The 72,089-nt window shown below is 46.6% G+C and overlaps 1 protein-coding gene across 1 annotated transcript; it reads left to right on the forward strand.

Annotated features, from left to right (window-relative positions):
* The first annotated feature begins 6,662 nt into the window (after nt 1-6,662).
* Nucleotides 6,663-39,123, forward strand: LOC116986582 (SLAM family member 5-like). The gene is made up of 4 exons (XM_033042180.1): nt 6,663-6,720; nt 22,819-23,139; nt 35,103-35,420; nt 38,813-39,123. The coding sequence occupies exons 1-4, from the start codon at nt 6,663-6,665 to the stop codon at nt 39,121-39,123; spliced, it is 1,008 nt and encodes a 335-aa protein (XP_032898071.1).
* The last annotated feature ends 32,966 nt before the right edge of the window (nt 39,124-72,089 follow it).

Raw genomic sequence — 72,089 nt, forward strand, 5'->3', positions numbered from 1 at the left:
TTGTACTTTTCATTGTTTATGGGCACTTTGGCCCTGGCTATCTTCAGCCAAATAATCTAAAAAGCTTTGAAAGTCGGCGCGTCATATACCTGTGTCACCGGGCATCACCCGTAGGACAGCGTACGTCAGCGTGTGACAGGGCGCACGACATGACAAGACACCCAGATGTTGCCTGAAGATTTTGAACATTCCAAAATCCAGGTGCGGCAGGGAGACACCGCGCGTCACCACATGCGCCACCCAGCGACAACCTCTTTTCAGGCTGTCGCCGAAAATGTCGCCCAAGTGGGACAGGCCCTTAAATGTGAATATATCTGAAGCAAACTATGAAAGCATAGAGAGTGAGATGACTCTGGTTGACTGAGAAACTACTTTCAAACACACGGTGGGAGCCAGTTACAGTACCCTTTAACTAGACTGAGCCAGTAGTTCAAAAGATTTCCACACCAGAACACAAACAACAAAGTACTACAGCTGTGGTTAATAATGGAATAGAATAGAATGCCTTTTATTGTCATTCAAACAACTTGGTTTGGACAAAATTGCATTTTCTACAGTTTTTACATTACAAAAAAACCCAAGACCCACACTTAACACAGTTTACATAAACATCCATCACAGAGAGTCTCCAACACCTCCTCACTGTAATGGAAGGCAAAGTCTTATTTCTTCCCTTTGTTCTTCACCCGCGGTCCAGCAGTCCAACTGCAGCGTCGAGGCAAACTGTGGCTCCGATGTTAAAGGACGATGGTACGTGGCGGACAATGGTAAGTCCTGTGGCCATTAAGCCGCGCCGGGCGATGTTAGGCCCCGGCTCCTTGTCCTTTAAACCCCGCGATTCCAGCGGTAGAAGTTGCCGTTGCGGGAGCTCCGAAAAGCTGTCTCCCACCAGGGACCTGGAGCTCCCGATGTTCCTGTCCACCGGGCCTTAGGCCGGAGCCTCCGAAGCTCCGAAGTCGGGCCACAGCCGCACGCCACCACAGCACCTCCCGTTCCGAAGTAGGCCAGCTCCGCGATGTCAGGTCCACAGGCTCCGCGACTGGAGCCCTCAGGCTGGTCCCGGCCGGAGGTCGCCGCCGGCTCCACGATGTTAGGCTCAACGACACCGGAGACCTGACAGGGAAAAAGTTGGGTCCCCGTACAGGGAAGAGATTAATGGTTTCCCCCACCCCCCCCCCCCCCCCCCCCCCTCCACCCCCCACATATACACAGCTAAAAAAATAATAAAAACTAGGATCAAGACATACATTTAACAAGACAAAAATTAAAAAAACACAGACGACTGTAGTCGAGCCGCTGCAGTTAGGCGCCGCCACTCCCACCTAAGATTAAAGAGATTTTATAAAATGGACGAAAACTGATGAGCTGCACTGCTGGGAACTATATTCTGCTCGCTATATATTCACCTTTGCTCTATCTACTGTACTTTAGTTTGAAGTTATTGTCTGTGTATGGACTATCTAATCTGTTTGAGTAGCATGCAAAATAAAACTTTCCACTGTACCTCAGCACATGTGACAATAATAAACACAAACTTAAAATGTTACCAAAGTTTGTAGCATTTGTACCCACGGTTTGTAAAATGTTTCACAGTTGAGAAAAGACTCAAGTCATTGGCAAAGAAAGGGGAAGCAGAATAAAAGAGCAAGAAAAACAACTATCTGTGGATCTGTAGAGTGGCAATGATTGACTAATGTTGATTATGGAACCATCACGACTGAGACAGGAGAAACTATATTTTAATTTAGGTAGGAAATGCAGAGTGGAACAGGCCCTTCAGCCCACCCAGTCCATGCCGACCTTCGATTACCTATTCACACTATAGGGTATTTGTTACAGTACATGTAAATACCGAGGGAGGGGATGGAAACTGTGTGAAGGGATGAATGAAACATGGAGGTGGAGTGTCTGCGAGTAGAGCAGGTGAGACCGGGAGAGAGATATCACCATGGGCACAGGATCAGAACAGAGCCTGTGCCTGATCAATGACCCCGAGAAACAATGGACTCTTCCTGGAACCAACGGCAGTTGCAAAGGTTTCCAATTGTGTTTGTTCAGTGATGAAATTGCCAGTTTGTCTGTAACGACGGACATCCCCCCCCCCCCCCCCCCCCCCGACTACAGTGTGAATATATCTGAATAAAGCAAACTGAGAGCACAGACACTGCCATGACTGTTTGATTGAGTTTCTACCTTCAAAAACATGGTAGGATCCAGTAATGGCACCCTTTAACTAGACCAAGCCAGTAGTTAGAAAGATTTCCACACCGGAACACAAACATAAGTACGACATCTGTGGTTAATAAGATTAAAGAGATTAGATCAAAGGAAATGTTGAGAACTGGTGCCACAATGATGGGAACTATATTCAACACTCTATCTTTATCTTTGTCTTTGCTCCATCTACTGTACTCAGTTTGAAATGATTGTGTCTGTGCATGGACTATCTGATCTGTTTGGGTGGCATGCAAAATAAAGATTTACACTGTACCTCACACACATGACAATAATAAACTCAAACTTAAAATGTTACCAATGAATGTTGGACCCAAGGACTGCAAAACATTTCACAGTTGAGCAAAGGATCAAGACGTTGACAAAGAAAGGGGAAGCAGAATATTAGAGGAAGAAAAACAGCAAATGGTTACAATATTTTAATATATTTTACTATATTTTAGTTTAGGTAGGAGATACAGATTGGAACAGGCCCTTTGGCCCACCTAATTCTTGCCGACCATTCACATTATAGGGCAGGTGTCACATGTAAGTAACGAGGGACGGTGTGGAAAATGTGGGAAGGGATGAATGAAACCAGGTTGTGAAGGGAGTTGTCTCTGCAGAAGGTGGAAAGGGGTGGGGATGGGAAGATGAGACTGGTGGTGGGATCACATTGAAGATGGCAGAAATGTTGGAGAATTATGCAACTGCCAATCAAATCCCACCTCACCTGCACCAACCTATCACTTCCCAAAGTTTGTCCTGCCCTCACCTCTCTTCCAGCTAACTACATCTCCACCCAACCGCCTAACCCCCACCCCAATTCACTATTACAATCAATCTGAAGGAAGGTGTTAACCTGAAATATCACCTGTCCAGACATTCATCCTGGCCCTTTGCCACTTTGCACTGTACGTCTTTATAATAAACCAGATTCAGCAGTTCCTTGGGTCTCCAAGAAGAGAGGCTCTTCGGCCCCACTCATCCTTCCTAACTTAGCTGTTACCATTTGCCAAAATTTGACATCCCTCTAAACCATTCCACGTATCTGTCCAAAAGTCTAAATGTTACGAAGTACCTACCCCTGGCAGCATTCCATATACAGTATTATATATATAACCATATAACAATTACAGCACGGAAACAGGCCATCTCGACCCTTCTAGTCCGTGCCGAACACGTATTCTCCCCTAGTCCCATATACATGTGCTCCATTCCTTTCCCGTCCATATAACTATCCAATTTATTTTTAAATGATAAAAACGAACCTGCCTCCACCACCTTCACTGGAAGCTCATTCCACACAGCCACCACTCTCTGAGTAAAGAAGTTCCCCCTCATGTTACCCCTAAACTTCTGTCCCTTTATTCTCAAGTCATGTCCCCTTGTTTGAATCTTCCCTACTCCCAGTGGGAAAAGCTTATCCACGTCAACTCTGTCTATCCCTCTCGTCATTTTAAAGACCTCTATTAAGTCCCCCCTTAACCTTCTGCGCTCCAAAGAATAAAGCCCTAACTTGTTCAACCTTTCTCTGTAACTTAGTTGCTGAAACCCAGGCAACATTTTAGTAAATCTCCTCTGTACTCTCTCTATTTTGTTGACATCCTTCCTATAATCAGGCGACCAAAATTGTACACCATACTCCAGAATTGGAGTATATATATATATATTCCACCCCCTTCTTCTATGTGAAAAATATGCCCCCCAGGTTCCTGTTCAATCTTTCCCCTCTCATCTTAGATCTATGCCCTCAAGTTCTTAATTCCCCAACACCAGGAAAAAGACTATGTGCAATCATCCTATCTATGTTATTCATGATTTTAGATACCTCGATAAGATTAGTCTTGTCTGTTCAATGAATAAAGTCCTAGCCTGGCCAACCTTTCCCTGTAACTCAGTCCCTATTATCTTGGCAACATCCTAGTAAATCTTTTCTGGTCCACAGGATCTCAGCGTTTTTCTTCCTGTCAACAACTTCAGGCCACTCACCACCGACCCCCACCCCACCCCTCACCTTGCGAATGTTCTGTTGCATTCAGACACATCCCCAACTCTGGCACCAGGGGGGCACACCATCATGTGTGTGGGTTCATCAGCTGGGACATTTAATACAGAACATAGAGGTTATGGTACAACTTTGTAACACATTGATTAGAATTCAGTGAGCGTATTATATACAGTTCGGGTCACCGCACTAAAGGAGGGATTTCATTGCACTGGTGAGAGTGCAGAGGAGATTCATCAGTATGTTCCCTAACCCCACAATAGATGTGTTCACAGTAAGGGGGCATAAGGTTAGGGTGAGGAATAAGAGCGATCTGAGGAAAAGATTGTTTCACCCAAAGGGTGGTTGGAGACTGGACCACACTGCATGAGAGGGTGGTGGACAAAGATACCAGAGAAAAGCCGTAGTAGCGGATGGGTAAACTTCAGTGCCATTTCCGTAACCGGCTTCTGTCATCTACAAGCGCAGCGTACTGCTCGAATCGCCATGGTATGCGACCCGACCAATCTTTCTTCAGGTTACTTTCTGTCGTGTAGTGACAATATTATTTAGCCTGCCCGTTCTCTCCCTACAGCTCAGATAGTCGAGTCGTTGCCATGACTCGTCTATCTGAGCAATCAAGTGGGAGAGATCGGGCAGGCTAAATAATGTAATTTCTTTCTGCCTCTCGTACAAATTCAACTGAACATCTTGACCAAAGATCGTAGAAGGGACTATGATCTAGACTCTGTTGCACTTGTGCAGCTCCCATACCAAGGGAACAACTACATGCCACGAGGAGCACACATTAAAGCCTTAATTTCCTTCCTAATGTATGATGACTGTAACCATATACATGTAACCTACAACCATATACAATTCTATTCTTATGATCCCAACAATGTATTATATTATATGGCAACATTTTTATATTAATGTCTGTTATTGTCCAGCATCCTATTTACTTTATTAATTGCTCTGTCAACCTGCCCCACCTGGTGGCCGATTACGGAAAAGGGAGATGCAACGAGACCTGGGTGTCGTGGTACACCAGTCATTGAAAGTAGGCATGCAGGTGAAGCAGGCAGTGAAGAAAACGAATGGTATGTCAGGCCCGTACGAAGCTTTTCAAAAAGGGGGGTGGCATGACAGGATTCCAAAAATGTTATGTGAAATAATGTGCACGCAGCGCACATCACAAGCGGGAAGCCCCTCATGTCCGGGTTCCAGGGGCCCTGAAAGCTTTGGGGTTTTAGATGCTCTCTGGTGCATTCTGAGCCTTATTTTGGAGCTTTTTGCACCAAATTTAAAGAAAACCTTTTTTTAGAAAATGTTTTGTGTGATGATTTGATTGCCTGTTACTGTTACTGTGTTAGTGTGTGCAGTGCACCTTTAATGATCCTCCTGACCTAACAACTTCACATCACATCAACTTCAACATGAAATAGTTCAGTTTTCCGAGAATGTAACTGTGCAAACCTACTCACCACTTTATCCAAGTCATGGGCAAAGTCATAGTGAATGTGCATTAAGGCGAGTGCAGACAGCTTGTCATTGCTCATGGAAGTCCTGGCGTAGTGATGCAGGCGATGGACACTCGTGGCACGCCTGCATATATTGCCATTTAGCCATAAATCGTGTTTTCCAGTCTATTTTCCAGGAATGTAACTGCGCAAACCTAGTCACGACTGTCTCCAAGTTATGGGCAAAGTCATAGTGAATGTTGATTAATGCAAATACAGACAGCCTGTCATTGCTCATGGAAGTCCTGGTCTTTCCTTCTTTGCGGATGTGAAAACGTGTTTGTCCTCTTTGGCTGAATCAAAGCAAGATGCTGAGCGAGATCGCGCCCACTGCAAGCATGTCGCCCGAGGCGAGCATCTCTCTGGCACTCAGGCTCATGTCCAAGGGTCCCGGCTACCCCCGTAGACAAATGGAGGGGGACAGGCGGGGTCGGCAGAGCACTGTGGAGAGACTGGCTGCCAACAAGGCCAAGCACTTGAGGAGCCAGACGGCGATGTGGTGCAAAGTGGAGCCCAATGGTTTGGAGCAGCTCTGCCTCCGAGGAAGGCAGCGGCAGCGGGGTCAGCAGCAGCATGAAGACTTACCTGGCCTCCGGCAGCCCCCAGCACAGCGGGCAGCTGGGGCTCCCGCCTGACATTGTGCGTCACTCCAGCTCCAAGAGGCAGCTCAGGCCTGACTCGCTGGTCATGTACCGGCAGAAGTGCGAGTTTATGCGAGGAGCGGCGGCCACCAGCAGCGCCCGCAGTTTCAAGGGCACTGGCAGCCTGGTCCGTTGGCTGCGGCCCGGCTCTAGCGGCCGGGGCGACAAGCAGCAGGGGCTGGCAACGGGAGCAGCAACGTTGGAAGGGGGAGAATTAGCAGAAGGGACGGAGGCTGCAGCACCCCACGGTGCACAAGTAACCACACCAGCAGCACTCCAGAGTTCACAAGTAACCACATGAGCAGCACTCCAGGGAGAAACAGCAGCCTCGCCAGCAACACCCCAGGATGCACAAGTAACTACACCAGCAGCACCCAAGGGTGCACAAGTACACCAGCAGCACCCAAGGGTGCACAAGTAACCACTCCAGCAGCGCCCCAGGAAGCAGCATCAGGTCGCCCCAAGGAGCCGCTCAAGGGGCAGGTTGGTGAAGGCGGATTATGGCGCTCGCACTCCGACCTCAGCTGCCGTTTCTCCCGAGCCTGCTCGGGCTTGCACCCTTCTCCACTCCCCAGGGCCCTCACTTAACTTTTTTCCCGTTGCCAATTCGCCAATCAAGACATGATATATACCACAATGACATACAGCAAAATTATAATACAGCATCTCAACTCTTTCTCAAATCTCAATTTCTATTATTTCTTTCCACTTCCAAACAAAAATGTGGATGGATTATTCAGTGTATGATTAACGTGTCAATAAATGCTGGACCATGGTAACATATATGCTTAACCATGCACACTACAGATTGATGCAAGCATGTTTTCTGTGAAGGCCCAAAAATTATCATGACATGGCCATAGCATGGGTCGTTATTGCTATTGGTACATAAACACTCTCGCTTCCCACATAATTTATACACAACAAAATATACAGGTTGCAAGGACATTTTTATGATAATAGCTGTTAAAAGCAACTATACCCACCTGACAGGTTAAACATTACACTAACTGACAAGAGATGGCCAAAGGACATCAAATGCAGCAAATGTTCTTTTGGCAATATGTTTAAAGGTGTCAAAACGCCACATTACCGGACATTCAGATTAGATGAATGTGTTGTGAATGGCAATGAAGAAACTCAGTTTGTACGCTCCAGATTTAAAAAAATATATTGATAAATGCTGTTTCCACCATTCCCACTTCAGAATTAACGGTAAAATTACAACTGAAATATCTCCGGACCAAATTCGTGATGTATATGACCAACTGTAGAAGTAAAACTTGGATAAATCCAAAATACAGCTGTGAATGTTGCTCAATAAATAACTACAGTACTGATACTCCATATTAAGAGCATTGATTTGCCGTTAAAATGATTTCTGTAATAACGTGTAAACGGTAGCAGTGACAATTGTACATTGCGGTTTTAATGTTTCACTTGTTCACAATTTAATTAATCCATCATTATAGATTAAAACAAATAATAACATTGAGAATTAAAACACATTTGACTGCATTCCATTATCAAACATTGTCAATGTTCGCTCTGAAGACATTTCCAACGCAGTAGGGTCAGGGGGGGGGGGGTGGGTGAATCAGTACGGGATGGATAGATGGGGGGGTTGAAGGCAATCGTTGCAGAATGGATGGATTGAGGCAGGAGAATAGGGAGGTTTCACAGCAGTCGGGTTACGACCCATGACCCGTACTGTTGCTACACTACTCCAAATGGAGTACAGGCGATGAACTGCAGGTAAGCACTTACCATTGTTTCCAGCGTCGTGGGCTCGTTAAAACCCGCTGAAATTGTCAATTTTTGCGCTGTAAATAATTATGGAAATCGGGATAAGCGTGTGAGACATTTAGCCTACTTCAGAATTCCAAAAGTGAGGAGAAATTACGGTAGATAGAAGCGAGATCTGTAGGGACAACAGCCAAAGTGCTTAGCGAACATTGGCCGTTTGCTCACTGCATTTCATCAACTAAGGCATTATTTGTGTTTTTTGTTGATCCCTTTGGCATCTAAAAAGTTTCAGAAGTGATAAATCTGGCTGTAAATTTTTTAAATCGCCCATGCTTCACAAGTGGGTTTTTACATACAAAATGAAAATGCCTCTGAAGCAAGATTTAGCCAGATTTATCACTTCTGAGACTTTTTAGATACCAAAGGATTCAAGACAAAACACAAATAATGCCTTACTGTTGATGAATTAAACCTTATTGTTTGTTTTGTTTTTGATTTTGTCTTTTGTTTTTTTACCTTGTTTGGGATGTGTTTATTTTTGTGTGGGACTAAAGATGGAAATTAGCCACTGGCTACAATCTTGCATATTACATGAAAATGTTTTATTAATATGCACTGTCCCTAATAAAATCAAAATCAATAAAATCAAAATCAAATCAAGCAAACGCGATAATTCCCAATATTTTCCATTCCGATATCTGCACAGCCAATGTTTACCAAGCACTTTAGCTGCTGTTGTCCCTTCAGCTCTCGCTTCTCTTTACCTTCATTTCGTTTCACTTTTGGAATTCTGAGGTTGGGTACATATCTCTCACACTTACCCCGACTTCCACAATTTTTTTCAGCGCAAAGATTCAACATTTTGGCGGTTTTTAACAGGTAGGAAAGTACGCGTTTCTAGCATTAATAACATATACCAGAAGTTACGGATGTCCTCCAGGTGGATTGAGTTGCTCCGTGCGTCAAGCCCTATGACCCAGTGACCTTACGTGCAACCCCCCTATTAGTGTGTGTTGGTTGAGTAGGTAAAAATGTGAGGGGAGAGTGCGGGGGATGTCAGTGGGGGACTACGGGATAGATGGGGGTAATCAGTACAGGATGGATGGGGGGGGGGGGGGTGGGTCCGTGCAGGATGAATGGGGGGCTTAGTACAGGATGAATGGGGGTGGGTCAGTACAGTGTGGATCGGGGGGTCTGTGCAGGATGAATGGCGAAGACAGTGCAGGATGGATGGGAAGGGGGTCAATACAGGATGAATTGGGGGACCAGTGTAGGATGGATGGGGGGGGGGGGGGGGGAGCAGGAGAATCAATGCGAGGTGGATAGGGAGATCAGTCCAGGATGAATAGATGGGGGGGGGGTGGTGGTAGATGGGGAGGAAAGCACAGGGGGTGGCAGTGAGGACTGAATAGATGGGTAATTGGGATCAGTGTGGGGTGGATAGGATGGGTCCCAGTGTGAGGGATAAGATGATTAAACCACCATCATTGTGAGGGGCCGACTGATTGGAGTCACCGACCTTGTGATGGGCCGAGAAGTTGGAATCACCAACCTTGTGATTCGAACAAACAGTCAGACCTTCAGAGCTGTTGATAACACGTTTGGGAGAATATGGAAAGAAAGGGGGATGATTACAGCAAGAGGAAAGGAGTTGGCACATGAGCAATTAATTGAGAAGGCGCTGGAAGCATTACATTTGCCAGAAAGGATAGCGGTGGTCCATGTGGCGGGACACCAAAAGGGGAACTCATTAGAAGCAAGGGGAAATGAAGCGGCAGACGGAGCCGCCAAAAAGGCAGCGACAGAAGGAACAGTGAGGATGTTGTCTTTAATACCATTAAGGAATCTCACAGGAGGAGGAGGATAAAATGAATGAGTTAGGGGCTCGGCGTTCCACTGACGGGAGGTGGTGGACGCCGGATGGGAAACAAATGTTAACCAAAGGATTACCTCGGGATTTGATGACACAACTGCACTCCCAGTCACATTGGGGAGCGCAGGCCCTGTGTGACACACTACTACGGACCTACGCTTGCCGAGGTATCTATACTTTGGCTAAGCAGACAGTCTCCGGTTGTGTGTTATGTCAGAGGGTTAACAAGAAGGTAATGAGAGCTGTCCCTGGTGGAGGACAACAATTGGCTATAAGACCCTTCCAGAGAATACAGGTAGATTTTACAGAACTTCCAAGAATACAAAGGTGGAAGTACCTCCTAGTAGTTGTAGACCATTTCACCAGGTGGGTGGAAGCATTTCCCATGATAAATGCCACCGCTCAGGCAGTAACCCGGTTATTATTAGAACAAATCATTCCCCGATATGGGGTCATCTAATCCATAGATTCCGACCGAGGAACACATTTTGCCTATAAGGTTCACCTGTTGGTTTGCAGTACCGTGGGAATAAATTGGAAATTGCATACACCCTGGCACCCCCAGAGTTCTGGGCGAGTGGAAAGGATGAATGCAACCCTTAAAACACAGATAACTAAGTTAATGGAGGAAACCAGACTACCCTGGACTAAGTGTTTACCAATTGCATTATTAAGAATACGAACGGCACCCCGTAAAGATATTGCGGTGTCTCCCTACGAAATGTTGTTTGGGTTGCCCTATCTTGGAAAGGTAGAGGGCACGCCGACCTTCGAAGGCAGCGATGTGTTCCTGAGGAACTATTTACTGGCAGTGTCTCGTTCCCTTGCAGAATTAAAAATAAAAGGACTGTTGGCACAAAGTCCACCACTCGACTTTCCAATACACGCTATAAAGGCCGGTGACCGGGTACTGATTAAAAGTTGGAAGGAGGAGAAACTGCAGCCCCGGTGGACTGGCCCATACCTGGCATTGCTGACAACGGAGACAGCAGTACGAACAAAAGAAAAAGGGTGGACACATGCGACCCGGGTTAAAGGACCCGTTGACCCGCCATCAGTTCCTGAGAAAGACGATCAGTGGACGGTAAAACCAGGGAATAAGCCCCTGGCATTAACTTTCAGTAAGAAATAAGTGTATGAAACTAACAGCATGAAAGGAGCAGTTGTAGTATTACTAACTATGTATGTAACCATTATAAGAAGTGTTAATAACTGTGATAATTGCTACCATCCTATCAGATATGGAGGGCGAACAACCAGATAATTTACCTATCATTCCCATGTAAGTGATGATTGCTACGACTTAAGGACTAGAGCTGTTTGTCAGGACGGGGGGCGGGGGTATTATGTAGTAGAAAATAAGGGACATGTAGGAAGTTTTGGGCACATTACTTGCCCAAAAGGGGAGAAATGGGTCTGCATGACCAAGAGAGGACAGTTAGGCATCCCTTCCTGAGCCAGGGAGGAAACATTAGACAAAATTAAGGAGGTAGTGATAGGGAAGTTAGCAGAAGCAGTAGTCAACAAACCTCCCCCACCTTCCCAGCCTCAACTGCACCAGACTATGTATGATGAAATAAAGCAGCAGATTGAGATCCCGGAAGTGGGGAGAAACCTGTTTGTGGACTTGGCCCTCCGGATAGCCAGAACCCTGAATGTGACTAACTGTTGGGTTTGTGGAGGACCGCTGATGAGCTCACGCTGGCCATTGAGAGGATCTATCATTGAGGTATGGGACCTGATAAAGTGGAATTTGACGGTGGGAAGAGATCGAAGTCCCCAGGAATGGGTCCTGACACGCACCCCGGTTGGAACTGAGTGTATCGCCAGGCCCTGGGCAAAGGATGCCATCCTAGTAGGCAGCAGCCCCTGCCAGCGCATCATCACCCAGTGGCCAAATCAATCCCGAGTGTGGTGGCCAGAGGAACCTCAATGGTATCCCACTGTAAAGGATGAAAGAAACTGTACTATCTGGATGAAGACTGATGGAAGCGAATCGACTGGATTATGGAATTGCACCGGAAACAACCCTTACCAGGGAATCCCAGTGTTGCAGGACATATGGGACAATGTTACCTCTAGTGGACCGGCCCCTGAAGGACTGCTATGGATATGCGGCCACAAGGCATACTCGGTATTGCCAGAAAAATGGAGTGGGACTTGTTTAATTGGACTGGTACAACCAGGGTTTTTTTTGTTGACCACTGAGGAGGGGCGGTCGCTAGGAACACCCATCTTTGACGATCTACACCGAACGAAGAGAAGAATGGACATCGGAAAATGGGAAAATGATGAGTGGCCACCTGCAAGAATCATCTCATATTATGGACCAGCCACTTGGGCACAGGACGGATCCTGGGGCTACTGGACCCCAGTGTATATGTTAAATCGGATCATAAGACTACAGGCAGTGCTGGAAGTAATTACTAACCAGACTGCATCTGCACTAGAGATGTTGGCGAAGCAGCAGACACAGATGAGAACAGCGATATACCAAAACCGTTTGGCCTTAGACTACTTACTATCCGAAGAGGGAGGAGTATGCGGAAAATTCAACCTCTCTAATTGCTGCCTAAACATAGATGACAACGGGCAAGCAGTAATGGATATATCAGAAGGAATCAGAAAAATAGCACATGTCCCGGTACAGAGATGGAACACAATCATGGGAGCAGGATGGTGGGATTACATCTTAGGAGGAGCCTGGTGGAAAGCGGTGGGACTGGTGATTTTATGGGCATTAGCTGCATTAATCATTATCCCCTGTTGTATACCATGTCTCAGGGTTCTTATAACTAGAAGTATAAGCCAAATGCAGGCAGTTGTAGTCCCCATGGGGGAGAAAGGGGGCGTCCAGAAGATAATGATAATGAGGCCGAGAGAGGACCCAGAGGAAAGAGAGATAAAAATAATGTTATTAGCTTTGGAACAGCAGGAAGTCTAGGAATGGGGTTTAATACTGGATGCGTAGCAAAAGAAAAAGGGAGGATTGTGAGGGATAAGATGATTAAACCACCATCATTGTGAGGGGCTGAATGATTGAAGTCACCGACCTTGTGATGGACCGAGGAATTGGAATCACCAACCTTGTGATTCGAACAAACAGTCAGACCTTCAGAGCTGTTGATAACATTGTAGAATAACAAGATGAGGTAAGGAATGTAGCTGACAACGCAGAAGCTATTCTTTAGGTCAAAGGCAATTAAGTAGGTTAGGGCAATAGCTACTGAGCATGCTTAATAAAATAAATGAATATTAACTTTACGCCCCTCATGACAAAGAACCTAATTTAAATGTACATGCGATGTATGATGTGGGAGGAGAGGGAATGATTGATGACGCACGGAGGGGAGGGTTGGAAGATTGTGAACCTCGGTACCCTGATTGGAAAGGGTCAGAAGGGGAGGCGTCCGATCAATAAAGACTGTATACTGAATTGTATAAAAATAGACGTTTTTCCTTTGCTCGGGGTGTCTCAACTTGGAGAGGCACCCGATTCTGCAGACTCGCAAATAAAGCATTTCTTGTTTCCACGATTTAGTCTCTGAGTAGTGATTGTGAGCACAAACCATATATCTCACAGTATGATCAACCTGTGTCAATAAATGCTGGACCATGGTAACATATATGCTTAACCATGCACACTACAGATTGATGCAAGCATGTTTTCTGTGAAGGCCCAAAAATTATCATGACATGGCCATAGCATGGGTCGTTATTGCTATTGGTACATAAACACTCTCGCTTCCCACATAATTTATACACAACAAAATATACAGGTTGCAAGGACATTTTTATGATAATAGCTGTTAAAAGCAACTATACCCACCTGACAGGTTAAACATTACACTAACTGACAAGAGATGGCCAAAGGACATCAAATGCAGCAAATGTTCTTTTGGCAATATGTTTAAAGGTGTCAAAACGCCACATTACCGGACATTCAGATTAGATGAATGTGTTGTGAATAGCAATGAAGATACTCAGTCTGTACGCTCCAGATTAAAAAAAATATATTGATAAACGCTGTTTCCATCATTCCCACTTCAGAATTAACGGTAAAATTACAACTGAAATATCTCCGGACCAAATTCGTGATGTATATGACCAACTGTAGAAGTAAAACTTGGATAAATCCAAAATACAGCTGTGAATGTTGCTCAATAAATAACTACAGTACTGATACTCCATTTTAAGAGCATTGATTTGCCGTTAAAATGATTTCTGTAATAACGTGTAAACGGTAGCAGTGACAATTGAACACTGCGGTTTTAATGTTTCACTTGTTCACAATTTAATTAATCCATCATTATAGATTAAAACAAATAATAACATTGAGAATTAAAACACATTTGACTGCATTCCATTATCAAACATTGTCAATGTTCGCTCTGAAGACATTTCCAACGCAGTAGGGTCAGGGGGGGGTGGGTGAATCAGTGCGGGATGGATAGATGGGGGGGGGGGGGGGGGGTTGAGAAGGCAATCGTTGCAGAATGGATGGATTGAGGCAGGAGAATAGGGAAGTTTCACGGCAGTCGAGCCACGACCCATACTGTTGCTACACTACTCCAAATGGAGTACAAGCGATGAACTGCAGGTAAGCACTTACCATTGTTTCCAGCGTCGTGGGCTCGTTAAAACCCGCTGAAATTGTCAATTTTTGCGCTGTAAATAATTATGGAAATCGGGATAAGCGTGTGAGACATTTAGCCTACTTCAGAATTCCAAAAGTGAGGAGAAATTACGGTAGATAGAAGCGAGATCTGTAGGGACAACAGCTAACGTGCTTAGCGAACATTGGCCGTTTGCTCACTGCATTTCATCAACTAAGGCATTATTTGTGTTTTTTGTTGATCCCTTTGGCATCTAAAAAGTTTCAGAAGTGATAAATCTGGCTGTAAATTTTTTAAATCGCCCATGCTTCACAAGTGGGTTTTTACATACAAAATGAAAATGCCTCTGAAGCAAGATTTAGCCAGATTTATCACTTCTGAGACTTTTTAGATACCAAAGGATTCAAGAAAAAACACAAATAATGCCTTACTGTTGATGAAATGCAGTGAGCAAACGCGATAATTCCCAATATTTTCAATTCCGATATCTGCACAGCCAATGTTTACCAGGCACTTTAGCTGCTGTTGTCCCTTCAGCTCTCGCTTCTCTTTACCTTCATTTCGTTTCACTTTTGGAATTCTGAGGTTGGGTACATGTCTCTCACACTTACCCCGACTTCCACAAATTTTTTCAGCGCAAAGATTCAACATTTTGGCGGTTTTTAAGGTAGGAAAGTACGCGTTTCTAGCATTAATAACCTATACCGGAAGTTACGGATGTCCTCCAGGTGGATTGAGTGGCTCCGTGCGTCAAGCCCTATGACCCAGTGACCTTACGTGCAACCCCCCTATTAGTGTGTGTTGGTTGAGTAGGTAAAATGTGAGGGGAGAGTGCGGGGGATGTCAACGGGGGAGTACGGGATAGATGGGGGTAATCAGTACAGGATGGATGGGGGGGGGGGGGGGGGGTCCGTGCAGGATGAATGGAGGTGGGCCAGTACAGGATGAATGGGGGTGGGTCAGTACCAAAGATCATAGAGGAGCTATGATCTTTGGTCAGTACAGTGTGGATCGGGGGGTCTGTGCAGGATGAATGGAGAAGACAGTGCAGGATGGATGGGAAGGGGGGCAATACAGGATGAATTGGGGGACCAGTGTAGGATGGATGGGGGGGGGGGGGGAGCAGGAGAATCAATGCGAGGTGGATAGGGAGATCAGTGCAGGGTGAATAGATGGGGGGGGGGGGGATAGATGGGGAGGGAAGCACAGGGGGTGGCAGTGAGGACTGAATAGATGGGGAATTGGGATCAGTGTGGGGTGGATAGGATGGGTCCCAGGATAAAGGGGGAGGGGGGGGGACGTACAAGAGAGAGAAGATGCATAGGAGGTGGCGAGGAGGAAGGAAGGTCAGCGCTCCTCGGGCAACACCGGCATCATCGCGCCGCAGCCCGTCCCTGCCCACCGCCAAAAGGGGAGGCAGTTGGGACTTCTTTTTTTTAACTCTGGAAAAAAAGGGGGGTGCGGCCGCTCTCCTTTTCGCACCCCCGCTCCCCGTCACTCTCAGCACCGACCAATTCAAATGCGCCCAGGCCAGGATGCGTGCGAACTCGTTGAATGATGCCGTGGGTCACTAGTCGGGCGGGTGCGAGAAGAGACGTGGAGGAAGGAACTGTAGATTTACTGGTTTATACCGAAGATAAAATCAAAATGCTGGAGTAATTCAGCGGGACAGGTAGCGTCTCTGGATAGAAGGAATGGGTGACGTTTCAGAAGGGTCTCCACTCGAAACGTCACCCATTCCTTCTATCCCGCTGAGTTACTCCAGCATTTTATGTCCATCTGCGGGGAAAATACATTTGGTAACTGACCCTTGACGCTAACGCGAGGCATGGAGCAAATATTCTGAAGCATCTCCTTCTGCAGATGCTGCTCCACCCGCTGTTTTCCAGCAGGTTGTTCTTTGCATGACATCGTCAATGTTCTCTCTTGTCTCTGTGTAGACGAATCCCCCATCTAATTCCCACCCCACAGCAGAATATTAGAGACCATGCGCCCATGGCCATGGCCCAAACAAAAAGCTTAGGACAGAGTATGATGGGGGGGAGGGGATGCTTGATGTGAAGGAGATGGCGTGAGGCTGGCAGGAGTAGAGAACTCTGGATAACAAGAGATATACACACAAAATTTTGGAGTAGGGCCTGACCCACTGAGTTACTCCAGTGTTTTGGTATAAACCAGCATCTGCAGTTCCTTTTTATTACAAAGATCGAGAAACTGGTCCAAATGTGCACTGTGAAAAAGAGGAACAAATGAGAGAATACCGAAGACCAAACTGGACATTTAAGTTTGGAGGAAGAAGAGATGGATGAGGTCCTCAATTATTATTTATCCTCTCGTTCTTACAAATAGAGAAAGACATGAAGCCGAATTAATTCTGAAAATGGTAATTACAGAAGGTGCTGACATGTTAAAATGTATTTTTTAAATCTTATTATTTATTTATTTATTTTTGTTAGAAGTAAGTACAATACTGTGGTACCTCAGTACCTAATACTTGTTGACATATTACATTTCATATACATGTTCACATGTTAAAATGTATGATGGTAAATAAATCTTCAGGGCCTGATCAGATAGATCCAAGAACTAGTAAGCTAGAGAAGAAATTGCAGGAGCCCTGGATGAGATGTATGCATCATTGTTAGGCACGGGTGAGGTGCCGGAAAACTGGAGGGTTCTCTGTAATTTCTTGGCATCTTGGATGAAGATGTTTCCAAACCGTGCTGTGATGCCTCCTGATAAAATGCTCCCTACGGCGCATCAGTGGAGGTTGGTGAGTTTTGTTGGGAACATGCCGAATTTCCGAAGCCTTCAAAGGAAGTAGAGGTGTTGGTGTGTTTTCTTGGCCATTGTTTTGATATCGCTAGTTTAGGATAAGTTGCTGGTGATATTTATTCCAAGGGACTTGAAACTTTCAACCATCTCTACTTCAGCACAATCAATTTATACCTGGGTGTGTGTACCGCTTCACTCCCTGAACTCAATCACTATCTCCTTTGCCGTACTAACATTGGGAGAAAGGTTGTTGTCTTGTCAACAGGTCATGAGATTCTCAATTTCCTTCCTGTACCCCGTCACATCATTATTTGATATAAGGCCCACTACGGTGGTGTCGTCTTCTAATTTGTAAATTGAATTGAATTTATACTTTGTTGCACAGTCATGGATACATAAGGATTAAAGAAGGGGTCTAATAATGCAGGATGGTCATAGAGGATGATTTGTCCCATATCCTCACTGATTGGGGTCTGTTGATCAGGAATTCCAGGATTCATTTGCAGTGATGAGTGTTGACTTCAAGTTCCGCAAGTTTGGTGTTGAGCTTGGATGGTATAATGATATTAAAAGCAGAGCTATAGTATCTGAATAGAAGTCTGATGGGGGTGTCTATCTTATCCAGTTGTTCCTGGAATTAGTGTAGGGCCAGAGAGATTGCATCAGCCGTAGACCTATTGTGGCAATGGGCGAACTGCAGTGAGTCAAGGCTGCTTGGCAGACTGGATTTAATGTGTTCCATAACCAACCTGTCAAAGCACATTATCATGGTGGATGTCAAGGCTGAAGGGGGGCTTGAGATAAACCAGTCTTGGTTTTCTTGGTCTTGCTGGGATATGGATCAGCATTTGGTGACGAGGAGAGCCAACAGAACAAGAAAAAACAGTGCTCTTGTATTGAGAGACTCTGCCCATCCTTGAACTGTGTTGTGTCTGCCACCCCTTTGTGGCTTCTATTGTGAACTCGCCTCCTCCCACACTGACTTCCTGTCCATCTCTCTCGATTGTTTCAGTTGCACAGAAGCAGCGGGATAGGAAGGGCGCTGAGACTGAGGGAAGTCGCCCTCTGTCCTCTCTCACATTGCTCCACTGCACCAATCCCATCCTTGAGTGAGTCCAGGAGTTTGACATCTTTCCTGAAGAGAAAAGGTGTCCATCGGGACAGATCAGGTGTCCACTTCACACTGGTTGCTGAGAAAAAGATGGATGTTTGGTGCCTGCTCATCTGCTTCTGGCTGTCTCTCCCCAGCTCAATCTGTGAGTTTCATTCTGAGCGAGTCGTTTTATTTCATTTCCCCCTCTCTGAGCGGATTTCTTTCTTTTTTCCAGAACAGGAACTAAACTCTTCAAGCGTGATGGGGAAGGAGGACTTAAAAGAGGAGCAGATATTGCAATATTAGTTCAGGGGTCCACATACCATAGAATGCTCTTTGAATGAATCCAAGTGGGCTTTTCTTCTTAGTAGACCTTTCGGGGATCTTCTACATAGATTTAAAATTGGCATCCCTATAGTCAGCAGGAGATAGAGAAGCACGGTTGCAGACAAATTATAGAATTATGTTGGAGTAACTAAGCGGGCGAGGCAGCATCTCTGGGGAGAAGGAATGGGCGATGTTTTGGGTTGAGACCCTTTTTCTTCTGAAACCTGAGGCCCAGTCGCCCATTCCTTCTCTCCAGAGATGCTGCCTCACCCACTGAGTTACTCCAGCATTTTGTGTCCCCCTTCATTTTAAACCAGCATCTGCAGTTCTTTCTTACACAGAATGGACCCTTTGGCCCAACTTGTCCATGCTGGTCATGTTTTAGTTCATTAAAACTGATCTAGTCCCATTTGGCTGGATTGGCCCATGTCCCTGTAAACCGTTCCTATCCATGTACTTGTCTAAATGTTTTTTTTAATAGTCTCCATTGTACCTTCCTCTGCAGCTTCTTCTGGCCGCTTGTACCACACATACACCACTCTCTACAAGAAGAAATTGCTCGACAGGTGTCCTAAATCTTTCTCTTCTCATCTTAAACCCATGCCTCCTGTTCTCGACTCCTCTATCCTCTAAGGAAAAAACTGTGACCATTCACCTAATTTATGCCTCTAATGATTTTGTATACTTCTGTAAGGCCATCCTGCAAATCTCTTACATTCCAGGGTAAAAAGTCCCAGCTCACCAGCCTCTCATAACTCAAACCATCACGTCCTGATAACATTCTAATTAATCTTTTTTTCACCTTAGATTAAAGGGGAGGCCATTTAAGACTGAGGTGAGAAAAAAACGTTTTCACCCAGAGAGTTGTGAATGTGTGGAATTCCCTGCCACAGAGGGCAGTGGAGGCCAAATCACTGGATGGTTTTAAGAGAGAGTTAGATAGAGCTCTAGGGGCTGGTGGAATCAAGGGATATGGGGAGAAGGCAGGCACGGGTTATTGATTGGGGACGATCAGCCATGATCACAATGAATGGCGGTGCTGTCTTGAAGGGCCGAATGGCCTCCTCCTGCACCTATTTTCTATGTTTCTATGTTTCACCCTTCACAGCTCAATGGCATCCTTCCTACCACAGGGCAACCAGAACTGAACATAGTACTCCAAATGTTGTATTGACAGCTGTAATATGATGTCCCTACACCTGTACTCAGAAGGCAATCTGTCTACCTGTGTTGTCATTTTCAAGGGAACTGCGAACATGTATTCCAAGTTCTGTCTGCTCTTCAACAAACTCCAGGGCTCCACACTTCCTGTGTAATTCCTGCCACGTTGGACTTAATAAAACGCATCACCTACAATTGTCCAAGTTAAATTCCATCTGCCATTCCCTGGTGCAATTCCATAGTTAATCAAGATCCTTTTGTAAATTTAGATATCATTTCTCATAGCCAGTATACATTCAATTTTGCTATTATTTGCAAATTTATAAACCACATTAACTACATCCAATTCACTAATATGAAGCTACAGAAAATAGTGATGTTGCAGGTAGATAGACTGGTAAAGAATGCTTCTGGTACACTGGCCTTCACGTGTACCGAGATGCAGTAAAAAGCTTTTGTTTGCATGCTATCCAGTTAAATTAGATAATACTGTACTTGTATATAATCAAACAATACCCAAGGACAGCAAAGAGAAAAATGTTAGTGGGCTGAATATAGTTTTTAGCTTTATAGCATTACAGTTTCAGAGAAAATGTCCAATGTCCACAATAAGATAAACTGGAGGCATGGGACTACACCCTAGTTTATGAGAGAATTATTCCAATGTTGGATCACAGAGGGGAAGAAGCTGTTCCTGAGTCCGGTAGTACCCTGTACATGCTTTCAACCTTTTTTAATCAACTGCCAGATGGAAGTGGGGAGAAGAGGTATTCACAGGGAATTACACATAAACGTTGGGGGTTATGTTACAGCTGTACACAATCTTTGTGAGGCTCCACTTGGAATATTGTGTTCAGATTTGGTCACCCTGCTATAGCAAAGATGTAGGGTGTAGGTTTAACGTGATAGAGGAAAGATTTAATAGGAACCTGAGGGGCAATTATTTTCACACAAGGTGGTGGATAAATAAAACGAGCTGCCCGATGAAGTAGTTGAGGGAAGTACAATAACAATATTGAAAATACATTTGGATATGGATGTGGATAGGAAATGTTTAGTGAGGTAATGGCAAGTCACGGGCAAATGGGACTAGATTGGATGACACATCATGGTCAGCATTGACGAGTTTGACCGAAAGGGCCTGTTTTCATGCTGTATGATTATGACATGAGTGGACCCAGCCTTAATTCCTGTGTGTGCACAGCTGGTCACAAACCTCCAATCTGAAAAACAGCTCTTTGCTACCACCAGCTCAATCCTTTTTGCATAACAACTAGAAATTCATTTGGTTAGCTGACCTTGGCTTCCATGTGATCTAAACCTCCGGACTTACCTACTATACAAGGCCATGTGAAAGGCCTTGTTAAAGTCCATTCAGACAACGGCCACTGCCCTGTCCTCATTTTGGTGACCTCTTAAAAAAATATTTGAGAGATGTGATTTCCCCCACACACAGCCAGGGTGACCCTCTTCAATCCTTCTCCATTCAAATGCAAGTAGATCACTTGGAATCCTCTCTAATAACTTACCCACCACTGATGTCAGGCTCACTGGCCTGTAGTTCCCTGTCCTTGCAGCCTTTCTACAACATTAGCCACCCTCCAGTCTTCTGGTAACTGGCTGAACAGGATCAGGGGTCTTGCAATTTCTACCCCAACTTCTTACAATGTCAAAGAATACACTTAGTCAGGCCATGGGGACTTATCTAACTTAATACCTTTAAGAAGCTAGCACCTCCTCTTTTGTAATTTAGATGTTGTCCAACATATCACGACTCACTTCCCTTAAGTCCATTGCATCCGTCCTTCTCCATAGAAACAAAACTGAGAAGTATTCATTAGTGACTCGACACATAGACGACTATGTTGATCTCTATGGAGGTATATTCTCTCACTTGTTGCCTTTGTACTCTTAATATAGCTCCAGAATCTCTTAGCAATTTCCATTATTCTCTGCCAGAGCTTCCTCATGTCCTCTTTTTGCCCCCTGATTTCCCGCTTCAGTGTACTCTAATACATCTCAGGGATTTGCTTGATCCCAGTTGCCATAGGCCTCCTTGTCAGATGGGATTTCATCTTCTCCAGCATTGTTGGGATCTTATTGGTGTGAAAGGCAAAGAGGTTGGTAGCTTTTAAAGTGAGCCCAGGGGAGCTTTAACAGTCACCAAAAGTCCGTAAGTTTTTTTGATGGTTATGGTAAGGAATACAGATTGGGGGAAGTGATTTCAATATCATGAGATTGGATCTGGCAAAACTACACTGGGAGCAACTTGTGTAGTGTCACAAGTGGGAATCATTCAAAAGTGAAATAATGAGAGTTCAGGTCTAACTTGTTCCCATTGGGTGAAAGGCAATGAACTCTGGATGTCAAAAAATATCAAAGGCTGGATAAAGAAAGTCAAGTGACAGCTACAGATAATTGAAAGCAGGTGAGGGCTTCAGAGGTATAGCAAATATAGAGGATATTTAAAATAGAAATCAGTGAAGTGGCGGAGTGGTGAGTAAAGAAAGGTCATGAGATATTATTAGTGGACAAGCTTCATACCACCCATCTCTTTCCATTTACCACATTTTCTCGTAATGTTCAACTCCCCCAATGCAACGACTATTTTCCGAACTGAGTCCCATCAATGGGTATCTGGCTGTAGGCTGTAACTTCCTTCCTCAGGCCAGAGTGGAAAGAGTCTTCACTCTGTTCCTCCCTTTGGCTCACTGTGTGACATAAGAACTGTGGGCCGGTCTCTCACAGAGCCGGGAGCCAGGCGCCGGGCCGCATGGCCTGCTCTTGTGCTCATTGACTCTCCTAGCTCCTCCTCCTCTAGTCATAGAGCTCTTCTGCTGACTGCCTCTCTTGTTTCCTTAGCTGGGCCTGAGGCTCTCCCTCCCACTGTGAACGGAGCACTGGGGCACTCGATCTCCTTATCTCCTGAGATTGCAGGTGGACTGGACATTGGCAAGATTGAATGGAGGAAAACATCTCTCAGAAGCAAAATAATAAAATTCTCAAAAGGGAATATTACATACTTCGGAACTGAGGAGTACGGGCGACGGATCACTTTTCATCCCAAGAGTTTAAGTCTGGAAATCCGTGATCTACGGAGAGAGGATGCTGGTGATTATGAGGTGACAGTTATTACACGTTCAGGAACTGAAATTCTGTCAAGAATCCGACTGGAGGTGTACGGTGAGTGAGACTGTTGTGGAGGGGTCCGAGTTTCACTGGCTCCTGAAACAGCGTTAATTAATGGGTGGGGCAGATCCCGTACCTTCCCGTGGTAGAGTGTTGGAGTAACTCAGCAGGTCAGGCAGCATCTCTGGAGAAAAAAGGTTGAGTAACATTTCGATCCCAGTGGAGTTGAGTAAGGTTGAGTAACAACTGTAGATCCCAGTGGTGAGCAGCAGCCAAGTCACTCTGTGGACTTGCTTGGTTCTTCTTATTAAGAGTTTGGAAAATTGTTGCCTTCAGCCAAAGCATTCTTGCACCAGCAGGAGAAGGCACTTCAGCTGTGAGAGTGGCCAGATGAAGAGACAGACAGGACAGTGGCAGAGTAAGCACTTGGAACTCTTAGCTGAAGTCTCTAGACATTCTGTCACAAAGAACATCCAGGGACCTAACAGGTGTGGAGCAATGCTGACTGCGCTGATCCCTGCTTGGCCAGATTAGTCTGTGGAATTCTCTGTATCTGGTGGTGGAGGCAGGTTCTCTGGATGCTTTCAAGAGAGAGCTAGATAGGGCTCTTAAAAATAGCGAAGTCAGGGGATATGGGGAGAAGGCAGGAACGGGGTACTGATTGGGGATGATCAGCCATGATCACATTGAATGGCGGTGCTGGCTCAAAGGGCTGAATGGCCTATTCCTGCACCTATTGTCTATTGTCTATCGTCTAATGTCTATTAGCACATTGTATCCAACTCCTGGATCCTTTCTCAGGAGTCAGACCCACACAATATGAATTGTTTCTCAGAAGTACTGTTCCCTGTACAGGTTGCTCCTGCATGCTCTATTTCCTTGCCCTCATCTGCCATTTGGATATGCTATGGTGGTCTGTTCTGCCATCCAATAGAGAGAATGGGTTCCCAAGTGGAGGATTGGCGACATGAGCTGGAGAATTGCACAGAGCTTTGCCATGTAACAGACTTTTAAGCCAGTTCGTGGATTCACCAGCCTCCCCCCACTCTCAAAGTCTAGAGAAGATAGTGTTCATGAGGCATGAGAAACTATGTCAGGGAATAAGGAAATAGCAGGGAAAGAAAATAAATATTTTGTGATGTCTTTAGCCACAGAAAAGCCTCCAGAAATGGTGCAGAATCACAGGTCTGGCGCATACGAGGAGCTGAAAGAAATGAACGTGAATAGAAACTTGTTATCGGAGAATCTAATAGGACAGAAAAAATATAAAACTCCAGGACCCGACGACCTGCACCTCAAAAGTTTGCAGAAGGTGGGCATGGAAAGAGTGGGTTTTACCTTCCCCACTTCTGTAGAATCCAGAATGATTACCACTGATTGGAAGGTAGCAAACATGTCCTTGTTATTTAAAGAGAGCGACAGTTAACCTTTCATCAGTAATGTGAAATATGCAAGAATGTATTCTTAAATAAATGTAATAAGGCAATTGGAGATCATTAATGAGAGGCAGAATCGAGGGATGTTTGAAATGGTCAAGGAGTAATTTGGTTCAGAAACGGGCTCTTCAGATCATCATGTCGGAATCTGTCATCAAGAACCTGACTATGAGTCCTATTTTCCAGCAGTTCACTCTTTGCCGGCCATACTTGGTGATTCGAGTGTTCATGTAAATAATTGTTGTGAAAGTCTCTGCCTCCTCACCCCCTCAGGCAGTGCATCGCAGATTTCAATTGCCTTCGGGTGAAATATCGGGGGGGATAGGGGGAAGCTTTTTTTCGGGTTCTTATCTTCCCGGAGATGTGATCATTTTTCGGATCACATTCTCCGGGCTCTGCGGCCTAACATCGCTGGAGCTGGAAGCCGCCTCGGACTGTCGTGAGCTCCACTGCGGGGCACGGACTTAACATCGGAGTGGATCCCTTGCCTGGGATCGCTCCCACCGTGGCCTGCGGACTTACCATCAAGGGTTCGCTGTCTCGGGAGACGCAAGTCGGGAGCTCCAACGCCGCAGAAGGTTCGACCAGCCCCGACGCGAGGTTTGATCGCCCAGCGCAGGGAGCTGACAACCCCCCGATGCGGTAGCTGAACGCCTCGATACGGAGGGCCCCGGTGTCAAGATCATCCGGTCAATGGAGGGCTCGAGGCCCATGACTGAGGAAGAACAAAAGGGAGGGACTTGAACTTTATTTTGACTTCCATCACAGTGAGGAATGTGTAGGAGTCACTGTGGTGGATGTTCATGTTAAAATGTGTTCTTGAGTCTGTTGCTTTTAATTGTATGACTGAACTGGCCAGTGAAATTCCTCATATGTTTCAAAACATACTTGGCGAATAAAATCTGATTCTGATTCTGATATGGATTTCCTCTTGTGGTTCTGGTTTATCCTAACATCCCAAAGATGTGCTGGTTGGTAGATTAGTTTGTCACTGTAAATTGTCCCTGGTATATGGGTGGCTGGGACTGGATAGCACGCAACAAAAAGCTTTTCACTGTACCTCAGCACACATGAGAATAATAAACTAAACTAAACTAATGGCTACTAACATTTAAAAGACATTGGAACAGGTGCATGGATAGGAACAATTTAGAGGGATTGGGCCAAATGGGACTGGTTTAGATTGGGCATCTTGGATGAATGCTATAACTTTGATCCCACCCGTAACCCACTAGTCAGCACCTGTCTCCTGGTCAAAGACTATTCATTCCAACTGTTTTCCGCCTATTGTGCAGTTTTTAACCTATGCCAGTATATTACCCAATCCATGGATTTGAATTTTACATACTAACATTTTTATGGGTCTCAAGATCTAAACACACCACATTTAATGGTTCTCTCTTACCTATTTGACCCGCAAAACTCCAGTAGATTTCTTACAAATTATTTCCTTTGCTTAAACATGTGATGAGTTGTCCAATCCCATTGATGATTTCCAAGTGTCCAGTCATTGCACCTTTTATCATCGATTTTAGCATTTGCCCCACTATAGTTGTAAGTCTCACTGGTCTGCAATCCCATAATAACTTCCCAGCACTATTTCTCTGCTCATACTGATTTCACTAAGTTCTCATTCGCCACTTGGTTTCTTCAGTGGGAGTACGTGCAAGGCGCCGCCCAGAACAATTGGATGGTCTCAAGATGCTTGCCCCCCCCCCCAAATGGACAGGCTGATGATAGTTCCTCAGGGGTTTCAGGACACCTGGAGATGCAAGCCTGATGAAAAGTCACACGGAAAACTATTTCTCTCACCACAGATGCTGCCCTATCTGCTGAGTTGCATTTTCTGTTTTATTTCATCCATCTGGGAATCAACCTGAACCACAGACTGGCTGGAGCTGGAGGTGGAAATTACCAACATCGGTCAAGTGACCGGGTTCCTGGCCTCACACCTGTACGCAATGTCCCCGACCTCTGCTGTGTGATGACCCTCTGCCATCACTCCATGTCCACGGGGGTGATGGGTGCTGTCAGTTCCCAGAGCTTCTCCTCTCCTCCACCACCTGAAGCTGGTGGGGTCGCCGGAGGTCATGGAGCAGGTCAGGGTGAAGTTGCAAATCTCGGCGATGTTCTGAGGCCGATGGTCTGTGTTCCTGCCATGTCTCTGAGGTTGGGGCAGAGAGAAGAAAGATGAGTAAAGGAGATCTTTGTGGACCCCTTGATACCCAACAACCCGTCTCCAACAGCGATGAGTGAATGTTAGGCTGATCCCAGCTCATTTCCACCCACTAGTTTAACTCATCCATCCACCTTCAGTTCAGCCAGTTGAAAGAAGTCCACACGTGTGCTGCGCCCCCTTCCTGACCACTGCCCCCCCTCATCCAAAAGCTCTCCACCATGTCCTGCTTGTGGACCTGTACCCTGGGAATTCTCTCCAGTTCCATGTCTTTTATCATCCTATCATTGGCCCCGGTGTCCCTTATACACCTGAGCATGACCCAGCCCACAACTGCCTTGAACCTGCCAACAGCAGCAGCCCTAGGACTGTGATGGGCACAGACCCAGACTGGGATAGTGTTCATGAGTTCATAGTTCTTTAGTGATAGGAACCGAATTAGGCCCTTAGGCCCAACGTCTACTCTGCCATTCAATCATGACTGATATAACCATTGTCCTGCATTCTCCCCTTACATGACACCCGTACTAATCAATAATCTATAAATCTGTGCCTTAAATATCTCAATTGACAGCCTCCTCAGCCTTCTGGGGAATGAATTCCACAGATTCACCACCCTCTGACTAAAGAAATTCCTCCTCATCTCCTTCCTAAAGGTATGTCCTATTATGAGGCAATGGCCTCTGGTCCTAGATTCATCCACGAGTGGATATATCATCTCTCCACATTCTCTCTATCCGGGGCTATCACGAGTCGGTAAGTTTCAATGAGGTTCCCCCTCACCCTTATAATCTCCAGCAAGTACAGGCCCAATTCCATCAAACGCTCATCATATGCTAATCCAATCATTCCTGGGATCATTCTCATAAACCTCCTCTGGACCCTCTCCAATGCTAACGCATGCTTCCTCAGATTTGGGGCCCAAAACTGCTCACAATACTCCAAATGCGGTCTGGTGTTCCAGTGAATTTGGGCATCATGCAGATCCAGGTTCATACAACCTCTCCCCCACAGAGATTTAATTAGCTCACAAATCAGGGGTGTATTCAAGAAGTTCAGTCCAGTCTGGTGTGAGGTTATATGCAGTTCCTGATATTGACAGCAAGAGCATAGTCCCCTTGTTTTTATATTATTTTCCTCATCTGATAAGGAATATCCATTGTGCCTATTTAATCCCCTAATGACCTGGCCTAGACTTGGCAGATCCTCACCCCTGCTCTCCGAGTGAAGATGTTGATACTGCACCGTCATGAGCATTTTTCTTTGCCCCAAGTGATTTACTCTACGCTTATTGGTTCACTTTTGCTGACTTATTTTGGATTAGTAAAATTGTCTTGACTCCATTTTAGAATCTTTGATTTTAGTTTTGTTCTTTTCTGTCACAAAATCAAATTGAATTTTTTTGCATCAATATATTTTTAACTGAATGTATCCCAGTTAATAATAAGATAATAATAAATACTCGCTTTTACAGACCTCTTTATAACAGATTTCAGTTATAGCTTTCTGTCCTGTAGACCACTACCAGGCTGGGCTGCTGATGCCTGTGTCCCCACTCCAGTCGCTCCTCCCACTGCACCCACTCCTAGGCCATGCCTGCCGCTGCAGTGGGCATGACTGACTCCGCTGCCACTAACCATCACCGTCACCTCAACCACCGCCAACATCATCACCGTCGCAACCACCGACGCCACTGTCTCTGTCACCATCACCACTCCGGCCAGACCCAGAGAAGGACTGAGAGACAAGTCAGTGTACAGATATCTCCCCCGACAGAGGACTGTGATACACTAGTCAGTGTACAGATATCCCTCTGAGCAAGAGGGACTGCGATACTCCAGTCAGTACAGTTATCTCCCCTGAGAGAGAGGGACAGAGATATATCATAGTGTCATCAGGTCATAGACACGTGCAGCAGAGGAACAGGCCTTCTTAATGCTGACGTGCCTCAGAATGATGAAGACCCGCATGCCAAAAGCCCTCTCACCACCCTGCAAACAGTGGTGCTACTTTGTACCCCTATGTTCCTCATTTTAGTGACTCCTAGGGCCCTCCTTTTTACTGTGAATGTCCTACAGAGCTTGATGTCACAAATGCAAAACCTTCCACTTAACTGAATTAAATTCCATTTGCCATTTTCAGCCCACCTACCCAGCTGTGCAGGATCAAATGTTGTTGATAACTTCTTCAATGTCCATGATGCCACTATTTTAGTATCATCTGCAAACTTACTATCTGTGCCTTGACCATTCTCATCCAAATCCTTGATATAGATGATAGACACCAATGGACCCAGCATCGACCCTTAAGGCACACCACTAGTCACGGGCCTCCAGTCTGAAAACAAACTTCCACCATCGTTGTTTCCTACCGTAAAGCCAATTAGTTATCCAAATAGCTCCCTGGATTCCATGAGATTTAACCTTCCTGAGATGTGGAACCAGATCAAAGCCTTGCTGAAATCTATAAAAACCACATCTACCATCCTGCCCTCATTTACCGTTATGTCCTCCAAAATCAATTAAATTCACGAGACACACGATCTCCCATTCAAATAGACATGCTGACAATCACTAATCAACCCATCTTTCCAAATAAATATATGTCTTATTCCTCTGAATCCTCTCCAGTAACTAGATGTAAGGCTTACTATATACGTCCCAGCATTTTCTTAAAAAAAGGCACAACATCAACCACTGTTCAATCTTCTGGTACCTCACCCATGTATCTCAGCCGGGGATCCCATAAATTCTTCTCTCAATTCCTGTAGTTTTCTTGGGTAAACCTGATCAGACCATGGAACTTTATCTACCTTCATATGATATAGCATGTTCAGCACCTCCTCTACTGTAAGCGGACTATCACCAAGATATCTCCATTAACCTTTACAAATAACCTAGTCTTTATGTCTTGTAAAAAAATAGGAGAAATATTCATGGAGGACCTTTCTCATCTCCTGTGGCTCCAGAGACAGACATGAGGCAGTGTACAGATATAGGTGCTAGCCCTCCTTGCGTTTCAAATGCCCGACATAGACAGCCCATTAATGAGACCGCCGGGGTAGATGAGGATGGATTTGCCAGCTACTGCAGGCATCGTCTGCCGGGTGGGCATAGGACATCCCCACATTGCCTCTGAAGGTAACTAGTGGCCATTCATCCCATGCCTTCTAGCTCTCCAGTCACAGCTGTTTCTCTTCCACACACCATTGATGATAATTTCCAACCTACAGAGTTCTGAGGAACGGAATCTGTGGTAACCTGGGGACTCATGTAGATGCTCCTGGAGAGAGGGATTGAGGGACACCCATCAGTGTACATATATCACCTTGAGAGAGAGGGACTGAGACACACCAGTCAGTGTACAGATATTCCCTGAGTGAAAGAGACTAAGAGACAGTGTGCACAAATATCATCCAAAGAGAGAGAGGGACAATAGTCTTACTCCTTTTAAGGTGGTTGTGATAATGAGCAGCAATTGGGCTGTGTTCGAAGTGGGAAGAGAGATGATGAGAGCAATTAGACCAAAGAGAAGCTCATTGGTGCCCCTGAAATGGGAGCCTCAGGACTGTTCTCTTGCTGCCTGTCCTTCCTCCAGCTATTCTGCTGCACTCTGCTTTTCTTTGTGGCTTCTCATATGAACCTGCCTCCTCCCACAGTGGCTTCCTGTCCATCTCTCGATTGTCTACTTACTTACACGGAACAACCAGAGTAGGAAGGGCATTGACTCTGAAGGAAGTCTCCCTCTGTCCTCTCTCCCAATGCTCTACTGAACCCCATCCCTTCCTCATTGTGTCTGTCGTGACAGGTCAGGTGTGCCCTCACACTGGTTCCTGGATACTGATGGATATCAGGTGCCTGCTCAGCTGCTTCTGGCTGTCTCTCCCCGTCTCAATCCGTGAGTTTATTCTGAATTACTTATTGTGTTTCACTTCCCCCTCTGGGGACTGCTTTGCTTTTGCAGACTGGAAACTCGAAACTTCTCGGCAAGTCAAGCCGGGTTTATTGTCATAGGTATGGGCAGGTATGGTACGTGGTGGGAAAGATTGGGGTGGGAGAATTGGGTTTCACTTCGTGAGACACTGGCATCAGTATTGGGGAAGGAGGGAGCTGTTCCCATGGGACGGAATCCGCGTGAACTATGATGAGACCAGGATCCTGTGGAACTACTTAAACAGGGCTGTAGATAGGGCTTTAAATTAAACCATGGGGGAGTGGGCTCAACAAATTTGAAATGTATAAATGAAGTTGCCCAGGAGGGCCCAAGAGAGGCTACTCAGAGGATGTCCAGAAGAAGTAACAGGACAGAAAGTTTATAAAGGGATAAGAGTCCATGTTCAGGCAAAATGGGGACCAATGTGAGAATAGGGGTGGTGACCACAGAACCAAAGGTCTTAAATTTGAATGCAGGCAGTATATATAAGATCGATGAGCAGGTAGCATAATTAGAAATTGGTATTTATGACATTGTGGGCATCACAGAGATGTGGTTGAAAGAGGGTCAGAGCTGGGAGCTAAACATCCAAGGATACGCACCCTATTGAAAAGACAGGCAGGTGGGCAGAACTGGTAACTCACTATGTTGTCTCCGAAAGCTGGCATCAGTCTCATTAAGACCTGGAGCGGGGCCGTACATCGCCCGGCGTGACCTTAAATGGCCGTGGGACTTACCGTCGCCCGCCTGGGGCTTCAACATCGGTAGAGAAATGGTGCACAGGGGAGAGAAAAGACCTTGCCTTCCATCACAGTGAGGAGGAGATTCACCTTGATGGATGTTTGTGTGAATTGAATTGTTTGTGTGTCTTGTAGGAATTGTTTTGTTGGTATGGCTGTAGAAACGGAGTTTCGTTTGAGCCTCACTGAGCCTCCTTTCACCTCTACCCCATGGCCGTGATTGGACTTTGTATATGGAACTGGTGTGCTACAATGCTGAGAAATATATTCTGCACTTTATTTCTGTCGCTTTGTTCGACCTATTGTACTTGTGTTTGGCTTTGTTGTATTTCTGTATGGTTTGTATATCAAACAAAGCTTTTCATTGTACTAGGTACACGTGACAATAATAAACCTAAACCTAAACCAAAAGTCTGCCCATTGCCTTTCCATCCCTCTACTTGGAGAAGGTGTTTGACAGAATAGATCACAGCTAACTTCTTGGAATCCTGCACGCCATTGGGCTTAGGCGACATTTTGTGTCCAGACTCCTCGGTCTTTAGTACATAGCCACAGGGTGCCTGGTGAAGGTATACATATTTGTCCTTGACGGTGTACCTTCACTTTAGGAGTGAAGTACATTGAGGATGCTCCAGTAATTACAGTAATTACAACCCTAACATCAGAGGTAGGGGAGTTATTGGAAGAAAATAAGACATGATTAATCACTTTGAAAGGCCAGGATTAGCCAAAGATTGTCAGCTTGGTTTTATTCCACTGTGACCTATTAGGAAGTGGTGACAATATGTATTAATTAGGGCATATAATCCACCTCCATACCTATAAGATCTTTGACATTGGAGACTAGACAAAAGGTAAAGGTCCACAGGACCCAGAGCAAGTTGACAATATTGGCTCGATAATAGGAAGCAGAATGATGGTGGAAGGTTGCTCCAGTGATCGACAGATTACAACCAACGATGTCCCATAGAGATCTGTGCCGTGACCCATATTGACACAGATAACACAAACATTGGCTATTTTGTTGACATAAAGGACAACAGTTGTAGACTACAGGATGATGTTGATGAGCTGTTAAAATGGACGGAACAATGACAGATGGAATGTATTACGGATAAAGATGACCCGAAACATCATCCATTCCTTCTAACCAGAGATGCTGCCTGTCCCGTTGTTACTCCAGCATTTTGTGTCTATCTTGTAGGGAAACACAACTCTGGGTTCACACCTTCCCTCCTCACCCCTCTAAACCTTCCCAGTGCCAGTAAATGTCTGGCCTTGTTCTCCGCTTCTGTTATGCGAAATGCACCATCCCATTTACTCTGTTCAGGTCCTTCATCACTTCATACCCCCTCTATCGTCCCCCTCAGCAACCTCTGTTCCACGGCAAACAACCTCAGCCTCTATGGTTTTTCCTCACAGCGACAGTTCCAGTCCCGGCAACGTCCTGGTAAATTTCCCTGCACTTTCTCCAGTGTGACCCGTCTCTCCTGGGTGGTGGTGCCCAGAACTGTCTGCAGGGTCAGGTTGGGTCTAACTACTATTGGGCACAGTTACAGCACTACCATCTCCAGTTCTTACACGGTCTCTGAGCCTCGACTAAAGATAAGCAGCCCGTCTGCCTATTGGCCTGTACCTCGATCTTCATGGATCTTTACACACCAAGTGCCCGCTCCCAGTTCCTTCTGCTCCACACACCGCCCACCCCCTCTCTTTTACTCTGTATTCACCACGTGCACCCTTCTCCGGACTGGGTCCCATTTGCCGTGTCTGTGTCTCGTGATCCGTGCATCGATATCGGGCTGCAGGTTGTAACTTCCTTCCTCAGCCCTGGGTGCAGAGTCTTCACTCTGTTTTCCTCGTGGGCTCACTGTCTCAATTTATCACATTTGAGCATTGAAGAATACATGGAGCAGAATACCTGCTGGCAAGCACATATTTCACAGATCAACAGGAGGAACGCATCCAGGGCCGGATTTAGATGATGAGAGGCCCTAAGCTATTTCACTTGTGAGCCCCCTCCCAATCCCCCACCCCCACGACTAGAGGACCATGATGACCCGACAGTGACAGTGTGACACTTTTAGATCCTACTGTATGTTGTCATTAAACAGTTGGTTTTAAAATACATATTGGATTCACAACGGAGCGAGCAATGCGTTACCTGGATTGCCGTTTGAAGCTCTGGAGTGTTGGGCCTGCTGCTTCAACATCATGGAGCTGTGGTTTGCGGAGCTCCCAGCCTCGGGCTGCACTGATTTTAATATCACGGAGCCCTGGGAACCCTTTGCCGAGGGCCACCAGCGTGAATCTCCACCCAGCTCAACCTGTAGACGTCGGTGTCCAGTAGGAAGTGGCCGATTCGGAAGTCCAAGCCACTGTGAATGGTCTCCCGTTCCAACGTCGGATGTTGACCCCCAAATTTCATTTTAGCAATCGCGATGAGGGGGGTCCAAGAGGAGGAGATCCGTTGGAGACGGGAAAAGGGATCGTCAATGGGGGGGCGAGGACTCCTTCCCTTGGAAGAACGTTGTGAGGCAGAACAGCTCCAAATCACGGTGGGCGCGGAACTAATTGAGGTGGGGATGGAGGGGGACAAAGGTGAGACCTCTGCTGAGGACAGACCGTTCGGTATCAGAGAGGGGGAGGTCGGGGGATGGTGAACACACGGCAGGGATGGGGGTTGGGGCCGGAAGGCAGGTGAGTGGACTGAGGCCGAGGCGATGTCTGGTGGGGGGGTGGTGGGTGGTCAGGGGGTAGGGGGGTATGAGGAATGCAGTGTGGGTGGGGAAGAGCTGGGATCACATGGTTTGAGGGGAATGGGGAAGACCCAGTGGAACAGCCACTGAGGTTACCAGGGTTGGGGGGACTAGCACTAGGATCCAGCGCAGTCAAACCCAGGGTAGTGGGAGTCTGCAGCGTGGTACTTCAGGCCCGGTACTGAGTCCAGGCTGCAGGTAAGGCGACGGCTGCGGGCTGCTAGAGGGCGGTGGAGTGGCCAGGGTCAGCGGGCAAAGAGTAGGAGGTCCCGGGGAGCGGATGGTCAGTGGGGCGGCGAGGTTCGACGGGTCCGGTGAGGCAGTGAGGTGAATAGCCCCCCCCCCCCCAGTTCTCGTGGCCCTAAGTTTAAGCTTGTCTACCTTATACGTAATCCGGCCCTGAACGCATTAATAGCATTACATGGAAGAATGACACCTATGCCCAGCCCATGCAGAAGTATATATGACAACCTTTCCCTCTGCTGATACAAGAATGGCTCCAGGCAAAGGGAATGCAGCTGGTAGGACGTAGGCATCCTTGAAGCATTCCTGTCTGAAAGTGAAGGGCGCTGTCCATCCACATCCTGAAGGTGTGCAGATTTATACGTTCATTGGCCTCTGTAAAATTGCTCCTAATGTTCGGGGAGTGGATGAGCAAGTGAGATAATATAGAACTCGTGTGAACGAATGATCAATGGACGGCATGAACTCGTTGGGCCGAAGGGTCTGTTTCCTTGCTGTAAAAAAGTGAAGGGTGCTTTCAGGAGCCCGTTTACAAACACCAACAGAATCTTCACCCTGTTCCCTCCGTGGGCTCACTGTCTGATGCAGGGACTGTGGGCCGGGTATCTCACGGAGCCGGGAGTCAGACGATGGGCTGCATGGTCTGCTCATGTGCTCTGTGATTCTCCCAGCTCCGATTCCTCCTCCAGTCACTGAGCTCTCCTACTGACTGCCTCTCTTGTCTCCACAGCTGGGACTGGGGCCGCCGCTGGTACCGTGACCGGAGCTCGGGGACACTCGGTCTCCTTACCTGCTGGGATCACAGTCACACCGGACATTACGGGGCTTGTGTGGAGGCGGAAATCGCCCAGATTCAAGATAGCGGAATACTCGAATGGGAAGATTAATTACTTTAACATCAATTACAAGGGACGGGTAACTCTTCACCCCAGGAACTTCAGTTTGGAAATCCGTGATCTACGGAGAGAGGACGCTGGTGAATATGAGGCGACTTTTGGAACAAGTTCAGGAGATGAAACTCAGGCAAGAGTCCGACTGGAGGTGTACGGTGAGTGAGACTGCCACAAAGTCCCGCGTTTCACCAGCTCCTGAACCCATCTAATTAACGGGCGGGGCAGATCCTGTGCATTCCCCAATTTACTGAACCCCACTGACTGCCATCAATCTCCCATGTGCTCTGCTCTCCAGCAAGTGTTGTCTTGTCTGTGCTGCTTACGGTGGCTCAGCTACGCGAATGTGACTGCAATTTTACCCACTCCTGTCCCCGACACCTTTCATGATGTTAACTTGTGGGATTGGTTTGAAGAGTATGTACATCCCGACATGAATAAATAGAGATAACTGTGTGAAAGTGATGTCTGGGGTTGTTGGCCCTTCAGCCATTGTCGCGGCCTCCAAGATATCAGGAAAGCCTGTGTTCCCCCTGAAGACCGTGCCTGGCCCCGAATGAGGGAGTCGCGATTGGTGAGGTTTTCCTGCCACTGGGCATACAATGTTCCAACGGGGTTTATGGGGAGAAGGCAGAAGAATGGGGTTAAAAGGGAAATATAGATCAGCCATGTTTGAATGGCGGAATAGACGATGGGCCGAATGACCTAATTCTGTTCCTATCGCTTATGAACTTCTGAACATATATATATGATGGTTAATAATTTTACAACGTCCTGCTCTTCATATCTGGTGAGCTCCTCCTCCCCACCTGCGCCCTCTAGTGGAGGTGTTGTCAGATATCAACCCCCCCCCCCCCCCCCCATCTGTCTTTTGGAGAACACTTTGTCATATCTTTACGACTTGGCATCAGCTGATCATGTTCATAACTTCTAGGAGTAGGTAGACCATTTGGCCATTCAAGTATTCAGGGGTGTACGTCCTATCAGAAAGACAGAAAGGTGGGAAGAGGGTGTGGGGTAGCTCTGTTAGTTAGTTATTTACAGGACCCCAAACATCAGCCAGGATATAGGGTACAAGTTACATCAAGAGATAAAATTGGCATGCAAATATAGACAATGCAACGGTGGTCATGGGAGATTTCAATATGCAGATAGACTGTGAAAATCAGGTTGGTACTGGACCCAAGAAAGGGAATTTGTAGAGTTCCTCCGAGATGGATTCTTGGAGCAGCTTGTACTGGAGCCTAATAGGGAAAAGGCAATTCTGGATTTAGTGTTATGTAATGAACCGGATTTGATAAGGGAACGCAAGGTAAAGGAACCATTAGGAGGTAACAATCACATCATGATAAGTTTCAATCTGCAATTTGAGAGGGAGAATCGGATGTGTCAGTATTGCAGCTGAGCAAAGGGGACTACAGAGGCATGAGGAAGGAGCTGACCAAAGTTCACTGGAAAGAAACCCTAGCAGGGGTGACAGTGGAACACCAATGGCAGGAATTTCTGGGCATAATCCGGAAGATGTGGGATCTTTTCATTCCAAAGAGGAAGAAAGGTTCTTGGGGGAGAAAGAGGTGACCGTGGCTGACAAGGGAAATTAAGGACAGTATAAAACTAAGATAGAATGGATGTAACATAGCAAATATTAGTGGGGGGATTGGGAAGCTTTTAAAGAACAACAGAAGAACTAAAAAGGCAATATGGGGAGAAAAGATGAAATACAAAGGTAAACTAGCCAATTATATAAAAGAGGAGAGCAAAAGTTTCTTCAGTTATATAAAGAGTAAGAAAGAGGGAAGAGTGGAAGTTGGGCCACTGGGGAATGATGCAGGAGAAGTGATAATGGGGAATAAAGAAATGGTAGGGGAGTTAAATAACTTTTTTGCGTCAGTCTACACAGTGGAAGACACTAGCAACGTGCCTGAAATCAAGAGAGTCAAGGGGTAGAAGTTAGTGGAGTGGTTATTACTAGGGAGAAGGTGCTTGGGAAGCTGAAAGGGTTGAAGGTGGTTAAATCGTCTGGACCAGATGGACTGTATCCTAGGCTTCCGAAAGAGGTGGCTTTAGAGATTGTGGAGGCATTGGCAGTGAGATTTCAAGAATCACTCGAGACAGGAGAGGACCCAGATGATGGAAAAATGCCCCGCTGCACAAGAAGGGAGCAAAGCAGAATAGTGGAATCTATAGGCTGGTTAGTCTGACCGGTGGTTGGTAAGATTTTAGTGTCTATTATAAATGATGAGGTTAGGAGTACTTAGTTCACGATAAAATTAGCTGAAGTCAGCATGGCTTTGTGAAGGGGAGGTCTTGCTTGACAGATTTGCTGGAATTCTTTGAAGAAATAAATAGCAGGACAGGCAAAGGAGAGTCAGTAGATGTTGTTTACCTAGATTTTCAGAAAGCCTTTGATAAGGTGCCACACGTGAGGCCGATAAGATGAGAGCCCACAGTATCAAAGGGCAGAAACTAGCATGGATAGCAGGTTGGCTTGATGGCAGAAGACTAGTGGAGTTCCACAGGGGTCGGTGCTGGGGCTGCTACTCTTCTAGTTGTATATATATTAATGATTTGGATGAGAGGATTGAAGGCTTTGTGGCCAAGTTTGCGGATGATACGAAAATAGGTGGAAGGGCAGGTAGTGTAGAGAAAACAAGGAGTCTGCAGAAGGACCTGGGATTGTGGGCAGACAAGTGGCAGAATTAATATAGTGTCACAAAGTGTGGAATCAAGTATTTTGGTAGTAGGAATAAAGGTGCAGACTATTTTCTAAATAGGGAGAGAATTCAGAAATCGGAGGTGCATGATGGTCTGTGTGGACTCGGTGGGCTGAAGGGCCTGTTTCTACACTGTATCTCTAAACTATAAGATGTATATTATACAGATCATCCTCGTGCTCCAAAGAATAAAGTCCTAGCCTGCTCAAACTCTCCCTATAGCATTGGCCCTCACATCCTGGCCACATTCTTGTAAATCTTCCCTGTACTCTTTCCAGCGAACAGCATCCTTCCTGTAGCAGGGTGACCAAACCTGAACTCCATTAACCATCCATCAGCTCACCTGTCCAACCAATTAAGTTCCTACAACAATATGTGACCCAGGAGCTGCACGTGCTGGATTCACTCTGGAACACAGCACGCTACCCTGTCTGGGTCTATGCTCATCACAGTCCCAGGGCTGCCACAGTTGGCCAGGTTCTGGGCCGGTCTGAGTTGGGTCACACTCGGGTTTTTAAGGAACACTGGGGCCACTCACAAGTGACAAAAGATATGGAACTGGAGAGATTCCCAGGATACAGAGCCATAAACAGGACACAGTGGAGAGTTTGTGGATGAGTGCGGGCAGTGTTCGGGAAGGGGGCACATCACACGTGTGGACTTCCTCCAGCAACAACTGGCTGAACTAAATGGGGAGGGAAGAGTTAAACTGGTGGGTGGAAATGAGCTGGAATCGGCTCATTCGTGGGTCGTGGCTCTTGGAGACGGGTTATGGGGTATCGAGGGGTTTACAAGTATCTCCGTTACTCATCTTTCTTCCCTCTGCCCAACCTCAGAGCCCGTGGCAGGAACACAGATCAAGGCCGAGAACATCACTGAGACCTGCAACTTCACCCTGACCTGCTACGTGACATCCGGCGACTCCATCAGCTTCACGTGGTGGAGGGAAGCTGTGGGAAACGACAGCACCCATCACCTCGTGGGACATGGAAAGACAATACAGGTTCATCACACAGCAGAGGTCGGGGATGTTGTTTACAGGTGTGAGGCCAGGAACCCGGTCAGTGAAGGCACAGCACAGATCCGGCTGAAGAACATCTGCAAACAGACCACATCTGGTGAGTGTCAGAGGGCGAATCAGGTTTGAAGAATGTGGTGGTTTAATTGTCCATTGAGACAGTGCAGAGGGAGCATCACATTTTTTTCCCCCTTCCAAGGACTTTATTCAGTAATTGCATATTACAGTGTACCAGAAAGTACAAAAACGTTCAAGTCACATTGCATCAGGCAATCATCATAAAACAATAATGGCATCTTTACAATGCATTCATTGTAAAGATGCGGAAGGCCATTGTTCACGGAAGGCCACCAGAGTCCCCGTGGACACCACATGTTCCCTCTCCAGGGACACAATGGGAGCCAACAAAAAGCCATTGATCTTGACAAGGCACTCTGCAGCAGTGTTCTATCCATGCTCTGGGAGTGTGTGAATGGACAGCGCTGTCACAGTTATTTGATGTCAGTCTACATTGCGGGCCCAGAGCTCTTGCTGAGTTTGTGAACAAGGCCCAGTGCAGTCTCTCTGATGAGTGATCCCCTCTCTTTCACCAGGGTTGAGAAGCTGTCTCTGTGGATGTTGGTTGAGGGCCACGGTCGCAGCCGTCCTGCTTCTGATTCTCATCTCAGTCACTGTCGCCACCCACATCATCAGTGAGTGCTGTTTTTAAGTGTTTCCAGTGAAAATGTAGAAACAATGAACTGCAGCCATTGTTTAATTCAGAAAAGGACACAAAGTGTTGGAGTAGCTGTAGCAAGGAAACAGGTTCGCTTGGACCATCTCCGAACTCTCCCTACCGTTTCTGAATATCACCGTCTCCATCACAGGAGACAGACTATTGACCGACATCTACTACTAACCTACTGACTCCCATAGATATCTAGACTACACTTCTTCCCACCCTGCTTCCTGTAAAGACTGTCATCTACTCCCAATTCCTACGTCTACGCTGCATCTGCACCCAGGACGAGGCTTTCCATGATCATTGGAGATGTCCTCATTCTATACAAAACGGAATTTCGACTCTTCCATTATAGATGAGGCTCCCACTAAGGTCTCCTCGATATCCCGCAGCTCTGCTCTTGCTCCCCATTCGCAACAAGAAAAGAGTCCCCCTTGTCCTCACCTTCCACCCCATCAGCCGTCGCATACAACATATAATCCTCCAACACTTTCACCACCTCCAACGGGATCCCATTACTGGCAACATCTTCCCATCTCCACCCCTTTCTACTTTCTGCAGACACCCTTTCCTCCGTAACTCCCTGGTCAACTCGGCCCTTCCCACTCAAACCACCTTCTCCCCAGGTACTTTCCCCTGTAACTGCAGGAGATGCAACACCTGTCCCTATACCTCCCCCTTCGACTCCATCCAAGGACCCCAACAGTCATTTCAGGTGAGGCAGAGGTTCTCTTGCACCTCCTCCAACCTCATCTATGGTATCCGCTGTTCCAGGTATCAACTTCTGTCCACACCGTTACACTGACCATTCCGAGCTCACTGTGTCCACACCGTTACACTGACCACTCCGAGCTCACTGAGGCCACACCGTTACACTGACCACTCCGAGCTCACTGTGTCCACACCGTTACACTGACCACTCAGCCACAGCGCCATGGGTCACAAACTGTTCAGGGAAATTCTCGTATAACAGTAGCTCAGCAGTTCAAGAAGCATCTCTGGGGAACATGGATAGGCGCGTTTCTGCTCAAGATCGTTGATTGTAGGGGCAGGGGGAAAAGGGTGGAAACGGGAAAGGCAGGACAAAGCATGGCAGGTAAAAGATTGACAAAGGCGGGAGGGGGTGGTTGTTGATAGGCAGATGGTTAAAACAGAGGCCAGAGATAAGAAAGGAAGGTGAGAGATAGGTTTAAGAGCTCCAGATTGTGAAGCCAGATGGGGATGATTAGTAAGTGGTGACCTAAAATCGGAGAATTTCTTATTTATTTTGCTGTTTGTGAGCTATCCACATGGAATACGAGGTGGTCCTCCATTTTGTGTATGGCCTCACTCTGACAATGGACGAGGCCTAGGACAGAAAGGTTAGTGTGGGAATGGGAAGGGGAGTTAAAATGATGGCAAATGGGAAATACAGTTGGCATTGGCGGACCAACCATAACTGTTCATTGAAACAGACAACGAGTCCATGCTTGGCCTCCCCAGTGTACAGGAGGCTATGTTGGGAAAACTGGATGTAGTAATTGAGGTTAGAGGAGGTGCCTGTGAACGTCTTTCTCAGCTGGAAGAAATGCTAGGGTCACTGGATAAAGGCGAGGGTGAAGGTATACGGATATGTGTTTCATCTCCTGCGGACCCCCATATGGTGCACTGACCTCTCCTATCTCTCTCCCCACAGGCGCCCGCCCTGTCAGTGGAACTGCAGAAAGGCCTCACAAGACTGAATGACTTCCCCTCACCTCTTTCCTTCTCCACATCTGCTTTTCCACCAACCTCTGCCACTGCTCCTCACTCACTTCCCTTCCTCTCCTCTTCCCCATTTTATCTTTCCTGTCCCGCTCCTTCCCGGCACACTTCTCCGTGGCACACTTCTCCGTACCTCCCCTCTCGCATTCCCGGCTCTACAAAGGGAAGTCAGCAGTAAGGTCGGGAGGGTGAGAAGAGTTATGGCAGCCAGAGGTGGGGAGGGTGAGGGACGGATAGGGAGGAGAGACAGAGAGAAGTGACAAAGGATAAGAGGAAATGAATGTAGAGGGTTCGGGGGTGGGGTGGGGAGGGGGGGCAGAGGTGTCAGGAATAAGAAGGGAGATGGAGGGGTTGGAAGGAAGATGGTCGGCATGGGGAAGGACAGATGAATGAGGGAGGACCATAGGGACAGAGAGTGGGGGAAGGGCAGAGCAGAAGGAGATCTGGAGGTGTAAAGAGCAGAGTGAGGATGGCTGGGTGGGGCTGTGGATTTGGAGAGCATGGGAATGGAGGCTGCCTGATGGGGAGTGAATGTTGATTGGGAATGGCAGGTGACAGAGTGAGCAGGGGTCAGGAAGCCGGGAGGAGGTCGAAGGACTGAGGTTGGAGTGAGAGAGAGTCTGGGAAGGAGAGGAGGGTTTAAGGTGGTGAGGTGTTGTAACTGCGAGTCGAGCAGGTGAGACCAGGAGAGGGAGAGAGCCGTGGGCACAGAATCAGAAGAGAGCCTGTGCCCAACCAATGATCCCAAGAAACAGCGGACCGTTCCTGGAACCAAAGACGGCTGCAAAGGTTTCCAGTTGTGTTTGTTCTGTGATGAAATTGCTAGTTTGTCTGTAATGACCAGACATCCTCTCCTCCTCCCCTCTTTCCTCCCCATTTCCTTCACTCTCCCCTCTCCCCCTCCCCCTTCCCACTTGTAAAGGGCTGCGTGATTATTATACTTCAGTGACTGACACCCGTAGTCGCCCTAAAAAACCGTCAAGTTGTACGTCAATCTACGACATAGAAACATAAAAAATAGGTGCAGGAGTAGGCCATTCAGCCCTTCGAGCCTGCACCGCCATTCAATATGATCATGGCTGATCATCCAACTCAGTATCCTGTACCTGCCTTCTCTCCGTACCCCCTGACCCCTTTAGCCACAAGGGCCACATCTTACTACCTCTTAAATATAGCCAATGAACTGGCCTCAACTACCTTCTGTGGCAGAGAGTTCCAGAGATTCACCACTCTGTGAATTTTTTTTTTCTCATCTCGGTCCTAAAAGGATTTCCCCTTTATCCTTAAACTGTGACCCCTTGTCCTGGACTTCCCCAACATCGGGAACAATCTTCCTGCATCTAACCTGTCCAACCCCTTAAGAATTTTGTAAGTTTCTATAAGATCCCCCCCACAATCTTCTAAATTCTAGCGAGTACAAGCCAAGTCTATCCAGTCTTTCTTCATATAAAAGTCCTGACATCCCAGGAATCAGTCTGGTGAACCTTCTCTGTACTCCCTCTATGGCAAGAATGTCTTTCCTCAGATTTGGAGACCAAAACTGTACGCAATACTCCAGGTGTGGTCTCACCAAAACCCTGTACAACTGCAGTAGAACCTCCCTGCTCCTATACTCAAATCCTTTTGCTATGAATGCTAACATACCATTCGCTTTCTTCACTGCCTGCTGCACCTGCATGCCTACTTTCAATGACTGGTGTACCATGACACACAGGTCTCGTTGCATCTCCCCTTTTCCTAATCGGCCATCATTTAGATATAGTCTACTTTCCTGTTTTTGCCACCAAAGTGCATAACCTCACATTTATCCACAGGATACTGCATCTGCCATGCATTTGCCCACTCACCCAGCCTGTCCAAGTCACCTTGCAGCCTCCTAGCATCCTCCTCACAGCTAACTCTACCCCCCAGCTTCGTGTCATCCGCAAACTTGGAGATGTTGCATTCAATTCTGCGTCACCCACCTTCACAACACAAGAAGGTTACACTGAAGTATAATAATCACATTGGAAATGAACTTATCTACAATAAATCTGAGGACCAATAACTTTTAAAGAAATAAATTGTTTATTTAATGTCAGCTTAAAAATAACATCATATTGAGAAACAGCAATTTGTTTAACAAGAAAGGTTTAACGTCAACAAAAATAACTGTATATATTTAACATAGAAACATAGAAACATAGAAAGTAGGTGCGAGAGTAGACCACCAGGTCCGTCGAGCCCGCACCGCCATTCGCTCATGGCTGAACACTAAACAGACACACTTACCCACAAACAGTAGACACAAGACACAGAACACAAGACACTACCCTCCCCTTTATACCGCTATCACCCCTCTCCACCCCAAGAACCTCGTGATCTCCTGGGGGAGGCAAAAAAACGGATAAAAACCCAGGTCCAATTCGGGAAAAAAATCCGGGAAATTCCTCTCCGACCCCAATCCAGGCGATTGACACTTGTCCAGGAGATCACTCAGGTCTTACTATACTAACCATACCTAGGTCCATATCCCTGCCCTCTCCCTGTAGCCCCTTATCCCCTTGGCAGCTAAAAAACCATCTATTTTAGTCTTAAATATATTTAAAGTTTCTGCTTCCACTGCTCCCTGGGGTAGTGAATTCCATAAATTAACCACCCTCTGGGTGAAGAAGTTCTTCCTCATCTCAGTTTTAAAAGAGCCCCCCCTTATTCTGCAACTATGTCCCCTAGTTCTAGTTTCCCCGATCATTGGGAACATCCTCGGTGCATCCACCCGATCAAGGCCCCTCACGATCTTATATGTTTCAATGAGATCGCCTCTCATTCTTCTAAACTCCAAAGAGTAGAGTTCCAGCCTACTTAACCTTTCCTCATATGTCAATCCCCTCATTGCAGGAATTAATCTTGTAAACCTTCGCTGCACTGCCTCCAGGGCTAGTACATCCTTTCTTAAGTATGGACCCCAGAACTGTACACAGTATTCCAAATGTGGTCTCACTAATACTGTGTACAGCTGCAGCAAGACCTCCGTGTTTTTATACTCAATCCCCCTAGCAATAAAGGCCAAAACTCCATTGGCCTTCCTGATTGCTTGCTGCACCTGCATACTAACTTTTAGTGATTCATGTACTAATACCCCTAGATCCCTTTGCGTTGCATTACAACGCAGCTCCTCCTCATTTAGAAAATAACTTGCCCTATCATTTTTTTTCCCAAAGTGAATGACTTCACATTTATTAGTATTAAATTTCATCTGCCAAGTTGTTGCCCACTCACCTAGCTTATCTATATCCTTTTGCAGACTCTTCCTATCCTCCTCATCCCCTACTTTTCCTCCCATTTTTGTATCGTCCGCAAATTTTGATATATTACACTTGGTTCCCTCCTCCAAATCATTTATATAAATTGTGAACAATTGGGGTCCCAGCACCGACCCTTGCGGAACCCCGCTAGTTACCGGTTGCCATCCCGAGTATGAACCATTTATCCCCACTCTCTGCTTCCTATTTGTTAGCCAATCCTCTACCCATGCTAATATATTACCCCCAATCCCATAATTTTTTATTTTTAGCAATAGTCTCTTATGTGGCACCTTGTCAAAAGCCTTTTGGAAGTCCAAGTATACCACATCCACCGGTTCCCCTTTATCCACCCGGGTTGTTACTTCCTCAAAGAATTCGAGCAGATTCGTTAAACAGGACTTCCCCTTCACAAAACCATGCTGGTTCTGTCCGATGAAGTCATGTTTATCCAAGTGCCCCGTTAGTGTTTCTTTAATAATTGTCTCTAACATTTTACCCACCACCGATGTTAGACTAACCGGTCTATAGTTACCCGCCCTCTGTTTACTTCCTTTTTTAAATATAGGTGTTACATTGGCCATTTTCCAATCCACTGGGACCGTTCCTGCCTCCAGGGAGTTTTGGAAAATTATCACCAATGCATCCACAATCCCCACCGCTATCTCCCTCAAGACCCTTGGATGTAATCCATCAGGCCCAGGGGATTTATCCTCCTTCAGTCTCATTAATTTCCCTAATACCACCTCCTTGGTGATCTTAATAGTATTTAGCTCCTCCATTCCTACCGCCCCCTGTTTATCCAGCGTTGGAATATTTTTTGTGTCTTCTATGGTGAAGACTGATACAAAATACTCGTTTAATGCCTTTGCCATTTCCATGTTCCCCACCAACAACTCTCCAGTCTCACCCTCCAATGGACCAACGTTCACCTTAGCCACCCTTTTTCTTTTTATATAGCTATAAAAACTCTTACTATTAGTTTTTATGTTGTTCGCTAAATTCCTTTCATAGTCTATTTTCCCCGTCTTAATTAATCTCTTAGTTATTTTTTGCTGACCTTTAAATGCTTCCCAATCCTCTACCCTCCCACTATCTCTGGCTACCTTATATGCCCTTGCCTTCAGCCGAATACTATCCTTTATAGTTTTACTGAGCCATGGTTGACTGTTCTTACCCTTACCCCTTTTTTTCTTCATAGGAATAAATTTTTCTTGAAGGTTATACAGTATACCCTTAAACGTACACCACTGCTCATGTACCGTCTTATTCTTGAGTCTGCTATCCCAGTCAACTTTGATCAGCTCAGTCCTCATACCTTCATAATCCCCCTTATTTAGACTAAGCACCCTAGCCTGAGTTTCAACCTGCTCCCCTTCTATTTGAATATGGAATTCGACCATATTGTGGTCGCTTGTTCCCAACGAGTCCCTAACTATGACATTTTTAATTAATCCTGCTTCATTACACAGGACCAGATCCAAGATTGCCTCCCCCCTTGTCGGTTCTGTGACATACTGTTCTAGGAACCCGTCTCTAATACATTCTATAAACTCTTCCTCTAGTCTACCCTGCCCAGTTTGGTTTGCCCAATTAATATGAAAATTGAAGTCCCCCATGATTACAGCAGTTCCCTTTTTACATGCGTCAACTATTTGCAGATTTATGTTCTGACTAACAGCGTCACAGCTATTTGGAGGTCTATAAATTACACCCACTAGTGTTTTTTTCCCCTTATTATTCTCTATCTGTACCCAAGCTGTTTCACTATCCTGATCCTTCAACGCAATATCCTTCCTCTCTATTGCCGTTATTCCCTCCCTTATTAAAAGGGCCACCCCTCCTCCCTTTCTTTCCTGTCTATCTTTCCTAATTGTCGAGTACCCCTCTATATTTAACTCCCAGTCCTGATCCCCTTGCAGCCATGTCTCCGTAATGGCCACGATATCATAACTATATATACTTAATTGCACCGTTAATTCATTTATCTTATTACGAATACTCCGTGCATTTAGATAAAGCACTTTCAGATGATTTTTACTACCCTTCCTTTCCGTTTTTGCCCCTTTTACATCTAGAGCTTTATCTTCACACATTCTGTCTCCTGTCACATTTTGACTTTCCGCTTCCCCACTGATACCCTGCTCTATTTCCTCTACCCCGGCCGTTATTTCCCCCCTTGATACCTCCCCCCCGCTACTTAGTTTAAAGACCTCTCTACTGCCCTAGTTATATGATTTGCCAGGACCCCAGTCCCAGCACCGTTCAGGTGAAGTCCGTCCTTACAGAACAGATCCCCCCTGTCCCAGTACTGGTGCCAGTGGCCCAAGAAACCAAACCCATTATTCCCACACCAGTCTTTGAGCCACGCATTTAGCTTTTTAATTTTACGTACCCTCGCCGATTTGGCCCGTGGCTCAGGTAGCCAAATTAACGGTTTCCCCCACATCCCCCCCCTCCACCCCGCACGCCATGTTTCAAAGAACACCTTACTTATGCAAACATTTTAATCAAGAACAATAGTCAGATCTGACATTGACGTTACAATTTACATCAACTCCAATGATCTTCAACAAGGCAAAAAGATCTTTATTTGTTCACCAATTAGAAAGAACATCATTTCAGATGTTCTTAATAATGTACTTTGTACATTTATGTACTTTTGTACTTTTCATTCTTTATGGGCACTTTGGCCCTGGCTATCTTCAGCCAAATAATCTAAAAAGCTTTGAAAGTCGGCGCGTAATATACCCACGTTATATCACCGGGCATCACCCGTAGGACAGTGTACGTCAGCGTGTGACAGGGCGCACGACATGACAAGACACCCAGATGTCGCTTGAAGATTTTGAACATTCCAAAATCCAGGGGCGGCAGGGAGACACCGCGCGTCACCACATGCGCCACCCCGCGACAACCTCTTTTCAGGCTGTCGCCGAAAATGTCGCCCAACTGAGGCTCCGATGTTAAAGCCCCCGGCGGACGATGGTAAGTCCTGTGGCCATTAAGCCGCGCCGGGCGATGTTAGGCCCCGGCTCCGTGTTCTTTAAACCCCGCGATTCCAGCGGGAGAAGTTGCCTTTGCGGGAGCTCCGAAAAGCCGTCCCCCACCAGGGACCTGGAGCTCCCGATATTCCTGTCCACCGGGCCTTAGGCCGGAGCCTCCGAAGCTCCGAAGTCGGGCCGCAGCCGCCCGCCACCACAAATCCTCCCGTTCCGAAGTCGGCCAGCTCCGCGACGTCAGGTCCGCAGGCTCCGCGACTGGAGCCCTCAGGCTGGTCCCGGCCGGAGGTCGCCGCCGGCTCCACGATGTTAGGCTCAACGACACCGGAGACCCGACAGGGAAATAGTTGGGTCCCCGTACAGGGAAGAGATTAACGGTTTCCCCCACATCCCCCCCCTCCACCCCCCACATATACACAGCTAAAAAAATAATAAAAACTAGGATCAAGGCATACATTTAACAAGATAAAAATTAAAAAAGACAGACGACTGTAGTCGAGCCGCTGCCGTTAGGCGCCGCCACTCCCACCTAAGATTAAAGAGATTTTTTAAAAAGGACGCAAACTGATTAGCTGCACTGCTGGGAACTATATTCTGCTCGCTATATATTCACCTTTGCTCTATCTACTGTACTTTAGTTTGAAGTTATTGTCGGTGTATGGACTATCTAATCTGTTTGAGTAGCATGCAAAATAAAGCTTTCCACTGTACCTCAGCACATGTGACAATAATAAACACAAACTTTAAATATTACCAAAGTTTGTAGCATTTGTACCCACGGTTTGTAAAATGTTTCACAGTTGACAAAAGGATCAAGTCATTGGCAAAGAAAGGGGAAGCAGAATAAAAGAGCAAGAAAAACAACTATCTGTGGATCTGTAGAGTGGCGATGATTGACTAATGTTGATATGGAACCATCACGACTGAGACAGGAGAAACTATATTTTAATTTAGGTAGGAAATGCAGCGTGGAACAGGCCCTTCAGCCCACCCAGTCCATGCCGACCTTCGATTACCTATTCACACAATAGGGCATTTGTTACAGTACATGTAAATACCGAGGGAGGGGATGGAAAATGTGGGAAGGGATGAATGAAACATGGAGGTGGAGTGTCTGCGAGTAGAGCAGGTGAGACCGGGAGAGAGATATCACCATGGGCACAGGATCAGAACAGAGCCTGTGCCTGATCAATGACCCCGAGAAACAATGGACTCTTCCTGGAACTAACGGCAGTTGCAAAGGTTTCCAATTGTGTTTGTTCAGTGATGAAATTGCCAGTTTGTCTGTAACGATGGACATCCCCCTCCCCCCCCCCCCCCCCCCCCCCCGACTACAGTGTGAATATATCTGAATAAAGCAAACTGAGAGCACAGACACTGCGATGACTGTTTGATTGAGTTTCTACCTTAAAAAACATGGTAGGATCCAGTAATGGCACCCTTTAACTAGACCGAGCCAGTAGTTAGAAAGATTTCCACACCGGAACACAAACATAAGTACGACATCTGTGGTTAATAAGATTAAAGAGATTAGATCAAAGGAAATGTTGAAAACTGGTGCCACAATGATGGGAACTATATTCAACACTCTATCTTTATCTTTGTCTTTGCTCCATCTACTGTACTCAGTTTGAAATGATTGTGTCTGTGCATGGACTATCTGATCTGTTTGGGTGGCATGCAAAATAAAGATTTACACTGTACCTCACACACATGGCAATAATAAACTCAAACTTAAAATGTTACCAATGAATGTTGGACCCAACGACTGCAAAACATTTCACAGTTGAGCAAAGGATCAAGACGTTGACAAAGAAAGAGGAAGCAGAATATTAGAGGAAGAAAAACAACAAATGGTTACAATATTTTAATATATTTTACTATATTTTAGTTTAGGTAGGAGATACAGATTGGAGCAGGCCCTTTGGCCCACGTAATTCTTGCCGACCATTCACATTATAGGGCAGGTGTCACATGTAAGTAACGAGGGAAGGTGTGGAAAATGTGGGAAGGAATGAATGAAACCAGGTTGTGAAGGGAGTTGTCTCTGCAGAAGGTGGAAAGGGGTGGGGATGGGAAGATGAGACTGGTGGTGGGATCACATTGAAGCTGGCAGAAATGTCGGAGAATTATGCAACTGCCAATCAAATCCCACCTCACCTGCACCAACCTATCACTTCCCAAAGTTTGTCCTGCCCCCACCTCTCTTTCAGCTATCTATATCTCCACCCCCCCGCCTAAACCCCCCCCCCCCCCACCCCAATTCACTATTACAATCAATCTGAAGGAAGGTGTTAACCTGAAATATCACCTGTCCAGACATTCATCCTGGCCCTTTGCCACTTTGCACTGTACGTCTTTATAATAAACCAGATTCAGCAGTTCCTTGGCTCTCCAAGAAGATAGGCTCTTCGGCCCCACTCATCCTTCCTAACTTAGCTGTTACCATTTGCCAAAATTTGACATCCCTCTAAACCATTCCACGTATCTGTCCAAAAGTCTAAATGTTACGAAGTACCTACCCCTGGCAGCATTCCATATACAGTATTATATATATAACCATATAACAATTACAGCACGGAAACAGGCCATCTCGACCCTTCTAGTCCGTGCCGAACACGTATTCTCCCCTAGTCCCATATACCTGTGCTCCATTCCTTTCCCGTCCATATAACTATCCAATTTATTTTTAAATGATAAAAACGAACCTGCCTCCACCACCTTCACTGGAAGCTCATTCCACACAGCCACCACTCTCTGAGTAAAGAAGTTCCCCCTCATGTTACCCCTAAACTTCTGTCCCTTAATTCTCAAGTCATGTCCCCTTGTTTGAATCTTCCCTACTCCCAGTGGGAAAAGCTTATCCACGTCAACTCTGTCTATCCCTCTCATCATTTTAAAGACCTCTATCAAGTCCCCCCTTAACCTTCTGCGCTCCAAAGAATAAAGCCCTAACTTGTTCAACCTTTCTCTGCAACTTAGTTGCTGAAACCCAGGCAACATTTTAGTAAATCTCCTCTGTACTCTCTCTATTTTGTTGACATCCTTCCTATAATCAGGCGACCAAAATTGTACACCATACTCCAGAATTGGAGTATATATATATATACTCCACCCCCTTCTTCTATGTGAAAAATATGCCCCCCAGGTTCCTGTTCAATCTTTCCCCTCTCATCTTAGAGCTATGCCCTCAAGTTCTTAATTCCCCAACACCAGGAAAAAGACTATGTGCAATCATCCTATCTATGTTATTCATGATTTTAGATACCTCGATAAGATTAGTCTTGTACGTTCAATGAATAAAGTCCTAGCCTGGCCAACCTTTCCCTGTAACTCAGTCCCTATTATCTTGGCAACATCCTAGTAAATCTTTTCTGGTCCACAGGATCTCAGCGTTTTTCTTCCTGTCAACAACTTCAGGCCACTCACCACCGACCCCCACCCCACCCCTCACCTTGCGAATGTTCTGTTGCATTCAGACACATCCTCAACTCTGGCACCAGGGGGGCACACTATCCTGTGTGTGGGTTCATCAGCTGGGACATTTAATACAGAACAGAGAGGTTATGGTACAACTTTGTAACACATTGATTAGAATTCAGTGAGCGTATTATATACAGTTCGGGTCACTGCACTAAAGGAGGGATTTCATTGCACTGGTGAGAGTGCAGAGGAGATTCATCAGTATGTTCCCTAACCCCACAATAGATGTGTTCACAGTAAGGGGGCATAAGGTTAGGGGGAGGAATAAAAGCGATCTGAGGAAAAGATTGTTTCACCCAAAGGGTGGTTGGAGACTGGACCACACTGCATGAGAGGGTGGTGGACAAAGATACCAGAGAAAAGCCGTAGTAGCGGATGGGTAAACTTCAGTGCCATTTCCGTAACCGGCTTCTGTCATCTACAAGCGCAGCGTACTGCTCGAATCACCATGGTATGCGACCCGACCAATCTTTCTTCAGGTTCCCCACGAAAAACGAAAGGTGAGAAAAAAATGTATTACTTTCTGTCGTGTAGTGAAAATATTATTTAGCCTGCCCGCTCTCTCCCTACAGCTCAGATAGTCGAGTCGTTGCCATCAAACGTCTATCTGAGCTATCAAGTGGGAGAGATCGGGCAGGCTAAATAATGCAATTTCTTTCTGCCTCTCGTACAAATTCAACTGAACATCTTGACCAAAGATCGTAGAAGGGACGATGATCTAGACTCTGTTGCACTTGTGCAGCTCCCATACCAAGGGAACAACTACATGCCACGAGGAGCACACATTAAAGCCTTAATTTCCTTCCTAATGTATGATGACTGTAACCATATACATGTAACCTACAGCCATATACAATTCTATTCTTATGATCCCAACAATGTATTATATTATGTGGCATAATTTTTATATTAATGTCTCTGTTAATGTCCAGCATCCGATTTGCTTTATTAATTGCTCTGTCAACCTGCCCCACCTGGTGGCCGATTAGGAAAAGGGTAGATGCAACGAGACCTGGGTGTCATGGTACACCAGTCATTGAAAGTGGGGATGCAGGTGCTGCAGGCAGTGAAGAAAGCGAATGGTATGTTGGCATTCATAGTAAAAGGATTTGAGTATAGGAGCAGGGAGGTTCTACTGCAGTTGTACAAGGCCTTGGTGAGACCACACCTGGAGTATTGTGTACAGTTTTGCTCTCGTAATCTGAGGAAATACATTCTTGTCATAGAGGGAGTGCAGAGAAGGTTCACCAGACTGATTACTGGGATGTCAGGACTTTCATATGAAGAAAGACTGGATAGACTTGGCTTGTACTCGCTAGAATTTAGAAGATTGAGGGGGGATCTTATAGAAACGTACAAAATTCTTAACGGGTTGGACAGGCTAGATGCAGGAAGATTGTTCCCGATGTTGGGGAAGTCCAGAACAAGGGGTCACAGTTTAAGGGGGGAGTCTTTTAGGGCCGAGATGAGAAAAACATTTTTCACACAGAGAGTGGTGAATCTCTGGAATTCTCTGCCACAGAAGGTAGTTGAGGCCAGTTCATTGGCTATATTTAAGAGTGAGTTAGATGTGGTCCTTATGGCTAAAGGGATCAGGGGGTATGGAGAGAAGGCAGGTACAGGATACTGAGTTGGATGATCAGCCATGGTCATATTGAATGGCGGTGCAGGCTGGAAGGGCCGAATGGCCTACTCCTGCATCTATTTTCTATGTTTCTACTTCCTACAAGGATTTATGCACCTGCTGTACATTTTTGGTTTTGTTCTTGTTGTAAGGCATGTATGCTAGTGTAAGAAGATTTTAATAAGCTCTGCTACATTTAAGATAAATTGACATATTAGAGGAAAAATGCGTCTTCAATATACATGTCTCTCCCCACCCCTGAAAACAATTTTTGCATTTGTGATTGTCATCCATTTTTTATTTTTTTATTTTTTAATTAATAGTTTTTTATTGGAGGGAAAAAGAAAAAAAAATTCACAGTACACCAGACGTATGGCATTACATTTTCCTCCATTTTGTTTTTTATAAATAATAATAATAATAATATAAACAAAATAACCCTAACCCACCCTCCCTATACACCCCTTGGCAGCTTATTTTTTCATAATCCAAATATATCACAAAATCAAATGCACTTTTTAACAATAATAAAGTAACAAAACAGAATAAAGGCGGATCCCCACTTACTGTCAAGTGCCCTCAGTCAATAGGTAGTTCCTTTAGACCCTCAAAGTATGATAAAAAGGGTTCCCATTTCAAATAAAACTTTTTCACAGACCCCCCTCAATGTGAATTTAATCTTTTCTAGCCTTAAAAAAAAACATCACGTCTTCCAGCCAAGCAGCAGCAGATGGAGGAGTGATAGATTTCCAGACCAGTAAGATTCTCCTACGGGCCAAAAGTGATGTAAATGTAATGATATCAGACTGGGTTGTATTTAAACCCAAGGTTTTATCTGTTACACCAAATACAGCTACAAGCGGGCAAGGTCTCACTGTCATCCCAAGGACTTCACTGATGGTTTTCAAAACCACTGCCCAGTAGTTAACAAGTTTGGGGCAAGACCAGAATGCATGAGCTAGATTGGCTGGAGAGAAGGAGCACCTGTCACAGCCAGCGTCCGTCCCTGGATATATGTTAGCAAGCCTGGCTTTGCTTAAATGAACCCTGTGTAAAACTTTAAATTGTATGAGCCCCAATCTAGCACATGATGACGAGGAATGGACTTTTTTCAGGGCTCTGGGAGCTGCAGCTAGTCCCGGAGGGTCCTGGCCCCTATGCAAAAAAGGTTGCAGACCCCTGGAGTAAACCAGACCCTTGATCCTGTCCCGCCAGCCTTTGTGTTCATTGATATTTTATTCACAATATTAGGATTTCATAGAGGGAGAGAGAGAGGTTGAATGAATGAAAGAAAAAAAGAAAGAAAGAAAAAGGTTGCTCAACAAATAATTAGAGATCACAAGAAAGAAACTAGAGAATATATATATATGTGTTATATATTTATGTACGTATGTCACACATATATATACACCATTGGGCACCATTATATATATAATGTGTAATGTTATATATGTGATATATATAAACAAACACATATATAACATTACACATTATATATATATATAATGTGTAATGAATATATATGTGTCTATATATATAAAAAATTAGAGAAATATATATGTGTGTTATATAATTATATGCATCTCTATTACATTTATATATGTTTAATACAAAAATCGATTCAAACACAGGAGCCATTTAAAAAGAACATTTAAAAAATTTTTTTAAACATTTAAAAACACACACTCTTCCCCCGCAATGCTGATAACACTGCAAGAGGCATAGCTGAAGACGGGTTGGGTTTACTGAAATGGCGGAAGTTACGCTCCGTAGCGTACTACACGTCAGTCCATTGGATTTTGCAGGAGTGGTCAATCTTGCTCTGCTCTAGTATCTTTGGTGGTGGAGGCAGAGACTCTCACACTGTTTATGGAGCACTTGAATAACCAAGGCACAGACGGCCCCAGAGCAAGTGTATTAAATGGATAGTCAGCATGCGCATGGTGTGTTGAAGGGTCTTCTTCTGTGCTGTAGGATCGCTGCCCCGGTCTGGGATCAGTGGGCCCCGGGCTGGGGTGGAGGATGGACGTCTCCTGGCTCACAGTGCAGGGACGTTCCAGGGGCGTCCGGTGATCCAGTGCCTGAGGTCCCAGGTTGGTTGACAGTATCATACACGGAGGAAACGATCTCCATTCTCTCCTCCTCGCTCTGAACCTGTATAGAAAGCAGAGAGTGTTCACAGCAAAGGGACGTTGTGCTCTGGACACACTCAACTGTGTAAAGAGTAGGAGGCATAGCACAGTGACTGGGTGTGTGGGGACAGTGTACCATCGTAACTGGTGAGTGGGGACAGTGAACCCCAGTAACTGGGGGTGTGGGGACAGTGAACCCCAGTAACTGGGGGTGTGGGGACAGTGCACACCAGTAATTGGGTGTGTGAGGGATCCTGTACCCCAGTAACTAGTGTGCGGGGACAGTATACCCCAGTAACTGGGTAGATGGAGGAGAGTGTACTCCAGTAACTGGCGGTGTGGGGACAGTGTACTCCAGTAACTGGGTGTGTGCCCATTTTTAACCCTGGCCTGGCTGGGGATAGTGAGCGTGGTCTCTAGGATTGAGGGTTCAGTCCCACTGATCCCCTCTCCCATGGGTCAGAACCTGTCCCGTTACCGTTTTGTTTCCCTCCGGAGGCTGCTGTTTGGCGGGACGTCTCTGTGGTTGCTCGACCTGAGCGTAGACAGTCTCTGTGGGCCCTGGGTCTGTGGGGCAGAGAGAGAGTGATGAGGACCTGCCCGCACCATGCAATAAAAATCCTTCGCACTCCACTCACACCAAGACGCTTCCCGATCACCCCTCTCTCTCCCTCCCTCCATGCCAACTGCACGTACCGTCTGCTATTTCTACCCTCCCAGCCTCTTCCTCCAATCGTCTCCTCTCCCTCCCACACCCTTTCTTGGATCTTTGCCCTTTTTCCTGTCATCCCTGCCCCTCACCCTGACCCCAGCCCCCTTTTCTATATCCTGTTCAGAGCTGTGACCTCTAAAGCTGAGACGTTCCTGAATCTTGAACCCCACCCATCCCTAACCTACTCCCCTGGGCTGTAACCCTTGGTCCAGAGGGTGCGTGGGTGGGACACTTTCCTGGACCTTGCACCGCCAACCCCACCTCAACCTTTTCCCTTGGACTGAGTCCCCTGGTTTAGAGAGTGTGTTGAGATCTTTCTGTACCCTGAACACCTCCGCCCCCTCCCTCGCCCCATATTCTCCCCTGGGCTGTGACCTTTGGCCCTCGGGGGTCAGACACTTGCCTGCTGGCACGACCCTTGTTGAATGACGTTTGAAGCGAATCACAATGGCAACGACCACAATGGCAACGACCACAAGGACCACAACGACCACAATGACAGGGACCACTATCAATGTAATTGTCCGTGCTCCATTACCTGGATCTGGAGAGGAGAAAATATTCCGTGATTACTCCATCCTCGCGCTCCGAAGGACACGGGATCAACGGATCCACGCCATCCCACCTCAGGCTGGGGAAAGTCCCCATCACCCCAACACCCTGCCTCAGCTTCCCCAACCACCCCTCACATCACACCCCTGTATCCCTCCCCATGGCAAATTATGCCTCTCTGAACATTGCCCCTCAGTAGCCCATCTCCTCCTCGTCCTCTGATACTGACTATTTTTCTTCTGATTCAAAATCATTCTTCTAAACTCCAGCGAGTACAGGCTCAGTGCCGACAAACGCCCTTCGGAGGTTAACCAACTCATTCCTGGGATCATTCTTGTAAACCTCCTTTGGACCGTCTCCAGAGGCAGCACATTCTTCCTCAGATATGGTGCCCAAATTTGCTCACAATATTCCAAAGGCGGCCTGACCAGCACCTGATGGAGCCTCAACATTACATCACTGTTTTTGTACACATGCCCTCTTGAACTAAATGCTAGCATTGAGTTTGCTTTCTTTACTACTGATTTGACTTGCAGATTAACTTTTTGGGAATCCTGCACCAACACTCCCAAGTCCCTTTGCACCTCCAATTTCTGGATTCTCACCCCATTGAGAAAACAGTCTACGCCTTTATTCCTACTACCAAAATGCATGACTCCACTCTTTGCTACACTATATTCCATCTGCCATTTCTCTGCCCACTCTCCCAACCTGTCTAAGTCCTTCTGCAGAGTCCCTGCTTTCTCTACACTACCTGCGCCTCCACCGATTTTCATATAATTGACAAGCTTTACCACAAAGCCTTCAATCCCCTCATCCAAATCAATAATATACAACGTGAAAAGTAGCAGCCCCAGTCCCGAACCTTGCAGAACCCAACTAGTCACTGGCAGCCAACCAGAAAAAGCCCCCTTTATTGCCTCTCTTTGTCTTCTGACATTCAGCCAACCTGCTATCCATGCTAGTAACTGCTCTTTGATACCGGGGACTCTTGTCTTCCTAAGCAGCCTAACGTGTGGCACCTTATCAAAGGCTTTCTGAAAATTCAAGTAAACACCTTTTACTGACTTTCCTTTGTCCATCCTGCTATTTACTTCTTCAAAGAATTCCAACAAATTGGTCAACCAAGACTTCCCCTTCACAAAGTCATGCTGACATCAGCTTATTTTATCATGAACTTCTAAGTACTCCTAACCTCATCCTTTATTCTGCCTCACCTGGAAAGACTGCTTAGGTCCTTGGATGGAGTCGAGGGGGGAGGTAAAGCGACAAGTGTAGCATTTCCTGCGGTTGCAAAGGAAAGCACCAGGGGAGGAGGTGGTTTGGGTGGGAAGGGACAAATTGATCAGGGAGTTGCGGAGGGAGCGGTCTCTGCGGAAAGCTGAAAGGGGAGGAGATGGAAAAATGTGGCCAGTGGTGGGATCCCGTTGGAGGTGGCGAAAATGTCAGAGGATTATCTGTTGGATGTGACGGATGGTAGGGTGGAAGGTGAGGACAAGGGGAACTCTGCCCTTGTTACGAATGGGAGGTTGGGGAGTGAGAGCGGAGCTGCGGGATATGGAAGAGGCCCTGGTGAGAACCTCATCTATCGTCAAAGAGGGAAACCCCAATTCCCTAAAGAATAAGGGCATCTGCAATGCCCTGGTTTGGAACACCTCATCCTGGGTGCAGATGCGGCATAGATGGAGGAATTGGGAGTAGGGGATAGAGTCCTTACAGGAAGCAGGGTGGGAAGAAGTGTAGTCCAGATAGCCATGGGAGTCAGTGGGTTTGTAGTGGATGTCGGTCAGTAGTCTGTTACCTGCGATGGAGATAGTGAAGTCTAGAAATGGTAGGGAGATGTCGGAAATGGTCCAGGTGAACCTGAGTGCTGGATGGAAGTTAGTGGTGAAATGGATGAAGTCAGTAAGTTCTCCATGGGTGCAGGAGGTAGCACCAATGCAATTGTCAATGTAGCGGAGGTAGGGTTCGGGGATATTGCCATGGTACGCCTTGAACAAAGATTGTTTGACGTACCTTACAAAGATGCAGGCATAGCTGGGGCCCATGCGTGTACCCATAGCTACGACTTGGATTTGGGGGAAATGGTAGGAGTCAAAGGAAAGGTTGTTGAGGGTAAGGGCCAGCTCCGCTAGGCGGAGGAGAGTATTGATAGATAGGGATTGGTTGGTTCTGCGGTCGAAGAAGAAACGGAGGGCTTTAAGACCCTCCTGGTGGGGGATGGATCCACATCACTGTATGTAGTGAAGGGTGGTGTGTGGCATGTTCCCGACTGAGCACAGCTTGTTTGGCTGGGATTGCTCATTGGACTCCAGCTCTGAAACCCTCTTTGTGTCTGACACAATGTAGTCCTGTCTCTCAAAAATGCCTTCCATGCTGCTCCACAGCACAGGGTGTTGTTCCCTGTACAACCCGTTCCAGCACCCACTCCAGTTCTTCATCATTGTTTGCCATTTACAAACACTGGGGAGGCAGCGTGGTGTAGTTGGTAAAGCTGCTGCCTCACAATGTCTGAGACCTGGGTTTGATCCTCTTAGGTGTTGTCTGTGTGTAGTTTGCATGTTCTCCCTGGCTCCACGTGGGTTTCTTCCAGGTGCTCCGGATTCCTCCCACATGCCAAAGATGTGTGGGTTTGCAGGTTAATTTGTCTCTGTAAATTTCCCCTAGTGTGGAGGGAGTCAATGTGAATAGTGGGATAACATAGAACTAGTGAGAACGGGTGTTCGGTGAAGGTATGTTTCCATGTTGTATCTCTAAACTAAAAACAAAACTTAAATGGTGATGATCATTCTGCATGGCGGATGTGGGTGAGGAGCCCTGCCTGAATGGGACCAAGGGTGGAGAGTGTGGCAGAGAGCAGTCCCATACAACAGGATTTTAATTCTCCCATGGACCCTTAGCCTGCTTGCCTTTCTGCAGCCTGGACAAGTACATGTTCAATGTACACACAGCGTGTGAGAGGTTGCAGCCTGTTTGAATGTTTAAAGGGTCCGTCTTCAAGATTTGGCTCTACTCAGTCCCTTACTCCTGAACTATAGGCAGTCAGTGCGGAAGGGGACAAGGACCTTCTCATCACTCTGCTCCTGTACGTGGCCAGGCAGTGGATTAGCAAAGGTACCATCTGAGCTGACTCCACAAAGCTGAAGTGCATTCTGGGCAGAGATAACATTTTAATTAAGCCTCAGTGGTTGCTGAAAAATGGACATGAAAGGTTTGGGAACAGAATAATGTTCAATTATGTATTAAATCCTTCCAAGGCATGGATTGGATGTGGCCTAGTGCCTCTATGCCATAATCCTACACACTCCTGTAGCATGGATTAGATATAGTGTGAAGTTCCCTCCACATTGTCCCATCACACACTCCCAATACACTGTCCCAATGAACAAATAAACTTATGTCCTTCCAATAACCTGGGATCCTCAATTTGACACTCACCAGATGTGGTCTGTTTACAGATGTCCCTCAGCCGGATCTGTGCCGTGCCCTCACTGACCGGGTTACTGGCCTCACACCTGTACACAACGCCCCCGACCTCTGCTGTGTGATGAACCTGTATTGTCTTTCCATGTCCCTCGAGGTGATGGGTGCTGTCATTTCCCGAAACTTCCTTCCACCACGTGAAGTCGATGGGGCCACCAGAGGTCACAAAGCAGGTTAGGGTGAAATTGCAGATCTTGGTGATGTTCTCAGCCTTGATCTGTGTTCCTGCCACGGGCTCTGAGGTTGGGGCAGAGAGAAGAAAGATGAGTAAAGGAGATCCTTGTGAACCCCTCGATACCCAACATCCTGTCCAACAATCATGAGTGAACTTTAAGCCAATGCCAGTTCATTTACACCCACCAGTTTATCTATTCCCTCCCCCTTCAGTTCAGACAGTTGTCGCTGGAGGAAGTCCACACGTGCTGCACCCCCTTCCCGACCACTGCCCGCACTCATCCACAAACTTTCCACCGTATCCTGTTTACAGCCAAGAGTCAAAAGTGTGATATTATCATATGTCCCATATAGAACAATGAAATTATTACATTCAGGAGCACAACAGAAAATGTAAACATAGTAATCTGTAAATAATATAATAAACATGAAAAATTTGCAGTTCGCATATTGTAATGGGTTGAGGTTCTTGTTGAGGTAGGAGTTGATATGCACCATAACCAATCTCTCAAAGCACTTCATCGCCACGGATGTTAGTGCCACAGATCGATAGTCATTGAGGCATATTGCCTTACTCTTTTGGAAGAGTATGTCGCCTTACTAGAATTTTTATTATTGATGGCCTCTTAAAGCAGGTGGGAACTTCAGACTTCAGTAATGAGAGGTTGAAGATGTCTGTAAAATCTCCAGTCTGCACAGGATTTATGGCTCTGTATCTTAGGAATTCTCCTCAGTTCCATGTATTTTGTCACTCCTGTGAGTGAGTGGTCCCCGTGTCTCTTACACACCTGATGGACATTTTTAACGTATTGATCGGTATGGGCAGAGGGGACTGAGAGAAATGACCCCCAGTGGGGGAGGACAAGAAACAGAAACAGGAGGAGTGGGATCGTGGGTTAGAGATTCAGGATAAGGGGCTGTCCTTGTCAGATGGAGAAATTGAGAAATTCCTTCTCTCTGAGGGTTGGAAATCAGTGGAATTCTCCCTCGGAGAGCTGTGGAGGTCAAGTCGGCAAAAGTATTTAAGGCCAAGACAGATAGAACTTTGTTCTGGAGGGAAGGCGGGAATGTGTACAATGGATTCAGATTCCGAATCTGATTCCGAACAAAGAGGGACCTGGCATGGGGGGGTGGGGGAGTGTGGGGGAACCAAGAGCAACGAGGGACTATCAGGACTATATTGATAACGTTTGTAACGTTGTCGGCACCCTATATGTGGAGACTCTTTGCGTATGTGTGTATTATATGCAAAACAAAGAATTTCACTGTACCAAGTGTATGTAACAAGAAAGCATCAACCAATCAATCAATCAATCGTCAGATTCAGATTAATATATTATCATCTGGTCAAGGTGCAATAAAATTCCTTGCTTACATGACATGGAGTAAGCAGTGTGTGTAGTAACAATAAGAGAATAATAAATATGACTGGCACAATACAGTGGAATGGTGCAAGAGAAAGCCCCCAATAATACTGGAATAGCGCAAAAATATTGAAGTGCAATAACAGGCAGGAAAGTGGAGCTGAGGCCAAGGTCAGACCAGCGCTGATCTCAATGAGAGGGGAGCAGGCTTGAAGGGCCAAATAGCCTCTTCCTGCTCATGTTCCATGTTCCATGCTCTGATGTTCTCCTCCCAACCATGGGAACTGGTTAACCCTGAGATGAAGGAGGGAAGATTTCCCAGCCAGACTCCAGCCAGACGCTACTGGATGAGATTATTGTGAACGTTATACAGAGTCGGAGTCATAGAGTGCTACAGTGTGGAATCAGGCCCTTCGGCCCAACTTGCCCACACCGGCCAACATGTCCCAGCTACACTAGTCCCACTTGCCTGCGCTTGGTCCATATCCCTCCAAACCTGCCCTATCCATGTACCTGTCTAACTGTTTCTTAAACAATGGGATAGTCCCAGCCTCAACTACCTCCTCTGGCAGCTTGTTCCATACACCCACCACCCTTTGGGTTAAAATGTTACCCCTCAGATTCCTATGAAATCATTTCCCCTTCACCGTGAACCTATGTCCTCTGGTCCTCGATTCCCCTTCTCTGGGTAAGAGACTCTGTGCATCTCCCCGATCTATTCCTCTCATCATTTTGTACACCTCTATAAGATCTCCCCTCATCCTCCTGTGCTCTATGGAATAGAGACCCAGCCTACTCAACCTCTCCCAACAGCTCACACCCTCTAGTTCTGGCAGCGTCATCATAAATCTATTCTGAACCCTTTCAAGCTTGACAATATCTTTCCTGTAACATGGTGCCCAGAACTGAAAACAATATGCGGTCCCACCAACGTCTTATACAACTGCAAAATGACCTCCCAACTTCTATACTCAATACTCTGACTGATGAAGGCCAATGTGCCAAATGTCTCTTTGACCTCCTTAACTACCTGAGACTCGACCTTCAAAGAACCATGCACCTGCACTCCTAGATCCCTCTGCTCTACAACACTCCCCAGAGGCCTACCATTTACTGTGTAGGTCCTGCCCTTGTTCGATGTCCCAAAATGCAACACCTCACACTTCTCTGTATTAAATTCCATCTTCACCATCTGCAAAACCATTCACTTTTGTATCAGCAAACTTGCTAATCTTGCCCTGTATGTTCTCATCCAAATCATTGATGTAGATGACAAACTGTAACGGGCCCAGCACAGAACCGTGAGGCACACCACTAGTCACAGGCCTCCAGTCAGAGAAGCAACCTTCCACCATCACCCTCTGCTTCCTTCCATGGAGCCAATTTGCTATCCATTCAGCTATCTCTCCTTGGATCCCATGCGATCTAACCTTCCAGAACACATATTATTGTAAGAGTGAGATAGGAACAATATTGCTGGGTGTGAGTGTGCTGTTGTGTACGTGTGCTGCCTCACTCATTGGGACACTATGTTCAGTGGAATAAATACACAGGACAACGCTCAGCAAAGCAGAGCATGGAGGCTGGGGAATAAGAACCTTGCTGAACTCACTCCCCAGTCTTGGGAATGAACAGGCAGAGCTGCGGGAGACAGATGGAACAACTGGGATCCCTGAACATAACATACAAGGCCTTTGACCTGTGGATACAGTGGGGTCTGTTTAACTAGGTCTCAGAGATACAGACTGTTCGGCTCATCTAAACTACCCCTCCCACCCTATCAATTCCTCCCTCCCCATGTGCTCAGCTCCTCCAGCCTCTGAGCTACGAGGTTCCCCGTTGACGGTTCGTTCCTTGGCAGCCCCTTGCCCAGTCTCCAGGGATGTGATGGGTCTGTCCCCAAGCCTGCCACTGCCCCAGTCGCACTACAGCCGTCAATCCCACTCTGGACACTGGCAGTCAATGGGGTTCAGTAAACTGGGGAATGCTCAGTATCTGCCCTCACCCATTTTCTAGGCGGGTTCAGGAACTGGTGAAACCCGGGACCTCTTCGGCACTCACTCACCGTACAACTCCAGTTGGATACTTGCTCGAGTTTCACCTTCTGATCTTGTTTCAAAAGTCACCTCATATTCACCAGCGTCCTCTCCCTGTAGATCACGGATTTCCAGACTGAAATTCCCGCGGTGAAGAGTTACCCGTCCCTTGTAATTGGTGTTCTTATATTTAATGTTCCCATTTGAGTATTCCGCTATCTTGAAACTGGATGATTTCCGCCTCCATATAACTCCATCAATGTCCGGTGCGACTGTGATCCCAGCAGGTAAGGAGACCGAGTGTCCCAGAGCTCCGGTCACGGTGCCAGCGGCGGCCCCAGTCCCAGCTGAGGAGACAAGAGAGGCAGTCAGCAGGAGAGCTCAGTGACTGGAGGAGGAATCGGAGCTGGGAGAATCACAGAGCACAGGAGCAGGCCATGCGGCCCATCGTCTGGCTCCCGGCTCCGTGAGATACCCAGCCCACAGTCCCTGCATCAGTGAGCCCACGGACGGAACAGGGTGAAGATTCTGTTGGTGATTGTAAACGGGCTCCTGAAAGCACCCTTTACTTTTTTACACCATGGAAACAGACCCTTCGGCCCATCGAGTTCACTCCGTCCATCGATCAGTCATTCACACGAGTTCTATACAATCTCACTTGTCCATCCACTCGCTGAACATTAGGAGCAATTTTACAGAGGCCAATGAACGTACAAATCTGCATACCTTCAGGATGTGGGAGGACAGCGCGCTTCACTTTGAGACAGGAATGCATCAAGGATGCCTACGTCCTACCAGCTGCATTCCCTTTACCTGGAGCCAGTCTTGTGTCATCAGAGGCAAAGGTTGTCATATTTGGTTCTGTATGGGCTGGGCATAGGTGTCATTCTGCCATGTAATGCTATTGATGCGTTCCTCCTGTTGACCTATGTGCTTGCCAGCAGGTATTCTGCTCCATGTATTCCTCAATGCGCAAATGTGAGAAATGTTATGGGATCCAAGCAAGTCAGTGAGTGGTCAAGTATGTGGCAGAGAAAACATAAAGCAACACCCACCTCCTCTAGTAATTGGAAGCCTGCCAACAAACTGGCAGCAACTGGAGGTGACAGTTATCATTCAGCTATGATTTGGATGTGGGGATTGAAGGCTTTGTGGCCAAGTTTGTGGATGAGACGAAAAATAGGTGGCGGGGCAGGTAGTGTAGAGAAAGCAGGGGCTCTGCAGAAGGATTTGGATAGGTAGGGAGAGTGGGCAGAGAGGTGGAAGATGGAATATAGTGTAGCAAAGTGTGGAGTCATGCATTTTGGTAGGAGGAATAAAGGTGTAGACTATTTTCTAAATGTGGAGAGAATCCAGAAATCGTTGAATCGGTAATAAAGAAAGTAAACGCAATGCTTGTATTTATTTCATGAGGGGTCGTACACATAAACAGGGATGGACTGCTGAGGCACAACAAGGCGTTGGTCCGGCCACATTTGGAATATTGTGAATTGAATTGAATTGAACACTTTATTGTCAGATGTGACAAGTCACAGTGAAATTGTTTGCTTGCCCATCCAAGGAATGCAAATAGTTGCCACTAAAAGGTGCTTACAAAGTTACAAAGTACCCCCCGTTTTTCTCCCCCCTCACAGCAGGTTCTGCAATATCCATTGTTCTGCCCTTTCCCTCATGCCAAGCCCTTTCCCCCCACACCGGGTCCCATTTTTCTTCCCCCTCCCTCATGGCGGTCCCCTCATGCCAGGTCGTTCTTTGGTAATTCCCTCGACAGTGGCGTCCACACTTCCACGTGTCCGTCCTCATAGGTCAGTCGGTGCCATCACCGCCGCACCGACCTCTCCATTATCACCACCGGGTCCTCTCCGGAGGCCTCTGTGGCACCGACCCAGGTCTCAACCGCGGGCTCCTCTGACCCAGGTCCCATTTTCCACGGGGCTTCGTCGACACGCGAGGCTCCATCTCTGACCCGCGAGACTCCACCCCGTGAGGTTCTGACCTGCGAGGCCCAGACTCCAACCCTTGAGACTCCACCTCCGACCCGCGAGGCTCCAACTTTGACCCGCAAGGTTCCGGCTCGCGCTCCAGCCGGCGAGACTACGGCCCACGAGGCCCAGCCCATGAGGGTCCCGCCTCGGCTTCTCATGGGCACCTCCGGAAAGCGTCAGCTGCAGCAGCACCTCTGAAGCTATATCTGAGGAAGGATGTTCTGGCTCTGAAGAGGGTCCAGGGGGGGTTTACAAGATTGATCCCAGGAATTAATAGGTTAACATATAATGATCGTTTGACGGCACTGGGCCTATACTCACTGGACTTTAGGAGAATGAGGGGGGACTTCATTGAAAGGGCAAGTCAGTGGATATATTTAAGGCAGAGATAGATAGAATCTTGATTAGTACGGGTGTCAGAGGTTATGGGGAGAATGGGGTTATGAGGTAGAGATGGATCAGCCATCATCGAATGGCAGAGTAGACTTGATGGGCCAAATGGCCTAATTCTGCTCTTATCACTTGTCATTATTGTCAGGATTCCTCTGTGTGCTGGTCATAAATCAACTGGTGACCTCCATGCCTGGTATCATTGGTCACTATAGGAAGTCCAGAACAAGGGGTCACAGTTTAAGGATAAGGGGGAAATCTTTTAGGACCGAGATGAGGAAAACATTTTTCACACAGAGAGTGGTGAATCTCTTGAATTCTCTGCCACAGAAGGTAGTTGAGGCCAGTTCATTGGCTATATTTAAGAGGGAGTTAGATGTGGCCCTTGTGGCTAAAGGGATCAGAGGGTATGGAGAGAAGGCAAGTACAGGAGTGTTCAAAAAGGAACTGCAGATGCTGGAAGATCGAAGGTACACAAAATTGCTGGGGAAACTCAGCGGGTGCAGCAGCATCTATGGAGCGAAGGAAATAGGCGACGTTTCGGGCCGAAACCCTTCTTCAGACTGATGGGGGGTGGGGGGGGGAGAAGGAAGGAAAAGGGGAGGAGGAGGAGGAGCCCGAGGGCGGGCGGATGGGAGGGTGGGAGGAGACAGCTAGAGGGTTAAGGAAGGGGAGGAGACAGCAAGGGCTAGCAAAATTGGGATAATTCAATGTTAATGCCATCCGGACGCAAGGTCCCCAGACAGAATATGAGGTGCTATTCCTCCAATTTCCGCTGTTGCTCACTCTGGCAATGGAGGAGACCCAGGACAGAGAGGTCGGATTGGGAATGGGAGGGGGAGTTGAAGTGCTGAGCCACCGGGAGTTCAGGTAGGTTATTGCGGACTGAGCGGTGGTGTTCGTCGAAACGATCGCCCAACCTACGCTTAGTCTCCCCAATGTAAATCAGCTGACATCTAGAGCAGCGGATGCAGTAGATGAGGTTGGAGGAGATACAGGTGAACCTTTGTCGCACCTGGAACGACTGCTTGGGTCCTTGAATGGAGTCGAGGGGGGAGGTGAAGGGACAGGTGTTGCATTTCTTGCGGTTGCAACGGAAAGTGCCCGGGGAGGGGGTGGTGCGGGAGGGAAGGGAAGAATTGACGAGGGAGTTGCGGAGGGAGCGGTCTTTGCGGAAGGCAGACATGGGGGGAGGTGGGAAGATGTGGCGAGTGGTGGGGTCACGTTGGAGGTGGCGGAAATGGCAGAGGATTATGTGTTGTATTTGCTGGCTGGTGGGGTGAAAGGTGAGGACCAGAGGGACTCTGCCCTTGTTGCGAGTGCGGGGATGGGGAGAGAGAGCAGTGTTACGGGGTATGGATGAGACCCTGGTGTGAGCGTCATCTATGGTGGCGGAGGGGAATCCCCGTTCCCTGAAGAACGAGGACATTTCCGATGCCCTGGTATGGAATGTCTCATCCTGGGAACAGATACGGCGTAGGCGGAGGAATTGGGAGTAGGGGATGGAGTCTTTACAGGGGGCAGGGTGAGAAGACGTGTAGTCCAGATAGCCATGTGAGTCAGTGGGTTTGTAATGTATGTCGGTCAGGAGTCTGTCCCCTGCGATGGAGATGGTGAGGTCAAGGAATGGTAGGGAAGTGTCGGAAATCGTCCAGGTGTATTGGAGTGCCGGATGGAAGTTGGTGGTGAAGTGGATGAAGTCAGTCAGTTGTGTGTAGGTGCAGGAGGTGGCCCCAAAGCAGTCGTCAATGTAACGGAGGTAGAGGTCGGGGATGGGGCCCTGGCACATCGGATGATCAGCCATGATCATATTGAATGGCGGTGCAGGCTCGAAGGGCCGAATGGCCTGCTGCTGAACCTATTTTCTATGTTTCTATGTTTCTATGTATAGTGCATCTCCCACCTTGCAGCTGACAACCAGAAGTGATGGATTTTTCTGAGGCAAGAGAAATGCGGTCAACTGTGACCCTGAACCCAGGCAGTAACTCACTGCCTTTGAAACCTCAGATTCAGATTAGTTGATGCCACATACACCAGGGGCAATGGAGTTTCAAGTTCACATGAAGCTCACAGAGTAAACGATAAAGAGAATAACGACAAACCAAATACAATAATGTATGCAAATCCGCAGATTTGGGCAAAGATATTTGTGTAAACTGAAGACGTACGAAAAATACTAAAATGCAATAACAAAATAACCAATTGAGGTAGAATTAGGTACAAGAGTACATGACAGCACCTCGGGGAAGGGGGTGTGAAAGACATTAAAGATTCAGGAAATTGAGAGCCATGGGGAAGAAGTCGTACTTAAGTCTGTAAAGATACCTCCATGTAGACGCCACATTAAAGGTCTGTCAGGATATGATAAGCGAACTCGAGTCAAGCACTCTATCAAATGGTGGCAGGAAGTGGTTAGGTGGTCAGAACTAATGAACAGAATTATGTGAAGCATAAAATGGTGCTGAACTTCCGATACGTATACAGAGGGAGACCATGAGGGAGAGAGAGGGATAAAAGGAGGAAAATAGAGTGAGAGAGAGAGAGAGAGGGGGCAACAAAGGAAAAGACAGTCTGTCTTACAGAAATGATTGAGGTGTTGAGGAACCAACAAACATGGTCAAAGTGGCGAACAAAGATATAGAATGTCTGTGGATTAAGTGAGATATAAAGAGAGACTAAGTGAGATGGAATGAGATCAAGACCTAGAGAGGGACAGAGGAAAAAGTGTGAAAGAACAGACGAGTCAAAGAGCAAGTAAGCAATTTACATGCAAAGGTGTGAGCAAGCAAAGGGAGGATGTCACCATGATGAATGACCCCTGCAAGCACTGTAAACCTCACATCGCTCACACATATTTCACCACTCTATAATCAGAATCAAACTCTAAAACTTGACATTACCCAAACATCTGGCAAAAAGGGATGCACAGAACAGGCGGACAACACTTCTTGAGGAGAGCCCCCACATCTTGAGGATTGAGTGAACTAGAGTTCTAAGGTCCGGATATCTTCTGAAAAAGGAAGTAAAGGAACAGGAACTGATCTCACCATGAGCAGAGGAAGCACATATCGCAACTAACTGACTTCTCTCACCCTGACTATTTCATTCAATCTCTTGATATTGAGGAATATAAAGCAAGTAGGAATGAATTCAAGTAGGTGATTAGAACTGATGTAAGTTGGGTTGAAGAAAATCGTAATGCTTTTTATATGTATATTAAATCAACAAGGTAACCAGGAATAATAATAATAATAATATAATAATAATATATCTTTTATTGTCATTGCACGTCAGTGCAACGAGATTTAGGGTGCAGCTCCACTGATGTACAAAAGAAGAAGGTAGGACCACTCAAGAATAAAGAAGGAAATGTGTTCTTGGTGTCAGAGGATGTAAGTGAAGTACTAACCAGGTACTTTGCCTAAGAAAGAACTGCAGATGCTGGATAAATCAGTAGACAAATATGCTGGAGAAACTCAGCGGGTGAGACAGCATCTATGGAGAGAAGGAATAGGCAACGTTTTGGGTCCAGACCCTTCTTCAGACTGATGTCGGGGGGGTGCGGGGAAATGGAAAGGAAGAGGCAGAGACAGTTGGCTTGGGAGAGAGCTGGGAAGGGCGGGAAGGAGGGAGAAATCAAGGACTACCTGAAATTGGAGAAGTCAATGTTCACACCACTGGCGTGTAAACTACCCAAGCGAAATATGAGGTGCTGTTCCTCCAATTTGCGCTGGGCCTCACTCTGGCAATGGCGGAGGCCCAGGACAGAAAGGTCAAATTCAGAACAGGAGGGGGAGTTGAAGTGCCGAGCCACCAGGAGATCAGGTTGATTATTGCAAACTGAGCGGAGGTGTCGGGCGAAGCAATCGCCAAGCCTGCGCTTGGTCTCACCAATGTAGCGAAGTTGACACCTGGAGCAACGGATGCAGTAGATGAGGTTGGAGGAGGTTCAGGTGAACCTCTGCCTCATCTGGAAAGACTGTTTGGGCACTTGGATGGAGTTGAAGGGGGAGGTAAAGCGACAAGTGTAGTATTTCCTGCGTTTGCAAGGGAAAGTATCAGGGGAGGGGGTGGTTTAGGTGAGAAGGGACAAATTGACCAGGGAGTTACGGAGGGAATGGTCTCTGCGGAAAGCAGAAAAGGGAGGAGATGACAAGGTGTGGCCAGTGGTTAGATCCCGTTGGAGGTGGCGAAAATGTCGGAGGATTATATGTTGTATGCGATGGATGGTAGGGTGGAAGGTGAGGACAAGGGGGACTCTGTCCTTGCTATGGGTAGGGAATGTGGAGTTAGAGCGGAGCTGCAGGATATAGAGGAGACCCTGGTGAGAGCCTCATCTATAGTCAGAGGGGAACCCCCGTTCCCTAAAGAATGCGGACATCTTCGATGCCCTGGTCTGGAACACCTCATTCTGGATGCAGATGCGGCGTAGATGGAGGAATTGGGAGTAGGGGATAGAGTTCTTACGGGAAGCAGGGTGGGAGGAACTATAGTCCAGAGAATCATGGGAGTCGGTGGGTTGTAGTTGAAACCCATTGACTTCCATGGCTGTCTGGACTACAAACCCATTGACTCTCATGGCTCTCTGGACGACACTTCTTCCCATCCTGCTTCCTGTAAGCACTCTATCCTCGACTCCCAATTTGACTCCCAATTCCCCTGACTACGCCGCATCTGCACCCAGAATGAGGTGTTCCAGGCCAGGGAGATTATATGTTGTATACGACTGCTAGTAGGGTGGAAGATGAGGACAAGGGGGACTCTGTCCTTGTTATGAGTAGGGGGATGGGAAGTGAGAGCAGAGCTGCGGGATATAGAGGAGACCCTGGTGAGAGCCTCATCTATAATAGCAGAGGGGAACCCCTGTTCCCAAAAGAATGGGGACATCTCCGATGCCCTGGTCTGGAACACCTCATTCAGGGTGCAGATCCCGGTTTCCTTTTCCCCTCCCTCCCCCCCCCCCCCCTCTCTCCCCTCCGACATCAGTCTGAAGAAGGGTCTCGACCCAAAATGTTGCCTATTCCTTCTCTCCATAGATGCTGCCTCACCCGCCGAGTTTCTCCAGCATTTTTGTCATCCTTCAAGTACTTTGCCTATGTATTCATAAACAAGAAGAATACGGAGCACAGTGAGAATAGTGTGGAGAATACTAACATATAAGGGCAGTTTGAGCCAAGAAGGAGGAGGCGTTAGGACTCTCGAAGAGCATTAAGATGATTAAATTCCAATAGCTATCCTATGTTATTAAAAAAAAAGCAAGAGAGAAGATTGAATAGACCTTGACAAAGCTTTTTGCAACCTCTCTATCCATGGAGGACTGGACAGTAGCCAATGTTGTTCCTTAGTCTAAGGAGGGAGGTAGAGACAGTCCAGGAGCCTCACATCAGTGGCGAGAAATCATTTGGAGAAGATATTTCAGGATTGGATTTATCCCATGGAAGGGAATTGGTTATTTATGGAAAGTCGGCATGACTTTGTCTGTAACCGGTCAAGGAAGTCATGTCGCAGCTTTATACGTCTTTGGTGAGGTTGCATTTGGAGTATGCTGTTCTGGTCGCCCCATTACAAGAAAGATGCGGGGGCTTGGAAATGGTGCAGAAGAGATTTGCCAGAATGGTGCCTGGATTAGGTGGTATTAGCAATAAGGAGAGGTTGGACAAACTTGAATTGTTTTCTCTGAAATGAAAAGGCTGAGGAGTGATCTGATAGAATTACATAGGATTATAAGAGGCAGTTAGAACCTTTTTTGCAAGGTGGCATTGTCAAAGACTAGAAGTCATAGCTTTAAAATGAGGTCAAAGTTTAAAGGAGATGTGCATGACAATTTTGTTACACAGAAATATTCTGGCAGAAATAGTGATGGATGCATGCAGCATTTAAGAGGCTTTTAGATAGTCACTTGGATATGCACGGATTGAGGGGAGCGCTATCATGTGCAGGCAGATGGAATTAGTTTATCTTGGTTGCATGCTAGGTACAGACACTATTGGCCAATGGGGATATTCTAATGCTGTACCTTTTTTGTATGTTTTCTATTTTTTTCACAAACTCTCTTTCCTCTTATTAAACTTGCAGCATTCAACTCACAAATCAACCAATCCTAGTATTGTTATCAAATATACTGACAACAGTGGTTCCTTTGTGGTCTGGTAAACTGATCTCTGTGGTGCCGAAGCCTAGATTCAGCTCTCAGACACCTGATACTTCCTCTGGAACACAACCATCCCATCAAACCCACACAGTCACAGAGCTCTCTTCAGAACCCCTTCCCTCCACAGCTTCCAATCTTGGTGCCATAGCCTGCACAACCCATTTCTACTTTGCTTCTAAGATCTATAGCTGGACTGCACAGGCAGGCCCATTGTTTCAGCCTGTTCTTGCCCACCTAAACTTACTTCTTCCCACCTTGTCTC

Source organism: Amblyraja radiata, chromosome 24, assembly GCF_010909765.2.
Source record: "Amblyraja radiata isolate CabotCenter1 chromosome 24, sAmbRad1.1.pri, whole genome shotgun sequence".
Classification (NCBI taxonomy): Eukaryota; Metazoa; Chordata; class Chondrichthyes; order Rajiformes; family Rajidae; genus Amblyraja; species Amblyraja radiata.

Excerpts from the sequence above, each read along its gene's own strand:
- LOC116986582 (XM_033042180.1), top strand. The coding sequence starts at position 6,663 with ATGAGCAGCACTCCAGGGAGAAACAGCAGCCTCGCCAGCAACACCCCA. Across the intron at positions 6,721-22,818 it reads CAACACCCCAGGATGCACAA|CTGGGCCTGAGGCTCTCCCT; the intron begins GTAACTACACCA and ends TTGTTTCCTTAG. Across the intron at positions 23,140-35,102 it reads AATCCGACTGGAGGTGTACG|CTGGGACTGGGGCCGCCGCT; the intron begins GTGAGTGAGACT and ends TTGTCTCCACAG.